At 38.2% G+C, this 72,089-nt stretch overlaps 4 protein-coding genes across 8 annotated transcripts in view; 2 read left to right on the top strand and 2 right to left on the bottom strand.

Moving 5' to 3' along the window:
* LOC133615989 (diacylglycerol lipase-alpha-like) overlaps window positions 1-7,427 on the bottom strand; it is a 91,388-nt gene extending 83,961 nt beyond the window's left edge. For both annotated transcript variants that reach the window (XM_061974941.2, XM_061974942.2), the window contains exon 1: window positions 6,896-7,427. The gene's annotated coding sequence lies outside the window, so the exon portion shown is untranslated. The remainder of the gene's footprint in view (window positions 1-6,895) is intronic.
* A 20,967-nt stretch (window positions 7,428-28,394) lies between these two features.
* On the top strand, window positions 28,395-40,377 carry LOC133615992 (DNA-directed RNA polymerases I, II, and III subunit RPABC5). Of its 4 annotated transcripts, none has more exons than XM_061974949.1 (3): window positions 28,395-28,475; window positions 36,006-36,111; window positions 40,134-40,377. In XM_061974949.1, exons 2-3 carry the CDS (start codon window positions 36,017-36,019, stop codon window positions 40,240-40,242), a joined length of 204 nt encoding a protein of 67 aa, XP_061830933.1. In that variant the 5' UTR covers window positions 28,395-28,475; window positions 36,006-36,016; the 3' UTR covers window positions 40,243-40,377. The 4 variants fall into 4 exon arrangements, with proteins under 4 accessions (XP_061830933.1, XP_061830931.1, XP_061830930.1 ...); XM_061974947.1 differs by having other exon boundaries at window positions 28,395-28,481; XM_061974946.1 differs by lacking the exon at window positions 28,395-28,475 and adding an exon at window positions 34,589-34,728.
* A 1,854-nt stretch (window positions 40,378-42,231) lies between these two features.
* LOC133615990 (cleavage and polyadenylation specificity factor subunit 7-like) lies at window positions 42,232-59,062 on the bottom strand. Its single transcript, XM_061974944.2, has 9 exons — window positions 58,874-59,062; window positions 58,442-58,525; window positions 58,017-58,217; window positions 51,548-51,651; window positions 51,315-51,460; window positions 48,885-49,206; window positions 48,684-48,772; window positions 43,170-43,314; window positions 42,232-43,099 (listed from the first exon to the last, which is right to left on the bottom strand). Exons 1-9 carry the CDS (start codon window positions 58,889-58,891, stop codon window positions 42,922-42,924), a joined length of 1,287 nt encoding a protein of 428 aa, XP_061830928.1. The 5' UTR covers window positions 58,892-59,062; the 3' UTR covers window positions 42,232-42,921.
* Window positions 59,063-59,163: 101 nt separating this feature from the next.
* On the top strand, window positions 59,164-70,140 carry LOC133615991 (succinate dehydrogenase assembly factor 2, mitochondrial-like). Its single transcript, XM_061974945.2, has 4 exons — window positions 59,164-59,277; window positions 63,405-63,628; window positions 66,945-67,054; window positions 69,642-70,140. Exons 1-4 carry the CDS (start codon window positions 59,251-59,253, stop codon window positions 69,767-69,769), a joined length of 489 nt encoding a protein of 162 aa, XP_061830929.1. The 5' UTR covers window positions 59,164-59,250; the 3' UTR covers window positions 69,770-70,140.
* The last annotated feature ends 1,949 nt before the right edge of the window (window positions 70,141-72,089 follow it).

Here is a 72,089-nt window from a genome sequence, read left to right as displayed (position 1 = left end):
ATTTTACAAGCCGATTGCAGCCCCTCCAACATTTGTAAATTAAAACTACAATTAAGATGCAACTTGCAATCAAACTGCTGGAGCGCAATAATAAGTACAATACCTAAAGTATTAACACTTTTTGGCGCAACAAAAAAAACACCATAAATTATACACTACTGCCATCTAATGTTTTGGACTTGCAACTGTAATTGCAACTTCATGTCATACTGGCAAATGATAAATATATAACAACTGCACAGTGGTTATCATAATCAGCACATATTTAAATGTTGCATCCATCCATCCATTTTCTACCGCTTGTCCCTTTTGGGGTCGCGGGGGTGCTGGAGCCTATCTCAGCTGCATTCGGGCGTAAGGCGGGGTACACCCTGGACAAGTCGCCACCTCATCACAGGGCCAACACAGATAGACGGACAACATTCACAATCACATTCACACACTAGGGCCAATTTGGTTTTTGGGGGTGGGAGGAAGCCGGAGTACCCGGAGGGAACCCACGCAGTCACGGGGAGAACATGCAAACTCCACACAGAAAGATCCCGAGCGCAAGATCACAATAAATAAAATGTTTTTTTTATGAAAGACAATTAATATTTATTAACACAAACAAAAGTACCAACAATGAGTACCATTGGCTACAGCTATTGCTTCCCAGGTAGTGGGAATTTGTTACCGTATCTGCTCAAATGTGAATAGCACCCATCTCTACTTTGTACACAGATATTACATTTCAGTGTCACAAGTTGTGAATCCAAACTCACTGGTCTGTACTGTAGCACTTTTTATGATTGTACCCACTAAACGTAGGCTTATTAGCTAATTACTTTGATTGATTGATTGATTGGGAAAATTAACTGAGGAAATAAACACTAGGAATGTAATTAATTATTGTTGCTGCTTCTTGATCTTAGCGCTGCTTTTGATACCGTCGATCATATTTTATTAGAGCGTATCAAAACACGTATTGGTATGTCAGACTTAGCTTTGTCGTGGTTTAACTCTTATCTTACTGACAGGATGCAATGCGTCTCCCATAATAATGTGACCTCGGACTATGTTAAGGTAACGTGCGGAGTCCCTCAGGGTTCGGTTCTTGGCCTTGCACTCTTTAGTATTTACATGCTGCCGCTAGGCGACATCATACGCAAATACGGTGTTAGCTTTCATTGTTATGCTGATGACACCCAACTCTACATGCCCCTAAAGCTGACCAACACGCCGGATTGTAGTCAGCTGGAGGCGTGTCTTAATGAAATTAAACAATGGATGTCCGCTAACTTCTTGCAACTCAACGCCAAGAAAACGGAAATGCTGATTATCGGTCCTGCTAAACACCGACATTTATTTAATAATACCACCTTAACATTTGACAACCAAACAATTACACAAGGCGAATCAGTAAAGAATCTGGGTATTATCTTCGACCCAACTCTCTCGTTTGAATCACACATTAAGAGTGTTACTAAAACGGCCTTCTTTCATCTCCGTAATATTGCTAAAATTCGTTCTATTTTATCCACTAGCGACGCCGAGATCATTATTCATGCGTTCGTTACGTCTCGTCTCGACTACTGTAACGTATTATTTTCGGGTCTCCCTATGTCTAGCATTAAGAAATTACAGTTGGTACAAAATGCGGCTGCTAGACTTTTGACAAGAACAAGAAAGTTTGATCATATTACGCCTATACTGGCTCACCTGCACTGGCTTCCTGTGCACTTAAGATGTGACTTTAAGGTTTTACTACTTACGTATAAAATACTACACGGTCTAGTTCCGTCCTATCTTGTCGATTGCATTGTACCATATGTCCCGGCAAGAAATCTGCGTTCAAAGAACTCCGGCTTATTAGTGATTCCCAGAGCCCAAAAAAAGTCTGCGGGCTATAGAGCGTTTTCTATTCGGGCTCCAGTACTATGGAATGCCCTCCCGGTAACAATTAGAGATGCTACCTCAGTAGAAGCATTTAAGTCCCATCTTAAAACTCATTTGTATACTCTAGCCTTTAAATAGCCCCCCTGTTAGACCAGTTGATCTGCCGTTTCTTTTCTTTTCTCCTCTGCTCCCCTTTTCCTTGAGGGGGGGGGGGGGGGGGGCGGCACAGGTCCGGTAGCCATGGATGAAGTGCTGGCTGTCCAGAGTCGGGACCCGGGGTGGACCGCTCGCCTGTGCATCGGCTGGGAACATCTCTGCGCTGCTGACCCGTCTCCGCTCGGGATGGTGTCCTGCTGGCCCCACTATGGACTGGACTCTTACTATTATGTTGGATCCACTATGGACTGGACTCTCACAATATTATGTCAGACCCACTCGACATCCATTGCTTTCGGTCTCCCCTAGAGGGGGGGGGGTTACCCACATATGCGGTCCTCTCCAAGGTTTCTCATAGTCATTCACATCGACGTCCCACTGGGGTGAGTTTTTCCTTGCCCGTATGTGGGCTTTGTACCGAGGATGTCGTTGTGGCTTGTGCAGCCCTTTGAGACACTTGTGATTTAGGGCTATATAAATAAAGATTGATTGATTGATTGATTGAATGTGCCAATCAATCAACCACTTATCTGTATTGGCCAATTTTCATAAAACGTATGTGATCACCATTTCTGATTAATGCCGATCACAAACACCAAGCTAATTCATCACCTCCATTACAACAAATAAACTGCATTTCTTAGTACCTTAAGCGTCAAGTTTAAGTATTGTTATCATTGGAGGACAAAGCTAAACATGTTACACATAGAGCAAGCCAGGAGCAGGCATGCTAATAGTTAAGCTAACCGCTAAGCTAGTTTGAAACAATACAAAGATAAGTGCTAAGTAAAGTTTAAGAAGGGTAGATGGAACCATGTTACAGCAGGAAGTAAGCATTTATTAGGAGGAAATTAATAGGTAGTATAATAGGAGTTAGAAAGAGGACAATATAACAACAAGTGTGTCAGCATTGTCACAATTAGTACATTACATGCATTAATTGGCTGTGTCGATACCAAGAGTGGTATTATTATATGATCGATACTAGAGGGATTAGATTGATATTTTTTTGTCAAAATATATATTTTGTTGGGTTTTTTTATGTTTACAAAATTAGGAAATAATTCCACGGACACGGACACCGGAGTACTTTGACTGCGAAAACATAAATAATTGTATGAGTAATAGATAGAATTATAGTCTTTGTTAAGATATTGTGTACTATTGACTTTGTTTTGCTCAAAAAAGAAAATAAGGCACAATGTAAAATACTGTGTTGATAAGTGGTACACTGTCAATAGCACTCACCATAAAAACCTTTGAAAAAAGTGTACCGGTAGTTAGAACATGTGTTCAGTATCAGTATCGACCGTTCTCACTCATAGCTGATCGGCATTCTGATAAAACATCCCTAATAGAAAACACTCATTTTGGTCTTAGTTGCTTCAAGATGTCTTTCACCAATAATCAATTTCATACAAATTACTCAAATATTCAATCATGTATTTATTTATTATTATGCCCATTCCTGGTAACAACCAGACCAGGTGCAGATGGCTGATTGGTCGACAAAGAATTGACAATTTGTGGGCACGGTCATGTTTTAAAAAAAAAAAAAAAAAAAAAAAAAAAAAGAGATTTTAGGTTGTATTTCCACTTGCTACTGACTGCATGAATCAGGGGGGGCCTTTGAAAAATCTATTGAGCTGAAATGCAACCAAATTCACTCATCTGTCGTTTTCGGAATTTAAGACGCTGGCAAAGAGACAAAAACAACAAAAAGTCAAACAGAGAGGATATTTGCGTCAGGGCAACCAAAAAAAGAGGTAGTGAAGATGTGAAATATGCACTTTTTCAAAACAGAGACATTCTACTAGTGCGGTCACCCTGGAGACAGCCAGTTTCTGCGAGGGTTAAAAACCTTGAAGGGGGTCTTGCATTAAACAAGACAGCATGCTTCATGTACCAAACACTATTTAAATAACAAAAATGCAAACTAGCCACACTTTGCTGCTGCACCTTTTGTGTGTATTGGAAAAGGTCAACCATTAATTATTGACATCACGGTTTATATCAACCATATTTGCACACATGCTATGTGAAATACATATAGGAAGGGTATTTGTTGGGTTTTAAATTATTAGATGTGTTACAATCATCCACTAATACATTTCATAATTTTTAATGTCTTACTCTTGCCATCTTCAGCTATAAATTTAATGTCAAAGTTGACCAACTTCTCTGTTTATGGCCACAACCTTCTACCATACAAGTGAGAGACATGATTTACAATCTAGAATTAACTTTTACCATATCAGTGGCGATGCAGCATCTTACTGGCTCAGTATGTCAATAGCTGCATAAGTTGGTTAGTGCTCTGTGATCTCGGCACCACAAAAAGTAGTTCCTCTGCGTTAGCACTTATAAACAATATTGCTAATACTTGAGTAATATTTAGGTCACGACATGTAAATGGAGTATTGTTGTCGGTTTTTGGATGGTTTTTAGAGGGCTTTATGTGCGCAATAGATTACTTTCGTGAGCTGCATTTTTAACTGTTTATTGTGATTTTAGAATTGTGTTCACATTAAGTGTTTTCCATGGTTGTGTTGGAATGTCCTTTCCTTTCTGCCTTGCTGGGGGGGGATTATAATCAGAGAACGATAAAATATATTTCCTCCTGGTCCATATCGCCAATAATTATTGATATCAATGCGGCGCCGTTGGGAGAGTGGCCGTGCCAGCAACCTGAGAATTCCTGGTTTGATCCCCACCTTCTACCAACATACTCACGACCGTTGTGTCCTTGCTCCTGATGGGTCGTGGTTAGCGCCTTGCATGGCAGCTCCCGCCATCAGTGTGTGAATGGGTGTGTGAATGGGTGAACGTGGAAAAAGTGTCAAAGCGTTTTGAATACCTTGAAGGTTGAAAAGCGCTATACAAGTATAACCCATTTACCATTTCCAAGCTTAAATAAGAATAACAGACCAAATAAATGTTACACAGACCACATAACTCCCTGGCATTAAACCTGCAGAAGATTGTTCTTCTCGAGTTTCACTATGTTTACATTTTCACACTATTTTGTTTCACTTTATTCAACATTTATCACACATTCTTTATTTTTGCACCTTGATTTTAAGAGATTGTTAAATATTTTAGAATTGTGTTTACATTGATTAAGTGTTTTCCATGGTTGTGTCGCAATGCCCTTTCCTTTTCTGCCTTGCTGGTGGGGGATTATAATCAGAGGACAGTTACATATATTTCCTCCTGGTCCATATCGACAATAATTATTGATATCGACATGGCGCTGTTGGGAGAGTGGCCGTGCCAGCAACCTGAGGGTTCCTGGTTCAATCCCAAACTTCTACCAACCTAGTCACGACCGTTGTGTCCTTGAGTTAAAAGTTAAAGTACCAATGATTGTCACACACACACTAGGTGTGGTGAAATTTGTCCTCTGCATTTGACCCATCCCCTTGTTCACCCCCTGGGAGGTGCGGGGAGCAGTGGGCAGCAGCGGTGTGGTGCCGCGCCGGGAATCATTTTGGTGATTTAACCCCCAATTCCAACCCTTGATGCTGAGTGCCAAGCAGGGAGGAAATGGGTCCCATTTGTATAGTCTTTGGTATGACTTGGCCAAGGTTTTTGAACTCACAACCTACCGTTCTCAGGGCGGACACTCTAACCACTAGGCCACTGAGTAGGTCCACTAGGCCACTTGAGCAAGACACTTCATCCTTGCTCCTGATGGGTCGTGGTTAGCGCCTTGCATGGCAGCTCCCGCCATCAGTGTGTGAATGGGTGTGTGAATGGGTGAACGTGGAAAAAGTGTCAAAGCGTTTTGAATACCTTGAAGGTTGAAAAGCGCTATACAAGTACAACCCATTTACCATTTCCAAGCTTAAATAAGAATAACAGACCAAATAAATGTTACACAGACCACATAACTTCCTTGCATTAAACCTGCAGAAGATTGTTCTTCTCGAGTTTCACTATGTTTACATTTTCACATTATTTTGTTTCACTTTATTAGGCATTTCTCACAAATTCTTTATTTTTGCACCTTCATTTTAAGATCCATCCATTTTCTAACGCTTAATCCCTTCGGGGGCGCGGGGGGCGCTGGAGCCTATCTCAGCTACAATCGAGCGGAAGGCGGGGTACACCCTGGACAAGTCGCCACCTCATCACAGGGCCAACACAGAGACAGACAACATTCACACACTAGGGCCAATTTAGTGTTGCCAATCAACCTATCCCCAGGTGCATGTTTTAGGAGGTGGGAGGAAGCCAGGGTAACCGGAGGGAACCCACGCAGTCACGGGGAGAACATGCAAACTCCACACAGAAAGATCCAGAGTCCGGGATTGAACCCAGGACTGCTCAGGACCTTCGTATTGTGAGGCAGACGTACTAACCCCTCTTCCACCGTGCTGCCCTCATTTTAAGATGTTATTGTTAAATATTTTAGAATTGTGTTTACATTGATTAAGTGTTTTCCATGGTTGTGTTGAAATGTCATTTCCTTTTCTGCCTTGCTGGTGGGGGATTATAATCAGAGGACAGTTATATATATTTCCTCCTGGTCCATATTGCCAATAATTATAGATACCACCCATATTGGGAAAAAAAACTTTTATGGTGATACAGTTTTCAGCCATATTGCCCAGCCCAAGTGTAAAGTTAACGCACCCAATGCGTGCAGCATGTGTGCATGGGAATAAAACCAACAAGTATAAGTACAGGCAGTCGTTTTTGCATTTATTAAAGAGAGCAACCGCTTAGGGTGTCATTCTGCAGGCCTTGCTAGGTGGGATGTGGCCTACAAACGTGTCCAACGACAACAATCATCAAATCAAGTCCGACTGAACGTGCCAATTCACCAACAAAAAGAAGCTTCATCCATCATTCTCACCTGTGTTTTGACGCTGCCTGGACGTGAACCACTGCATCGGTTCCTCCTCCTCGCCCATAGTCGATGCCCTCCGACTGGAGAACCGCCTCGTCAGCCTCGTCCTCCGACCCCAAAAGAGATGCGGTGACAAGTCCGTGAACGCCTCGCCGTTAACCGACCAGCTGAGGAATGAATGGACTAATCAAACGACACGAGCGCGCGCGTGGGTCCGCGTCTCCCGACCCGTTCGAGAGCAACACGTCTTCCGCTGTGGCCGCTTCTATCCACGGAGCCGTGTCCACGTTGAATCCAGTGGCGTGTGTGCGTGCGCCGCCGGCCGCCGGGCGACTCCCGAATCCCCAGCAAGGAAAACACGGGCAGCATTCCACGAGAACCGGGCCCATCCCCCGGTACACAGCGACTCGGAATTACGTACCAAGACAGAAGCGATTCCCCTTCCGCGTTCCGCTGCGCAAATCACGTACCGCCTTTTGATTGCGCATACCCCACACTCGCTTCTTTTTTTTCTTTTTTTTTTATAAACGGAAGTCACGTTTATTGCGGCGTAAGGGCGCCACTGGTGGTTTGTGAATATGAGGGGTGGGAGGATCGATACAAATAGCGACTGTATTGATACCGATGGCAGTATTGGATCGATACTAACACAATACGATCGATATTTTTCACTTCTCTTCTATGTGTGTACAGCTCCACTAATGGACATTGGAGTGTTACTTTCAAAGGCAACATTAAAGTATTGCTAGAAACATAATTTTATATGGGACTTTATTGTATTATATGTATATGTTCCAAAAAGAAAAAAAGCCAGAATTAAAGATATTACAAGTCAAAGTGATGAAGCTTAGTGTTACGCTCATGACTTGGTGTAACTAAACATTAAAGTTAAAGTTAAAGTACCAATGATTGTCACACACACACTAGGTTTGGCGAAATGATTACCCTATAACAGTGGTTCTTAACCCTGTTGGAGGTACCGAACCCCACCAGTTTCAAATGCGCGTTCACCGAACCCTTCTTTAGTGAAAAATATTATTATGTATATATTTTTTTAATTCAAGACAAAGTTATATGTTTTTTTTACTGGTGCACAAAATGAACTGTGCATGAACATCACCTTGTTCCAAGGACAAAACCAACACAGTGCATAAACTCACAACAAATTACTGTCAGGTTCAAACACCGAACTATCTTTTACACAAGACAAGAAGAAGGAATCAAGCAGGGACAGAGTTGAATTTTACTCATGAGGAGAGACGTATTGGGCTGCACACTCAGTTACAGTTTCACCCTACGCTCGAAGGTACAGTCCCACGTGCACCTCTATTTATTCGGGAGGTCCCTAGTTAAAGGGGAACATTATCACCAGACCTATGTAAGCGTCAATATATACCTTGATGTTGCGGAAAAAAGACCATATATTTTTTTAACCGATTTCCGAACTCTAAATGGGTGAATTTTGGCGAATTAAACGCCTTTCTAATATTCGCTCTCGGAGCGATGACGTCACGTTGTGACGTCACATCAGTCAACTGACTGTTTTCCGTACCTTGGAGACATCATGCCTCGTCGATGTATTGTCGGAGGGTGTAACAACACGAACAGGGACGGATTCAAGCTGCACCAGTGGCCCAAAGATGCGAAAGTGGCAAGAAATTGGACGTTTGTTCCGCACACTTTACCGACGAAAGCTATGCTACGACAGAGATGGCAAGAATGTGTGGATATCCTGCGACAAACAAAGCAGATGCATTTCCAACGATAACGTCAAAGAAATCTGCCGCCAGACCCCCATTAAATCTGCCGGAGTGTGTGAGCTATTCAGGGACAAAGGTCCTCGGTAGCACGGCAAGCAATGGCGGCAGTTTGTTCCCGCAGACGAGCGAGCTAAACCCCCTGGATGTCTTATCAAGAGAAGAACATCGACCCTAGCTTCCCTGGCCTGCTGACATCAACTCCAAAACTGGACAGATCAGCTTTCAGGAAAAGAGCACGGATGAGGGTATGTCTACAGAATATATTAATTGATGAAAATTGGGCTGTCTGCACTCTCAAAGTGCATGTTGTTGCCATTTCATATGCTGTAAACCTAGTTCATAGTTGTTAGTTTCCTTTAATGCCAAACAAACACATACCAATCGTTGGTTAGAAGGCGATCGCCGAATTCGTCCTCGCTTTCTCCCGTGTCGCTGGCTGTCGTGTCGTTTTCGTCGGTTTCGCTTGCATACGGTTCAAACCGATATGGCTCAATAGCTTCAGTTTCTTCTTCAATTTCGTTTTCCCTACCTGCCTCCACACTACAACCATCCGTTTCAATACATTCGTAATCTGTTGAATCGCTTAAGCCGCTGAAATCCGAGTCTGAATCCGAGCTAATGTCCCTATAGCTTGCTGTTCTTTCCGCCATGCTTGTTTGTGTTGGCTTCACTATGTGACGTCACAGGAAAATGGACGGGTGTTTATAACGATGGTTAAAATCAGGCACTTTGAAGCTTTTATTAGGGATTTTGCGTGATGGGTAAAATTTTGAAAAAAACTTCGAAAAATATAAAAAGCCACTGGGAACTGATTTTTAATGGTTTTAACCATTCTGAAATTGTGATATTGTTCCCCTTTAACATCACTGAGACTGCTTCTGAAGGGAGGGGGAATGCAAGCAGCCCCAGTAGACACAACACATGATTATTCAGAACGGGAATGTGCTGACACTCGTGATTTCGCCCTGTCTCTGTTTCTTCTGTGTTGAGGTACTTGATGTCCATCCTTGGCAGCAGGCAGGGTCTGGAAACAAACTGCTGACACGAAACAACTCACAAAGCAAGATTACAAGTTGTGCTTTTGCACAGAAAGAAAAGTACAACTTCAGCACAATTGATAACAACTATAGCAATGGCCTTTAAGCATAAGAGTTGCGTGATAACTTAAGTTTTTATTTACACGATGAGTCGGGGTGTGTCTTGACCTTCGTCCAACCCCTGAGACCGACTCACCGAACCCCTAGGGTTCGGTCGAACCCCTAGGGTTCGGTCGAACCCAGGTTAAGAACCACTGCCCTATAAAATGAAGGCAATTGCATTTTATTGATATTTGAAATGTATTCAATGTTTATAAATGAATATTTAAATATACTAAATGTAAAAAAGGGAATCAATATTCAAAATAAGATCATTAAATGAAATGTAGTTTGGTTACGCCATCATGAGCGCAACACAAGGTTGTAAAAGTTTCAACTACAATTCTAAATAAGATGTCAAAAGCCAACTGAAATCAAATACACACAGCTTAAAGATTGATCAATACCTATTTGAATTTAGTAATACATAAATATGATGATTTATCAAAATATATAAGAGATATACCTGAACAGAACGCTCATGATGGTTACACCAAAAAGTAACGCTATGAATTGCGTTTTTCCAAGTTTTTTGGGCATTTTTATGCTATTTCCAAGCATCTCCTTTTTATTATCGTTGATTTTAAATGGTCAAACTAATGCATATTATATATGCATGCCCTAGTAAACAAAAAAAAGTCATATTTATTTTGATTGTTACATTTTGAAGTACATTTGTACAGGTGGGTGCGAATGTACCCATTACCAGAGGTGTACACATGTCTATTTGTTACAAATGCTGTTTTTTTTTTTTTACTGTAGTCTCGTTCATAATGTCGATATTGTTCCATGTTGTTGACAAACACAGTGAATATGTTTGGGGCTTAAAGGGGGAAAATGATTTAGATGAGAGCCAGTATTGCTTTTGTCTATTTGTTTTTTCACAATTGGCTCTTTTAAACAAAAAAGTATGTAATAAATAGAAGTAATATCATTATTTCTTTATTTTTTTTATCACATTGTTGAATGTTTGTACAGTACTTTTTTGTGTGTATTTTTTAATCTATATTTTTATTAATTATTTTCCAAAAATAACACCAGCCAAAACATACAACAATTCATCCATCCATCCATTTGCTACCGCTTCTCCCTTTTGGGGTCGTGGGGGGTGCTGGAGCCTATCTCAACTGCATTCGGGCAGAAGGCGGGGAACACCCTGGACAAGTCGCCACCTCATCGCAGGGCCAACACAGATAGACAGACAACATTCACACTCACATTCAAAACAAACAAAGGAAAAACAAAACACACAAGACAAAGCAAATACAACCAAACAAAACAAAACAACCCCCATCCCCACTCCCACACACATTCACACATCCATTGAGAGACATGAACTTGAGAAAATCCAAAATGAAAAGAAATTAAAATAATAATAACAAAAAAATTAATAATAATAAAAAATAGATAATGATAATAACAATAATTCATACTTTAACCATCTGACCAGTACTTTAATGTTAAATTGTTCACACAAAAAAAACGTTTGTTGATTTCTATTTTAGGTTTGGTCTAGTGCAGTGGTTCTCAAACTTTTTTTTCCATCATGTTCCACCTCAGAAAACACTTGGCTATCATCACAATGACCAACATTAAAATACAGTAGCCTAGTAGGCCCAAGTATTCATTAAAACAAGGCCAAGGTGTTATTTACAAGTATATTTAATAGTTTTGGCCACTGTAACAATACACACAATTTGAACATTTAATTAAGTGACTATTTGGCATACCACTAGATGAAGTACCACATTTGGAAAATCACTTGCCTTATGCCCATGGCTGATTGAGGCAATACAATTTTAGCAAAACAAAAAAAACAGTCTAAATTGGGGTAATTAACACAGTGGCCTTGTGGTTAGAGTGTCCGCCCTGAGATCGGTAGGTCGTGAGTTCAAACACCGGCCGAGTCATACCAAAGATTATAAAAATGGGACCCATTACCTCCCTGCTTGGCACTCAGCATCAAAGGTTGGAATTGGGGGTTAAATCACCGACATGATTCCCGGGCGCGACCACCGCTGCTGCTCATTGCTCCCCTCACCTCCCATGGGGTGGAACAAGGGGACGGGTCAAATGCAGAGGCTAATTTCACCACACCTAGTGTGTGTGTGAGACTATCAGCGGTACTTTATCTTTAACTTTATTGTTACATGTTGTTTACAAACACAGGGAATACATTTGGGGCTTCAAGGGCAAAAATTATTTAAAATGTGTTTTTTTCCACAATTGGCTTTTTTAAACAAACGAGTATGTAATAAATAGAATTAATATCATTATTTTTGTATTTTTACATTGATCACATTGTTGAATGTATGTACAGTACTTCAATGTTTAATTGTTCACAAACAAAAAGTTAGTTGATTTCTGTTTTAGGTTTGGTCTAGTGGAGTGGTTATCAAACTTTTTTCCATCGTGTTCCACCTCAGAAAACACTTGGCTATCACCGTAATGACCAACATTAAAATACAGTAGCGTAGTATGCCTAAGTATTCATTAAAAACAAGGCAAAGGTTTTATTTACAAGCGTATTTAATAATTTTGGCCCCTGTAACATTGCACACAGTTTGAACAGTAAGACTGTGTTTGAATATTTAATTAAATGATTATTTGGCATACCACTAGATGAAGTACCACATTTGGAAAATCACTGGTCTTGTGCCCGTGGCAGATTGAGGCAATACAATTTAGTAAAACGAATAAAACAGACTAAATTGGGGCAATTAACATAATTATATCAGTACTTTTCACATCTCTTCCATGCGTATTTTTACAAAAGTAAGTTTTTATTGTTGTGATTTTCATATTGTTTACAAACACATTCATATTGTTTACAAACACAAGGAATAAGTTCATGTACAAAGAGTGCTTTGGGAAGAAAATAGTCACAGGATTTAAATGAGAGCCGATACAGAAATAGTTTTTGTTGTTGTTTGTTTGTTTTGCACTATTGACTTTATTTTGCCTTTTATATATATATATATATATATATATATATATATATATATATATATATATATATATATATATATAGTACAGGCCAAAAGTTTGGACACACCTTCTCATTCAATGCGTTTTCGTTATTTTCATGACTATTTACATTGTAGATTGTCACTGAAGGCATCAAAACTATGTACTTAACAAAACAAGGTGATCTAACTGAAAACATCTTCTATATTCTAGTTTCTTCAAAATAGCCACCCTTTGCTCCGATTACTGCATTGCACACTCTTGGCATTCTCTCGATGAGCTTGAAGAGATAGTCACCTGAAATGGTTTTCACTTCACAGTGTGCCCTATTGGGGTTGATTAGTGGAACATCTATTTGATCCTTACAAGCTATTTCATCCTTACAAGCCTGTTTCGCAGGTGTCTCTGCTCTTCAGGGGATTATACATATATATATATATATATATATATATATATATATATATGTATGTATATATATATACATATAATAAAATACAACAAAAAAATAAAACCCTGCCTAAATAGGGCAAAATAGAGGGCGAGGAGATATGGAATGTGAAAATCATGTTTAAACAAATCGTTTGACGATTTGTTCAAACATGATTAATCACATTATTGAATTTGGATTAATTGTGATTACTCACAATAAATTACTTGATTACATAGTTTTAATTAACCTTAAAAATACCCCAAATGTTTAACACAAAGGTAATGTTAGTGTCGTGATGTCATGGACAAAAATATAGATATATTATTTGAATCTACGTCAACTATTTGTTCAACATTTTAACAGTTTTACCTCAAGCACTCAGGCTACCTGTGTCTTTAAAAGGCGGTGCCTGCTGATTGACAGGTGACGTCATGGTGCCGGAGCGGAGTTAACTGTTTTAGCGGAGGGTGATGAAGACAGCCTTGAGATGTAGGTGGCAGCACACTCCTGTGGAATTTCTTCGCCGCATGCTGTTAACACGCGTTAATAAAGCAAAAGTGAAAGTGGGTCGGTGACTGTGTCTCTCCTTGACAAGCATGGCATCGCAATAATGACGTAACACATGTTATTGAAAGTAACGGCAATGTCTGAAACACTTATTTAATCGTGAGATGATCCATTGTCAATATTATCACTGCCAATGATTAATAATAACACGAAGCTTTGTCTTTAGGCATAAATATTATTGTTGTACATGTTTTACAAATTCAACAAATACCTACATATGTAAATATCAAAGTGGCTCGAGTATCTTTCTCTGCCTAAAAGCTTTTTTCTGTGTTTTACTCTGATTAGAGTCTGATCAACAAATTGAAGGCCTAATCACAAAAATCCTTTTACGCTCTTTTTTCCCCCCGGTATTGTCAATGCTGTTCGTGCACTTACTTGGTATCGAATCGATACAAAATAATTTAGTATCGCCCACCCCTGGTGAATGTCAAAAAGTCGGCTATTCCTACAAAGATCATCGAGCCCAAGCAAGAGAACTCCCTGCCCACAAAGTTCAACATTGGAGTCAAACAATGGCTCCCTGCAAAACGGTAATATCACCCAAATAAAAATGATGTAACTTAGCTGCTGTGTGTCTTTAGCTTTCACAATTTGGTTTCAATAGACATAAAAAGCATCGACTTTATACATTCAAAGAATATTGAGGGCTTTGATGCACCGCCATGTAACCGTACAGCCTTTAATCGATTCGGGTGTTATCTTGATTCACAGTTGTTCTTTGATGCAACATATACTGGGCGTGGATGGGTGAAAAGTTATTAAAAACATTCAAACGAGCGTCATTACATTCAATAAAAAACACAAAAAATAAAAACATTTACATCTAGATTAGTGTAAATGTGTCGACTTTGTGACTAGAATGATCGTTTTTAGACAAGTACGATAATTCCTGTTACTATTATTCCCTTTTTCACATACGATTGAGTGAGCAAAAAAATAAACTAAAATTAATAAACAAAAACTATTGGCTCTCATTCAAATCCTTTCAAACCCTTCATGTTTCCACCATTGTAAAAAAAAAAAAAAAAAAACATCAACGATGTAAACACTTTTTTTTCTAAGATAGGGACAGTGCACAACAATGTACATTAATATTTACATATCTCTGTAAACATGCCAGATTATAGAGAATATGCTCATTTTTTGTCCGTAGTCCCTAAAACAGGGATAGGGAACCTATGGCTCTCGAGCCAGATGTGGCTCTTTTGATGACTGCATCTGGCTCTCAGATAAATCTTAGCTGACATTGCTTAACACGATAAGTAATGAATATGTCCGCTGGTAATCACAGTGTTAAAAATAAAGTTCAAAATATAAAACATTCTCATGCATTTTAATCCATCCATCTGTTTTCTACCGCACCTGTTCAAGAAGTCGCATTAATGGTAAGAAGTATTTTATTTATAATTGGTTAGCTTCAGAATAACAATGTTATTAAAAAGAAAAAGAGACTTATTATACTCTAAAAATGTTTAGTTTTATTTAAAAATGCAGGCATTTAGTTGTATTCAGTGTTAAAAAATATTATATGGCTCTCACGGAAATACATTTGACAATATTTGGCTTTCATGGCTCGCTCAGCCAAAAAGGCTCCCGACCCCTGCCCTAATAATTACATTAAAATATATATATATATACAAATATATTTCAACACGAATATGTAACTGAACAATATTGACCCCATTGCACCAGCACTATTGGTGTTGATTACACATCGATAGCTGGCTGTGAAGGATCACGTGGTTCATATGTTTAGCAATTTAAAAACATGTTATAATAGTTTTAATTAGAGATGTCCGATAATGACTTTTTCCGATATTGTCCAACTCTTAATTACCGATACCGATATCAACCGATACCGATATATACAGTCGTGGAATTAACACATTATTATGCCTAATTTTGTTGTGATGCCCCACTGGATGCGTTAAACAACGTAACAAGGTTTTCCAAAATAAATCAACTCAAGTTATGGAAAAAAAATGCCAACATGGCAATGCCATATTTATTATTGAAGTCACAAAGTGCATTATTTTTTTTAACATGCCTCAAAACAGCAGCATGGAATTTGGGACATGCTCTCCCTGAGAGAGCATTAGGAGGTTGAGGTGGGCGGGGTTGGGGGGGGCGGGGTTGAGGTGGGGGGGTAGGGGGTAGCGGGGGGGTGTATATTGTAGCGTTCCGGAAGAGTTAGTGCTGCAAGGGGTTCTGGGTATTTGTTCTGTAGTGTTTATGTTGTGTTACGGTGCGGATGTTCTTCCGAAATGTGTTTGTCATTAGAGGTGTCCGATAAATGCGTTAAAATGTAATATCGGAAATTATTGGTATGGTTTTTTTTATTATCGGTATCGTTTATTTTTTTTTTTTTTTTTTTTTTTTAATTAAATCAACATAAAAAACACAAGATGCACTTACAATTAGTGCACCAACCCAAAAAACCTTCCTCCCCCATTTACACCCATTCACACTCATTCAAACAAAAGGGTTGTTTCTTTCTGTTATTAATATTCTGGTTCCTACATTATATATCAATATATATCAATACAGTCTGCAAGGGATACAGTCCGTAAGCACACATGATTGTGCGTGCTGCTGGTCCACTAATAGTACTAACCTTTAACAGTTAATTTTTACTAATTTTCATTATTACTAGTTTCAATGTAACTGTTTTTATATTGTTTTACTTTCTTTTTTATTCAAGAAAATGTTTTTAATTTATTCATCTTATTTTATAAATTAAAAAAAAAAAGTACCTTATCTTCACCATACCTGGTTGTCCAAATTAGGCATAATAATGTGTTAATTCCACGACTGTATACATCGGTTGATATCGGTATCGGTAATTAAAGAGTTGGACAATATCGGAATATCGGATATCGGCAAAAAGCCATTATCGGACATCCCTATTTGTCATTCTTGTTTGGTCTGGGTTCACAGTGTGGCGCATATTTGTAACAGTGTTCAAGTTGTTTATACGGCCACCCTCAGTGAGATCTGTATGGCTGTTGACCAAGTATGCATGGATTCACCTGTGAGTGTGTCAAAAGCCGTAGATATTATGTGACTGGGCCGGCACGCAAAGGCAGTGCCTTCAAGGTTTATTGGCGCTCTGTACTTCCTCCTACGTCCATGTACACTGCGGCATTTTATAAAGTCATGAATTTTACTTTTTGAAACCGATCATTTTGAAACCGATACCGATAATTTCCGATATTACATTTTAAAAAATTTATCGGCCGACTATATCGGCAGTCCGATATTATCGGACATCCCTAGTTTTAATATAAACATATTTATGCCTGTGATGAGGTGGCGACTTGTCCAGGGTGTACGCCGCCTTCCGCCCGAATGCAGCTGAGATAGGCTCCAGCACCCCCACCCGCGACCCCGAAAGGGACAAGCGGTAGAAAATGGATGGATGGATGCCAAATGGTGCAGGTTTGTGCTGTCATTGAATTATATTGTGCTGCTTGTTGTGGCTTTTCTCCATTTAATAATGAAAGCTATACACAAATATGGAATAAAACATATATTGTTGTATTTTCTGCCTCACTGAAATACAACAGGCTGGATAAATGGGCATCCAAAAATAGACTCCCCCCCCATCTTGAGCGCCAGATGGTACATCCCTCCTCTGCTCTTCTTCTCCCTCCTCCCTCCAGTGTCCTCCATCTCTCTGCTTTCTGTCATTTTCTTATATTAAGGGCATCCAGAGACGGCTGCGTTGCGTCCATACGTTTCATTATTCCACTAATTGCCAGGGAGCTGCAAGAGAGGTATGTTGTGTCCATTTTGTCTCTCACTATATAAACAGCAGCAGGATGTATTAGGTAGGCATGTTTTATCTTATGTGTCCACAATACTAATTTCCCCTCACACATTTACTGATGTCAGTCCATTAGGGAGCTCATGTGAACTTTCACTGACGCTCTGAAAAGAAATCAGGCCCGTCTATACGTCCTTCCTCCATCTTGTCCTCCATTTCTAGTCCCATGCATGACTCATGGAGTTTAACAATTAGATAGGAAACACAGATCACATCTGCACGACATTGCATCAGGGGTTCCGCACTTAAATCAAATATTTAGACAGTGACCATGAATAAGTGCCGCAGCTGCAGCAGCAGTGGTGTTGGGTGTTGCATATTACACAAGCTACTTGTCTTCGTCTACTGAAAAGGACGCAGTGCTGTAGTGAGACAGGTTTTTTTTTTCTTCCCCCCAGCAAAGCATGAGAAAAAATACTAACAATGCATTTAGACTTATCATGTATGCATCCTGTTACTATTTCCTCAAGGTCACAGTTAAGGCCCTGCTTCCACATGGCTGCTAAATCCTCGTGAGAACCTGCGTCCTCTGCAGTGGACGTTTGTGTTTGGTTTATTAAAAAAAAAAATTCAATAAATAAAGACTCAAACGTCCCCTGCAGAGGATGCTGGTTCCATGATCATGTTTTAACATTTTAACAGTGCATCATTTTTTTCCACATTTTGTTATGTTACAGCCTTATTCCAAAATGTAATAAATTCATTTTTGTCCTCAAAATTTTACAAAACAAATACCCCATAACTATAATGGGAAAGTTTAGTGTTTTTTTCTAATTGCAAATTTATTAAGACATTTAAAACATCACATAAGTACAGAAGTATTCACAGCCTTTGCTCAATGCTTTGTTGATGCACCTTTGGCAGCGATTACAGCCTCAAGTCTTCATGACGACACACCTATCTTCGGGCAGTTTCGCCCATTCCTTTTTGCAGTACCTCTCAAGCGCCATCAGGTTGGATGGGAAGCGTTGGTTTTCATCCAGCATGTCTCTTTACGTTGCTGCATTTATCTTTCCCTCTATCCTGACTATAGTCTCCCAAAGAGTTCAAACTTTGTCTCAGACTAGAGAATTTTGTGTCTCATGGTGTTAGAATATTTCAGGTGCATTTTGGCCATTTTTTTTTCACAAACTAATGTCTTCCAACTGGCTACTATAACACACAGGCCTGTTTTGGTGGATTGCTGCAGACATGCTTGTCCTTCTGAAAGGTTCTCCTCTCTCCACAGAGGAATGCTGTAGCTCTGACAGAGTGACCGTCGGGTAGTGATGGGTCCGGCAACACCGATGCATCGGCGCATGCGTCGAGCTCATAGAGCAAAACCCTGTGTCGGTGCGCGTACCGCTTTAAGAAATTCACGTGACCGATCATGAGCTGTTTTGGTCACGTGACCGATACGCGAACTGTGTCGCACTGACGCCTCCTGTGTGCCCTGTGAGCGTGTCTTTTCTACAGCCGGAGAAATAATAACTAAGAGAAATCGTCTAATATGTAATACGTCGGAAAAACTTTTTTTTTTTTTTTTTTAAATAAAAATGTGTAAAAAAATTTAATTAAAAAAATTCCCAGTCCACAATCATCCACAACACGTTCTCTTAGATTTCCATGTTATGATACATGTTCACATTATTTATTGACTGTATCTAAAAAAGATAAAAATATATTTTTATTTAAATGAAGATATGAAATAATCCTAAATGAAATACAATGACTTGGTTTATATTATTGTATATACTAGACCAGGGGTCACCAACGCGGTGCCCGCGGTCACCAGGTAGCCCGTAAGGACCAGATGAGTCGCCCGCTGGCCTGTTCTAAAAATAGCTCAAAGAGCAGCACTTACCAGTGAGCTGCCTCTATTTTTTAAATTGTATTTATTTACTAGGAAACTGGTCTCGCTTTGCTCGACATTTTTAATTCTAAAAGAGACAAAACTCAAATAGAATTTGAAAATCCAAGAAAATATTTTAAAGACTTGGTCTTCACTTGGAATAAGCGGTAGAAAATGGATGGATGGATGGGTCTTCACTTGTTTAAATAAATTCATTTATTTTTTACTTTGCTTCTTATTACTTTTAGAAATACAATTTTAGAGAAAAAATACAACCTTAAAAATGATTTTAGGATTTTTAAACAAATATACCTTTTTACCTTTTAAATTTCTTCCTCTTCTTTCCTGACAATTTAAATCAATGTTCAAGTAAATGTATTTATTTTTTATTGTAAAGAATAATAAATATTTTAGCTTCTGGTTTTTCGACGAAAAATATTTGTGAAATATTTCTTCAAACTTACTATGATTAAAATTCAAAAAAATTATTCTGGCAAATCTAGAAAATCTGTAGAATCAAATTTAAATCTTATTTCAAAGTATTTTGAATTTCTTTTAAAATTTTTGTTCTGGAAAATCTAGAAGAAATACTGATTTGTCTTTGTTAGAAATATAGCTTGGTCCAATTTGTTAAATATTCTAACAAAGTGCAGATTGGATTTTAACCAATTTAAAACATGCCATCAAAATTCTAAAATGTATCTTAATCAGGAAAAATGACTAATGATGTTCCATAAATAATTTTTTTTATTTTTTCAAAAAGATTCAAATAAGCTAGTTTTTCCTCTTCTTTTTGTCGGTTGAATTTTGAATTATAAAGAGTCGAAATTGAAGATAAACTATGTTTTAAATAGTTTCAAAATTTTATTTTAAATTTTTTCTTGTTTTCTCCTCTTTTAAACCGTTCAATTAAGTGTTTTTTTCATCATTTATTCTCTACAAAAAAACCTTCCGTAAAAGGAAAAAAAAATGTACGACGGAATGACAGACAGAAATACCCATTTTTTTATATATATAAATTTATTTATTTAGCTATTCTTGTTTAAATCACACTTACGTGTAACTTACAAATGACAATATATTTATTTATTTAAGTGTGTATCAAACTGGTAGCCCTTTGCATTAATCAGTACCCAAGAAGTAGTTTTTGGTTTCAAAAAGGTTGGCGACCCCTGTACTAGGGCATAAAATCAGTGTCAGTTGAGTCGGTCCATAGGTTGCCTGTAGGGATTTTTAATGTCCAGCAGATGTCAGTATTTAGTGACACAGTATCGACACAGTATCAATACAGTTTTGCAATGTGTCGAAACGCTTCATGACGCCTCATCAACCCATCACTACCGTCGGGTTCTTGGTCACCTCCCTGACTAGACTAAGATAAATGCAATGTACAGAGACATCCTGGATGAAAACCAACGCTTCCCATCCAACCTGATGGAGCTTGAGAGGTGCTGCAAAGAGGAATGGGCCAAACTGCCCAAAGATAGGTGTGCCAAGCTTGTGGCATCGTATTCAAAAAGACTTGAGTGTCAGAGTTTGTTTGTGACGAACCCCAAGATGCAGAGACGGCAGGCATTGAACAGGAAAACATGATTTAATTTAACACTATAGCAAAAAAAAAAAAAAAAAAGGGTACAAACAAAAGGTGCGCACAAGGCGCAGAGCAAACTTGGCTCTCATTTAAAATAGCACAAAGGCTAACTGTCGACAAGAAACAAAAACACTTACTGTGACATGAAGGAACTATGACATGAGCAGAGTGAACAAAAGTAGACAGAGCTACAACGACAAGTATTATGACAGGTAGTAGTGACAACACGTATTAGCGGCAATGACAATAATCCAGCACTGACTGGAGGGGAAGGCAGGTTTAAATAGCAGCTGGCTGATTGACACCAGGTGTGGCCAGGTGCCAATCAGCCGCAGCTGAGGGGAAGCAGCACTCAGGGAGCCAATGAGGAAATAACCAAAATAAGAGCGTTGACAGGAAATGACAGAGGAAAAACTAAAACTTGACCAAACTGTCAGGGACAAGTCTGACATTGAGGCTGTACTTGCTGCCAAAAGGTGCAGTCACGTCTGGGTCGCATGTTTATGCGCTGGTCGTTTCCCTAAGATGCAGATGCACTGCAAAAAGTCAGTGTTCAAAAAGAAGAAACATTTTTTTACAAAAATTAGGGGTATTTTATTTGAACTAAGCAAAATTATCTGCCAATAGAACAAGAAAATTCGGCTTGTCAAGACTTTCCAAAACAAGTAAAATTAGTAGAGATGTCCGATAAATGCGTTAAAATGTAATATCGGAAATTATTGGTATCGTTTTTTTTATTATCGGTATTGTTTTTGTTTTGTTTTTAAATTAAATCAACATAAAAAACACAAGATACACTTACAATTAGTATCGTTTTTTTATTATCGGTATCGGGGGTTTTTTTTGGTTATTTTTAAAAAAAATAAATCAACATAAAAAACACAAGATACACTTACAATTAGTATCGTTTTTTTTTATTATCGGTATCGTTTTTTTTTTTTTTAATTAAATCAACATAAAAAACACAAGATACACTTACAATTAGTGCACCAACCCAAAAAACCTCCCTCCCCCATTTACACTCATTCACACAAAAAGGTTGTTTCTTTCTGTTATTAATATTCTGGTTCCTACATTATATATCAATATATATCAATACAGTCTGCAAGGGATACAGTCCGTAAGCACACATGATTGTGCGTGCTGCTGGTCCACTAATAGTACTAACCTTTAACAGTTAATTTTACTAATTTTCATTAATTACTAGTTTCTATGTAACTGTTTTTATATTGTTTTACTTTCTCTTTTATTCAAGAAAATGTTTTTAATGTATTTATCTTATTTTATTTTATTAATATTTTTTTTAAAGTACCTTATCTTCACCATACCTAGTTGTCCAAATTAGGCATAATAATGTGTTAATTCCACGACTGTTGATATCGGTTTCGGTTGATATCGGTATCGGCAATTAAAGAGTTGGACAATATCGGAATATCGGATATCGGCAAAAAGCCATTATCGGACATCCCTAAAAATTAGCTAACCTCAATGAACCCAAAAATACCTTAAAATAAGTATATTCTCACTAATAACAAGTGCACTTTTCTTGGTAGAAAAAAACCAAAAACCTTTTTGCTCAATATGTTGAAAAATATTCTTAAATTAAGTAAATGCTAGTGCCATTATCTTGACATACTGATATGCGCTCGGCATCATGATTTTTTTTTTCATGCTTGAAGTAGGAATTTATTACTTTAAAAATGTAATGTTATACTTGTGAGTGTTAATGACACAGCTTTGCATCAGTTGATATTCTAGTTTCAAGCATGTTTTTTTCAACATAGGTCATAAAATCTCAGCAACAAGCTGTAATATCTTACTGAGATCATTTAGGACCAACACCCTTAAAACAAGTAAAGCACTCTAACATAAAAACTTTTTAGTGAGAAGAATGATCTTATCAGACAGAAAATAAGCAAATATCACCCTTATTTGAGATATTTCATCTTACTTAGATTTCAGTTTTTGCAGTGTGGACGTCAGGAAACAGCGTGCAGGAATGATTTATTCCAATAAATCAAGCCCCAAATACAAAAGGGTGCCTACAGCACGGGAAGTGAAAGTTAAGAACAAGCCAGAACAAGAACAAGAAGCAAAAGAACCAACGTAACTGCGCCAGAGGCAGGAATAAATAGCTCTCTGATTAGTGACCTGGAGCAGGTTAGCGTCCCGACCACTAATCAGAGGCAAGTGACGCTAATCAGCACCCATGGCAACAAATAAAACAAACCAGGGTGCGGAAACAGAACTAAATCGACAACCAAGGAAATACCAAACTAAACAAAACATGATCCGGGCAACGGATCATGACAGGTGCATCAACAAAGTATTGAGCAAAGGCTGTGAATACTTATGTACTTGTGATTTTTTATTTTTAATAGATTTGTAAAATGAAGAACTATTTTTTTTACACTGTCATGGTGTGTTGTCTGTAGAATTTTGAGGACAGAAATGAACTTATTCCATATTGGTATAAGGTAGGGGTCGGCAACCCAAAATGTTGAAAGAGCCATATTGGACCAAAAATACAAAAACACATTTGTCTGGAGCCGCAAAAAATTAAAAGCCATATTACATACAGATAGTGTGTCATGAGATATACATTGAATTAAGAGGACTTAAAGGAAACTAAATGCCCTCAAATGTAGCTACAAATGAGGCATAATGATGCAATATGTACATATCGCTAGCCTAAATAGCATGTTAGCATCGATTAGCTCACAGTCATGCAGTGACCAAATATGTCTGATTAGCACTCTACACATGTTAATAACATCGACAAAACTCACCTTTGTGCATTCATGCACAAAGTTAAAAGTTTGGTGGACAAAATGAGACAGAAAAAGGATAAAACACGTCCTAGGAAGTCGGAGAAAGTTATATATGTAAACAAACTAAGGTGAGTTCAAGGACCGCCAAAATTAGTAGGACAAAACGGTGCTGCCAAATACTCGAATCAGTGAAGCATGTTTAATACAAACAGTGTGATTTATAACAATTAGGGAGGTTTGTGTCATGTTTGTCCTCCTACAGAAAACATACTAAAACAAACAAAAAAAAATTTCCCCCTCATCTTTTTCCATTTTTCATACATTTTTTAAAAAGCTCCAGAGAGCCACTAGGGCGGCGCTAAAGAGCTGCAGCCGCGGGTTGCCGACCCCCGGTATAAGGCAATAACATAAGAAAATGTGGGAAAAGTGAAGTGCTGTGAATACTGGATACTGCTGTCTGAGCCCAAATGATCAGGATTATCTTGGTGTCTGTTTGCTACCCCCCCCCCCCCAGTGAAGCAGTACAGAGCTGACCTTATAAAGACTCGTCCTGACCAGACCACACTTCAGTCCCAGAATCCATGGAAGCCAAGGCCAAGCCCACAGCTCCCACGCCCAAAGGGCCGTCCAAAGCGGAGAAGAAGGAGCCAGCAGCCCCGCGTAAGGCTGAACCCGCCCCTGCAACGCCCGAACCGGAGATTCCACCTCCCCAGGATGGGGCGGCGGAAGATGCCTGCAGCACGGACTGTCTGGAGCACCTGAAGCCCTTCCTCATCGGCGGCGCCGTCGTTGCAGTGGGGGCCATTTTGTTGGGGGCCGTCCTGCTGGCCAGGAGAAACTAAAAGTTTCGACGTACGAGAATGGGACTGATGAGTTGGTTCACAGGTCGCCACGCTTGACATAGGAGGCGGCGAGTCACTAAACTTTTTTCTTTTTCGGCCTTTAGACGTGTATAGTCATTCTAACAATATGCATGAAATGAAATGTATCATTCCCTCTATATAAAAAAAAAAATTACACTGTAGTGCTCAGTATACAAACTTTCCAAAAGTAGCCTTTTTTTTATTTTATTTTATTGTTTGCAATATTGAGCAACGTTTCATTTTCCAAAGTGCTCCAGAAAAATGGTATCCGGGATTATCTAGATTACAGGTGTCAAATTCCACATCATTTTATATGGTCTGCAAAAGCCTAGAAATAATATGCCATATATATATATAATCCATCCATCCATCCATCCATCCATTTTCTACCGCTTATTCCCTTTGGGGTCGCGGGGGGCGCTGGAGCCTATCTCAGCTACAATCGGGTGGAAGGCGGGGTACACCCTGGACAAGTCGCCCCCTCATCGCAGGGCTATATATATAATGTACTTATTTATTTATCTGTACAAGCCACTCTCTGAACACCTACATGTCACTAAACTGAAGACTTATGTATTGTCTTTCTCACTTATCTCCCATTATCCTATACTTACGTATACTTGCTTATATTGCCTGGTTGAGCCTTTTGATTAACACCTCACAGCTCCCCCCCTGGGGGGTCTGCCCCTCTATTAGAGAAGCACTGATCTAAGGCAGTGGTTCTCAAATGGGGGTACGCGTACCCCTTGGAGTACTTGAAGGTATGCCAAGGGGTACGTGAGATTTTTTTTTTAAATATTCTAAAAATAGCAACAATTCAAACATCCTTTATAAATATAAATAAAAACCTATCTTTTTTTCCAAAAAGAAAGACCACTACAAATGAGCAATATTTTGCACTGTTATACAATTTAATAAATCAGAAACTGATGACATAGTGCTGTATTTGACCCTTTTATCTCTTTTTTTCAAACAAAAATGCTTTGCTCTGATTAGGGGGTACTTGAATTTAAAAAAATTTTCACAGGGGGTACATCACCGAAAAAAGGTTGAGAAGCACTGCTCTAAGGCAGTGGTTCTCAAATGGGGGTACGCGTACCCCTGGGGGTACTTGAAGGGGTACGTGAGATTTTTTTTAAATATTCTAAAAATAGCAACAATTCAAAAATCCTTTATAAATATATTTATTGAATAATACTTCAACAAAATATGAATGTAAGTTCATAAACTGAACATCAAATCAAGTAGGCTATTCCATTCATTAAAATGCAACAATGCAATATTTAGTGTTGACAGCTCGATTTTTTGTGGACATGTTCCATAAATATTGATGTTAAAGATTTCTTTTTTTGTGAAGAAATGTTTAGAATTAAGTTCATGAATCCAGATGGATCCCTATTACAATCCCCAAAGAGGGCACTTTAATTTGATTACTTCTATGTGTAGAAATCTTTATTTATAATTGAATCACTTGTTTATTTTTCAACAAGTTTTTAGTTATTTTTATATCTTTTTTCCAAATAGTTCAAGAAAGACCACTACAAATGAGCAATATTTTGCACTCTTATACAATTTAAAAAATCAGAAACTGATGACATAGTGCTGTAATTTACTTCTTTATCTCTTTTTTTTCCAACCAAAAATGCTTTGCTCTGATTAGGGGGTACTTGAATTAAAAACAATTTCACAGGGGGTACATCACTGAAAAAAGGTTGAGAACCACTGCTCTAAGGGATATATAGATAAGTGATATCAAAGATAACCGCGGTAAAACTCCCAAAGGTTTGTAAAAACCCTTTGTAATTCAAAATGATCGAAAAACCGTGATTGATAACCGCACTTTGATAAACTATCAGACAGTTAGTATTTAAGCTCGCTCCCTTAAATACTAACACAAATACAAGAGACATTAACGTCTTTCCCTGTTAAGAAAGCGACATACTCCCCAATCTAAACTTTAATAAACAAACAGATCGCTGTTTGAACAAACGAAGATATTTAACTTGAACCTATTCAGTGTGATGGATATTTACACAGAGGAATACAAGACACAGGTGATTTTACAGAGCGTTCAAGGACCGTTGAACAGAGTAGGACGCCACAGCGCCCGCCAGGACACTAAAGTGACAAAAACATGTAAATTAGATGGCTTTCTACCAGTGTGTCTAATTATTTTAGTTATAAAAAAAACTAGGTCAAAAGATTTCAGTGTAGTACTTTTTGAAGACATTCAACAATACGACAATAACCGCGATAATTTGGGCCACAAAAACCAAGACCATTGCATCCCTTTATGTATCAATAAAACACTTTATCTTTTCTTACTAAATGTGAATGTAAAAAGATTTGATGGTAATTTACCATACAAAAACAGTGGTACCGCTTTTCCATTTACAGTAATGCACTGTAAAAACAACTGTAGATTTTACGGTATAACACAGGCAGCCCAGCCCATTTACAGTAATATGATGTAAAACTGTTTTTTTAACATTGTATGTAAAAAAATAACAATTAATTGCAAAGGGAATTGTGTAATGAGGCGAATACTAGTGCGTTTATATTTTATTCATTGTTTCAAGCGGCGTTCTTAGGGCAGCCATAACTGCGATGTGGCCTTCAAGGAAAACGAGTTTGACACCTCTGATCTAGATTTGATGCTATGTTTTTGAAAAGAAATTGAGGAAACTGCTATGATATAATCGATGTATGTTAAAGTGTGTATATGGCAGACTAGTGTTGCAAAGTTATTTCTTTATGCAGAATAACAAACAATGTTCTTGTCAAATGACACAACACCGTGTTCTGCATCGGTATGTTCACTTCTTATCGTAAATACTTAGCTTAGTGCAGTCATTAGAGGTCCGGTATCAATCAAGTTCATCGGCTGCCGTTGAACCTTGGCTTCATTTCACTGTGCTGTGTATTCCATTGAAAAGCTTATTAATAACTAAGTATGGGTATAGGAGCTTTCTTAAGTGCTAATGTAAAGGAAGTGGAGCTTAGAAATGTTCAGTCGATCAGTCATCATTTATGTCATTCACAAGCCCTGTTAAAAAAACACTTTTTTTTATTTTGTTAACAATTTGTAACCCCGATTGTCATAATTAACCTTGTTTGTGTGTGTTATTCAGTACATTCTACACCCCTATAGCTCATTCTAAGAATGCAATACCAAATAGTAGAACTAACGTCACCTGACATTGTACAAATCAGTGTACAAAAAAAAAAAAAAAAATCTTCTTTTAATAACTTCAACAGCGTATAAATGCAATAATTCAGGTAGGATTCCTCAGTTGGCACATATAGTGTGCTGTAGCAAAATATTAATAAATAATAATGATGTAACACTGCTGATGGTCATGTATGATGTTTAAAAAAGGCAATGACGGTGATGTTAGAAATGATAGCATTTGTGTGCTCATGGTGACTGTAATGATAATGATGGCTGTGTGTGGATATATTTTTATATTTTTAAAAAACAATAGATTGTTTAGGCCTACGCCACTCTTCCCCTATAGTAGTGTATACTAAGAACGTGGTTGTGATGCAGCCTTAATTAAAAGAAGTGAACCAACCTCAAATTTGTATTGGATTTTTCTGATAGTGAAAAAAGGTCACTTTACAGGTTTTTGTTTTAACAAATTAATTCATCATTAGGTAACAATAATTGAATGTATCGTAAAAAAATATATAATAAATTATTTTATTCTGAAGGTCCAGGCCAAGTTTCCGGTCACGTGACGTAGTTAAAAACACACACGTTCCCTGCCTTGAAGTCCGAATAGCTAATCATACATCCTGACTTTTCTTGTCATTTATTTGGCGGAGAGCAACTGAACCGGTGAGGGTGATAGTGAAAAAAAGTCACTTTACAGGTTTTTATTTTAACAAATGAATTCATCATTAGGTAACAATAATAGAATGTATCGTAAAAATTAAAAATATATTTTATTCTGAAGGTCCAGAATCATACATTCTGACTTTTCTTGTCATTTATTTTGGCGGAGAGTAACTGAACCGGTGATTGTGATAATGAAAAAGGGTCACTTTACAGGTTTTTGTTTTAACAAATGAATTCATCATTAGGTAACAATAATTGAATGTATTGTCAAAAAATAAAAAATATTTTATTCCGAAGGTCCAGTCTGGAAAAGTTTCCGGTCACGTGATGTGGTTTAAAAACACAAGTTCCCTGCCTTGAAGTCCGAATAGCTAATCATACATCCTGACGGGTTGGGGAGGAGATCTTGCCCCAAGTGGAGGAGTTTAAGTACCTCGGAGTCTTGTTCACGAGTGGGGGAAGAGTGGATCGTGAGATCGACAGGCGGATCGGTGCGGCATCTTCAGTAATGCGGACGCTGTATCGATCCGTTGTGGTGAAGAAGGAGCTGAGCCGGAAGGCAAAGCTCTCGATTTACCGGTCGATCTACGTTCCCATCCTCACCTATGGTCATTAGCTTTGGGTCATGACCGAAAGGACAAGATCACGGGTACAAGCGGCCGAAATGAGTTTCCTCTGCCGAGTGGCGGGGCTCTCCCTTAGAGATAGGGTGAGAAGCTCTGTCATTCGGGGGGAGCTCAAAGTAAAGCCGCTGCTCCTCCACATCGAGAGGAGCCAGATGAGGTGGTTCGGGCATCTGGTCAGGATGCCACCCGAACGCCTCCCTAGGAAGGTGTTTCGGGCACGTCCGACCGGTAGGAGGCCACGGGGAAGACCCAGGACACGCTAGGAAGACTATCTCTCCCGGCTGGCCTGGGAACGCCTCGGGATCCCCCGGGAGGAGCTGGACGAAGTGGCTGGGGAGAGGGAAGTCTGGGCTTCCCTGCTTAAGCTGCTGCCCCCGCGACCCGACTTCGGATAAGCGGAAGAAGATGGATGGATTGATGGATGGATGGACATCCTGACTTTTCTTGTTAGTAATTTGGCGGAGAGCAACTGAACCGGTGAGGGTGATTGTTGAGAATGATCTGCGCTCTTACTCTGTGTAGGTTTGTTGTATAGGTTGGATGTTATAGCGCATGTTCCCCACTTGGGGCGCTCTGGTGCAGTTGTGTGTTGTGTGTTACAGAGAAGAAGAATAAAAGTCTCCTCGTGTGAGAGGACGTTGAACAGACTCGAAGAAAGTGTCATTCATGTGCACGCATAAAGAACTCCACGAAGCTCAAACACCTTAACAGGTTATGGGCCCAGGAACCCCAGAGATTCCAGCCAACTCAAGCAAACAAGGCCAGGTAGCGTTGAGTCGACGCACGGACAGAGAAGCCAAGAAAGTTTGCAGGTGTGGACTTGAGCTAACAGAGGAGAACTGCTTGACCAAGGATAAAGGTATTGCAAACGTGAAGTATTACACGGAGCATAAAAGTGACTTTAGCCAATAAAGTAGCGTGTACCCTCGAAGAAGAAGTAACCGCGGTAAAGTTTGAGCTAATTAGCATAGCATAGTGCTAAAGTGCGGAGCTTAAACAAATATGGCGGCTCGTACTACTGGAGCAGTATCCCCGCAACTGTACTTTGATGGATCCGAAAGCAAGTATGACCTTTGGGAAGCAAGATTTTTGGGACACTTACATATTTTAAAGTTGAAAGACACTGTTCTAAATGAACCAGTAGGAGAAGAGCAAGCAGCAGCGGACAGAATAAAGAATCCAGACTGCTATGCAGAGCTCATCAGGTTGATCGATGATAAAAGCTTGTCTTTAATAAGACATGATGCTGCATACGATGGCAGGAAAGCACTGAAAATACTGAGGGACCATTACTCAGGAAAAAGCAAGCCACGAATAATCAACCTGTACACGTCCTTGACAAAACTACGGAAAGCAGACAGAGAGTCAACTACGGACTACATCATCAGAGCAGAAAACCTGATTACAGCACTTCGTGATGCCGGTGAGACTCTCAGTGATAGTCTGATCATAGCCATGATTCTTGGAGGCCTACCTGACTCTTACAAGCCATTAGCTGTACATGTAACGCAAAATGAAGACAATGTGACATTTACAGATTTCAAAAGAAGATTACGTATTTACGAAGAGTCAGAGAAAATTAGTACTGCTGAGCCAACAGACAATGTGATGAAAACGTTCACAAAACAAGATAGAAATATCCAGAAGAAGTACACCAGCAGCACTCAAAGTAGAAGTGAAGATGGAGATCTGAAATGTTTCAAATGTGGATTAAAAGGACACAGAGCAAGAATGTGTATCCGAAAAGTGTGGTGCAACTTTTGTAAGAGCAACACACACCAAGAAACCATATGCAAAAAGAAAGATAAACGAGACAATGTCAGAAAGGTTACGGATGAACAATCCAATGATTACCTCTTCAAAGCGGCACAAGAAGAAAGTGAGTCAGCACCCAAAATAAAGATGAAAGGCATTATGGTAGATGCAGGAGCGACATCCCACATTGTAAATGATGTAAATAACTTTACAAGCTTTGACAACACTTTTCAACCAGAGACTCATTCAGTGGAACTAGCTGATGGGACAAGATGCAGTGGAATGGCCCAAGGAAGAGGAACAGCAACGATACATCTAGTGGACAGCGATGGACAACAGCACAGGGCACAACTACGAAATGCTCTGTACATGCCCTCATATCCCCACAACATCTTTTCAGTGGCGAGAGCAGCCGACGGAGGAGCAATCATAACTTTCAAGAAAGGAGAGAGCCACATGATCACTAAAGATGGTAACAGATTTAACATAAACGAAAATGAGAAGCTATATTATCTACCAACTGTTGATGCAAATGAAGATCAGTGTAAAGTTTGTCATGACGTACAAACATGGCACGAGATTCTAGGGCACTGCAACTATGATGATGTAATCAAACTCCAAACTGTGGTCAAAGGTATGGTAATTAAGGGAAATGTTGTTAAGCCAGATCAGATGTGTGAAATATGTACAAAAGGCAAGTTTACCCAAACGAGAAATAGGGAGCTAGATGCTAAAGCAAATAAACCCCTGGAGTTAATCCATACAGACCTAGCAGGGCCAATGAAAACTGAGAGCATAGAAGGACACAAATACGCACAATGTTTCACAGATGACTATTCAGGTGCTGTATTAGTATATTTTCTTAAGTCAAAAAGTGATGCAGTAGCTGCAACAGAAAAGTTCTTAGTAGATGTAGCACCCTATGGAGATGTGAAGTGTATACGTTCAGACAACGGCACTGAGTTTACAAACAGAGTTCCAAATGTTACTAACAAAGAACAAAATAAGACATGAGACGTCAGCGCCTTATTCGCCACACCAAAATGGCACAGCAGAGAGAGAATGGCGAACACTGTTTGACATGGCTAGATGCTTACTGATAGAAAGCAAACCACCAAACTATTTGTGGAACTATGCCATTCAAACAGCAGCTCATGTTAGAAACAGGTGTTACAATAGACGGACAAAGAAAACAGCATATGAGTTACTTACAGGAAAAGTACCAAATGTGTCACAAATGCAAAAGTTTGGGTCTACATGTTTTAGTTACAAACAAGAAAAAGGAAAACTAGACTCCAAAAGTGAGCAGGGTATTTTCATAGGATATGATAAAAACAGCCCAGCCCTCCTTGTATATTATCCAGAAATGGAAAAGGTCCAAAAGATCAGATTGGTGAGATTCGCAACCAAAACAAGTGTAGAGAGAGAGACACAAACTTTGGAGCCATACGCAGGACATGACATTGGCAACAGAGACAATGCAGTCTGTGACAGTGACCAGAAGGATGAGGACAGAGTTCAACCTGAAAACAAAACTGAGGATTTAAATGAGCAGGAAGATGTGGAACAGTCAGCGGCAAATGCCGAAACAGAAATCAGAAAGAATCCATTCAGGATAAAACAAAAGCCAGCTTATTTACAAGATTTTGAGACTGATGATTCATTGGACAGATTACAAACATGCGTTGATTTCTGTTATCGAGCAGTTTGTGACATTCCAGAAACTTATCAGGAAGCCGTGTTATCATCCAAGTCAATGCACTGGAAAAACGCCATGGATGAGGAGATGAACTCACTAGTGGAAAATGACACATTCCAGTTGACTGACTTACCACCAGGTAAGCAAGCTTTAAAAGCAAAGTGGGTTTATGCACTCAAAACAGACACAGATGGATCTAATAAATATAAGGCGAGATTTGTTGCCAAAGGATTCGACCAGAAAGTAGGAACTGATTACGAAGAGACGTTTTCACCGACAGCTGACATGTTAAGTGTAAGAATTCTCATGCAGAAGGCGGCACAGGAGGACCTAATCTTACATCAGATGGACGTGAAGACCGCGTATCTGCACGCACCCATAGACTGTGAAATCTATTTAGAACAACCACAAGGATACGAGAAAAACTCTAACACTGGTGAAAAACTGGTATGTAAACTGAACAAATCATTGTATGGACTCAAACAGTCGGGCAGAAACTGGAATACAGTGTTACACACCCATTTATGTGAAAATGACTTTGTGCAAAATGAAGCAGATCATTGTGTGTACACAAGAGAAAAATATGGTCAAAAGGTAATACTTATTATTTGGGTAGATGACCTTATTTTAGCTGCTTCAAGAGAAAAATCAATGCAGGATGTAAAAAGAATGTTAACTCAGAGATTCAAAATGAAGGATTTGGGAATCCTAAAACATTTCTTAGGAATAGACTTTGCACAAACAAATGGACTAGTCAAAATGTCACAAGAGAGATATGTGAAAAAGGTTTTACAAAGGTTTGATATGGAAAATTGTAAACCAAGAGAAACTCCTTGTGAACCAAAACTTGATTACGCAGAAAATGCTGAAAAGTTGAAACAACCAAGACAGTACAGAGAAGCAGTGGGAAGTTTAATTTACTTATCAACATGCACTCGACCTGACATAAGCTTTGTTGTGAGTAAACTATCTCAACACTTTAATGAACCTACTATGGAACATTGGAATACAGTGAAACATGTATTCAGATACCTAAAAGGTACATCAGAACAAGGACTTAACTTCATGAAGAATGTAACTGAAAGACTCGGTCTGACAGTTTACTGTGATGCAAGTTGGGCATCAAATGAAACAGACAGACGTAGCACATCAGGCTATTGTGCAACTTTGTGTGAAGGCAGTTCATTCATTTCATGAAAGATGTTCTTGAAATATTGTTTACTAATTGGTTTAACACAGTGAGCTAATAGCGAGTGGGGGTGTTGAGATTGATCTGCGCTCTTACTCTGTGTAGTACTGTTGTATAGGTTGGATGTTATAGCGCATGTTCCCCACTTGGGGCGCTCTGGTGCAGTTGTGTGTTGTGTGTTACAGAGAATAATAATAAAAGTCTCCTCGTGTGAGAGGACGTTGAACAGACTCGAAGAAAGTGTCATTCATGTGCACGCATAAAGAACTCCACGAAGCTCAAACACCTTAACAGTGATAGTGAAAAAACGTCACTTTGCAGGTTTTTGTTTCAACAAATGAATTAATCATTAGGTAACAATAATTGAATGTATCATAAAGATAAAAAAAAATGTATTCTGAAGGTCCAGACCGAAAGTGTTTCCGGTCACGTGATGTGGTTAAACACACACACAAAAAAGCTCCCTGCCTTTAAGTCCAAATAGCTAATCATATATCCTGACTTTTCTTGTCATTTATTTGGCGGAGAGTAACTGAACCGGTGAGGCTGATTGTGAAAAATGGTCACTTTACAGGTTTTTGTTTTAACAAATTAATCCATCATTAGGTAACAATAATAGAATGTATCGTAAAAATAAAAACGATTTTATTCTGAAGGTCCAGAATCATACATCCTGACTTTTCTTGTCATTTATTTTGGTGGAGAGCAACTGCACCTGTGAGGGTGATACTGGAAAAAAGGTCACTTTACAGGTTTTTGTTTTAACAAATTAATTCATCATTAGGTAACAATAATTGAATGGATCGTAAAAAAAAAAATATATATATATATATTTTTTATTCTGAAGGTCCAGACCGGAAGTGTTTCCGGTCACGTGATGTGGTTAAAAACACGCAAGTTCCCTGCCTTGAAGTCCGAATAGCTAATCATATATCCTGACTTTTCTTGTCATTAATTTGGCGCAGAGCAACTGAACCGGTGAGGGTGAGTTGAGTAAAAGATTATATTTTATTTAGACAGACGTTTAGGGGTATTTAATAGTAATTATTTAAGTTGATAGAGATAAAGCTAGCGTTGCAGCGTTAGTGCTAACAGCAGCGTGGGTTGTTGTTAGCTAAACATAAGGTAACCCATGTTAGCAACACAAAACGTTGAAACAAAAAACAAATCTGCCAGGAGCCTCAAAAAATTAAAAGCCTTATATAAGTCTTATAATGAAGTCAACACATGACGTAAGTGTCTATATTAGCTTACTATCAAAATAACTGTGTCGCAGGCTGAAGCACATGTTCGTTGACAGAAATGTAATATTTATTCTACACATTTTTACAACATTAAGAAACCATAAGTAAATCAGAAGCTACTCAGGTGACAAAACTCCTGGAAATTACTGGCTTTTAATGGCAAAAGGTATAGATGTGTGTGTCCAAGTTAAGGCTGTCTTTTAATATAATTATTACAATCTTTGGCAATATAGGTAATGTTTGCTGTGGTCTGGAACAACATGGCACACAAACAACTATCAGAAATGCAGCCAATATTATGATAATAATGTGTCATAAGACATGCAAAAGTAAATTATATACAAAGAGGATAAAAGTAAAGGATATTAAATGAGCTCAAATATACCTACAAATGAGGCATAATGATGCAATATGTACATACAGCTAGCCTACATAGCATGTTAGCATTTAGGCTAACATGCTAGTGTTGATATAGCACTCAAACGAGTCAATATCAACAAAGCGCACCTTTGTGCATTCACGCACAGCATTAAACTTTTGGTGGACAAAACGAGAAAGGACGGGAAGATTTTACATGTAAACAAACTGTTGAGTCACAGTCCACACTATGGCGGGTTCAAGAACCGGCAAAATTAGTAGGACAAAACGATGTTCACCAAATACTCTCATCAGTGAAGCATACACACAAACATATTAAACAGTGGGCTTTCTAACAATTGGAAAAGTTTGTGTCATGTTTGTCCTCAAACAAATAACATACTAAAACAAAAAAAATATGTTTCCCCATCTTTTTCCATTTTCAATCTTTTTTTAATAATGCCCCAGGGAGCCACTAGGGCGGCACTAAAGAGCAGCATGCGGGTTGTTAACATTAGTTAACATAAAATTGTACTGCATTGCAAATTATAGCTGCCATATAATACAATAAATAAATGACTGACTGTTAATTCAATAATTATTTGTGGATGTCCACTTTTTAATTGTGTATTGAGTTGAGGGAGGTGTGCTTGTTTCCAGGGATCTTAAAAATGATCATCCCAGTCCGGTGCTTCACCTGTGGAAAGATCGTGGGTAACAAGTGGGAGATGTACCTTGGTCTGCTCCAGGCTGAGTACACAGAAGGGTAAGACATTACGACATTTTGAAATGTTCTATAATGTGTAATACGTTTGTATTAAGTATAGTAAGCGCCAAGTAATTCTTGCACGAATAAAATGCCCATTTTGACTGTGTAAGGACAGGACACATTAAAAAATGTTTCACTTTGTTTTAAAATGTTCTTTATTTTTTTATCAATTAAGAATCGTTACAAATGAGTATTGCGATTCATTTGAAAATATAGTTTTTACATCTTCAGTCAAGGCCAAAAATATTGGCACCCCTGCCTTTATTTTGTTTGCATTGGAACACATAACCCCCACCCCAAAAAAAGCCAAATCTGATTTTTACACAGAACTCCAAAAATGGACTGGGCAAAATTATTGCCACCTTTTCAAAATTGTAAGAAATAGTTGTATTCTAAGCATGTGATGCTCCTTTAATTTGGAATTAAACTCACCTGTAGCAAGTAACAGATGCTGGCAATATAGAAATCACTCTTGCAGCCAGTTAAAAATGGAAAAAGTTGACTCAACCTTTGTGTTGTGTGTACAACAATGAGCATGGAAAGAAGAGCAAAAAACTCTCAGAAGATTTGAGAACCAAGATTGCGGAAAAGCATGGACAATCTCAAGGCTACAAGTCCATCTCCAGAGATCTAAATGTTCCAATGTCATTAAGAAGTTTATAGGCCATGGCACTGTAGCTAACCTCCCTGGACGGAAGAGAAAAATGTATAAAAGACTGCAACCAAGGATTGTTAGAATTGTGGATAGAGAACCTCAATCCAATTCCAAACAAATTCAAGCTGACCTGCAGACACAGGGGACAAGTGTCAGCTTGCACTATCCGTCGCCATCTCAATGAAAAGGGACGCTATGGTAGGACACCCAGGAAGACCCTGCTGCTGACAGACATAAAAAAGCAAGACTGGAGTTTGCAAAAACTTACCTGAGGAAGCCAAACTCCTTCTGGGAGAACATCCTGTGGACAGATGAGACTAAAGTGGAGCTTTTTGGTAAAGCACATCATCACACTGTTTACAGAAAACAAAATGAGGCCTTCAAAGAAAAAAACACCATCCCTACAGTCAAACATGGTGGAGGTTCACTGATGTTTTGGGGTTGCTTTGCTGCTTCTGGTACCTGATGCATTGACTGTGTGCATGGCATCATGAAATCTGAGGACTACCAAATAATTTTGAGACATATCAGAAAGCTGGGTCTCCGTCAGAGGTCATGGGTCTTCCAGCAGGGCAACGGCCCAAAGCATACTTCAAAAAGCACACAAAATGGCTTAAGACAAAGCGCTGGAGAGTTCTGAAGTGGCCATCAATGAGTCCAGGGGCCGTATTTATCAAGCGTCTTAGAGTGCCATTTTACACTTAAGTCCTGAGAATTAGCGAAATTTAGTCCTACTCTCAAACTTAAGAATAAAAGCTATTTATCAACTTTCTTAAGTCTAAGAATCACTCCTACTCTCCACAATATTTAAGAGACCTTCAAAGGTGTCCTAAGTGGTTAGGAGTTGCCAGCGGGGGATGGCACTGAGGCGAACGGAGCGGAAGGATGTCCTGGCTTTGTTTGATGACGAGCAGCTGATCAAACGGTATCGTTTAGACAGAGCGGGTATTATTTTTGTCACAGATTTAATAATGGGTTGTACTTGTATAGCGCTTTTCTACCTTCAAGGTACTCAAAGCGCTTTGACACTACTTCCACATTTACCCATTCACACACACATTCACACACTGATGGAGGGAGCTGCCATGCAAGGCGCTAACCAGCACCCATCAGGAGCAAGGGTGAAGTGTCTTGCTCAGGACACAACGGACATGACGAGGTTGGTACTAGGTGGGGATTGAACCAGGGACCCTCGGGTTGCGCACGGCCACTCTCCCACTGCGCCATGCCGTCCCCATAAGGGGCGTCATCTCATCAGCAACATCACTCAGCAGAGCTTTCACAGCATAACTAAAGGTCATCACAATGCTTCGATATCTCGCCACTGGGAAAATGAATTGGAAAGAAAAGGAAACATTTATTTTTGATTCATTGCCAATATTGTTTGTTTGTTTTGTATTATTTTGTAGTTTATTGTCAAAATATACACTCCCATTGTCCACTTAAATATTTCTAAGATATTTCTTTATTCTTAGACAAGGGATTCCCTTCCGTGATTGGTCATTTCTATAGACACATAAATGACGTCACCTAAAATTCCGTTTACGGCACATAGTAATGTCGTAATTCAGCTCTGAGTGTGACACTTAAGATTCAGTCCTACACTTCGCTGAAAGTGTGAGTAAGACGCTTGATAACTAACTTAAGTGCAGCTTTCAGCGAATAATTTATTTACTCATAAGTCAACTCTTAGCAGACTTCTTAGGAGTAATTCTAAGACGCTTGATAAATACGGCCCCAGATCTAAATCCTATAGAACATCTGTGGAGATATCTAAAAACAGCAGTTGGGAGAAGACACCCTTCAAATCTAAGAGACCTGAAGCGGTTTGCAAAAGAGTGGTCCAAAATTCTAGTAGCAAGGTGTAAGAAACTTATTGGTTACAGGAAGCCATTGATTTCAGTTATTTTTTCCAAAGGGTGTTACCAAATATTAAGTTGTGGGTGCCAATAATTTTGTCCAGTCCATTTTTGGAGTTGTGTACAATATCAGATTAGGCTTTTGTGTTGTTTCAATGCAAACAAAATAAATAAACATGTGAACATCAAAGCATTTGTAATTTTAACAATTTTCTGGGAGAAGTGGTGCATTATCTGACAGAAATGCATGACTGTATGTTACAAATATTTGATTTTACTTTCAAAAAAGCTTGTTAAAATGAAAATAAATCATCTGACTGACTTATGATTTCAAAGCAAGTTGTCCACCAAATAGTACACTGTAAAAAAGACAATGGATTTTACTGTAACAAATGTGGTACCGTTTTTTTTTTAATTTACTGTAATGCATTGTACAACCAACCACCATGGATTTTACGGTAAAAACTGTCATCTCAGTTGCTCTAATTTTACTGTAAAAACTGGTACTATTTTTTAATTTACAGTAATACACCGTAAAAACCGTAGATTTTACGGTAAAATTCTGGCAACAGAGCGGTCAGTTTTTCATTGCAAAATTTGCAGATTTTTACAGTGTATGTGAACACAGGCAATTATTTAATAACTGTTAATATTCATACTGTATATTATTCACTGTTAAGACAGCCCTCCTGTTATGGCCCTCATTGAAGAGGAGTTTGACACTTCTGGTCCAGTCTATAATTTGCCTCCAACACTTGTGAAATGCATTTAAAAATAGTACTCACCTGGTTGCTGTGAAATGAACGAAACTTACTGTTAAGAATTTCTTGTAACCATTATGCAATTCTGATCAAATTAACTTTGCGATACTTGTTTTATTTATATAAGGAAGCTACATTTACAATTTAGGTAGATTTTTTTTAGATTTATTTCAAACTGCGATAAATAAGATTGCACAGTAGTTCTTTCTAAAATGACAAAGATTCTGATTTAATGAAAGCATATTGATAGAACATTCAAGGTTTAGCTCAGGGGTCGGCAACCCCCTTTGTTACTGAAGATAAATAGTATGGAACCGTAACAACACAGCTTATAAACTTAAATACAAGAGTGTGGTGTGCATTTTGAAATAAATGACTTATTTTCAGTAAATGCTGAATGCTTGTTTTTGAAAACATCTTTCCAATTAAAATGTTTTGTCTGCCAATTTCTCACCACTTATGAAGCACAAAGGTAAGGTAGCCTTGTTTGCAGTGAAGGCAAAGGAATCTGTCGTTTTATTCCTTTTTGGGATGTATTCATGTTTTTTTTTTACCGTGGTAGCGGCACTCTCAGGAAGCTGAGAATACGCTTTTTTACTTTATAGGTATTTAGTTAAATAATTTCCAGCAGCTGTACAACTACCTGCTTAAATAAAAGAGCAGTATTGTTCGTCAGCTGCTTCGTTAACATTATGCTGCTCTCAGCGATTGTAAACTTTTTTTTTTTCTTTCCCACCCATTTAGTGATGCTCTAGATGCCCTGGGCTTGAAGAGATACTGCTGTCGAAGGATGCTCCTCTCTCATGTGGATCTTATTGAGAAGTTGTTGAATTATGCTCCCCTGGAAAAGTAATTACAGCTTCCTTCATGTATGTTAGGCGCTTGGACATGTCTTATTTTTATTTTGATGTCAAATGACAAGAATGTTGCTTTAACTACAGTATACACATTGAAATATTGTTTTTCTGAATAAAGATGGTAAATGTCATTTATTTCTGTGTGAGTCAGTTGTATATCAAAGTCAATTACATTTTCTTTTGTGGAAAAGTATCACTCAAAATGATGAGTTTTCAGTAAAACTTTGGGTTGCCAATCCCTACTAAAGAGCAAACCAAAAAGTATTTAGAACTGAGAAAGAAAAATAAAACATGGGTACATTTTAGGGATGTTTTATATTACAAAAGAATGAACAACATGACATGTTATATACATTTGCAGGTCTCTGCACATGCAAGGATTCGAATCATACTTGGCAACACTCCTGTTTTTCCAGGAAACTTCCGTATTTTGACCTGCCGTCCTCCCATTTGTGTATGTTTTACTTCCACAAAAAGAAAACTTGGGCATTGTTGGAGCGGTGTAGTCTGCAGGGTGCGTTTCGGTATTTTCAAATGCAAATTCTGGCAGGTATGATTGGAATCTCAATTAACCTACACACAACATATCCTATGAAGAGTTGACAAACAATTACAGACTCAACATTTTAAGTCTATTTACAAGTTTGTGCAGAAACTAAAAAGAAAACTCCCCTGAACACTTCAACAGCAGTGTCTAGAGGGGAAAGTATATTTTCTAAAAACATTTGGGAACGTATTACAGAAAATAAAGAAAGTATTCAGACGTCACTCAATTTTTTCACATTAATTGTGCAATACCTATGAACTGGATTTAACTCCATGCAAAGTGTAAACATGATAAAACAGCTGGGTGAGTTCTATTTTAAGTCATTGCAAAGATTGCCAAAAAAGTAAAATACATATTTTGTTTTATTAGGTTTAGTAATTTGGTTTTAAAGGGTAAAAAAAATCATGCTTACAGCTTTGTTTAAATATGCAACATAAATGTGACCAAAATTGAAGTAGTCCGATTACTTTGTGAACGCACGATACACAAGTGTTCTCAAAACTAATCATTGGTGGCATTTTATACATTTAAATAGTTTCAAGGAACTTTTATGACGTACACTACACAAATAGTTAGGGATATTGAATACAGGATGAAGCTAAAAAGCACTATAACCTTTACAGGTGAAGTATGAATGTTCTAAGCCCAAATGTTTCACTACTACATTTTTTTTACACAACTTGCTGTTCTCTAACAAGGAGCTGAATGGTAATAACAGATGTGTGAGACCTGTATGGATCAATACATTTATTACAGAAAGGCACCTCCAGTCTCTCAGTGTATGCTGATGACACTCTTAAGCTTTTAAAGTTCCGAACACTACCTTTTGAATTTGATACATTTTTATAAATTACAGTTAAACGATTATTCGAAGCAACAGAAAATAAATCAAAGCTTTTTTTCCCTAATCAAACTAAACAATTAATAGCCTTAACTGTATCCAGCGTTAATATATTTAAAAAAAATATATAAATATTGATCCATGATCTTTTGGACAAACAATACAACGTCAAACTGTTTTTTCCCTACAGGCAGTCCATGGTCTCATTTTTGATGACCAACTTCTAGTTCTGGTGTCAAAATATATAAAAAAAAGTTTTTGGTCAGTTTTACGCTGATATAAATTTTTGATGAATAAAAATGTAAAATTACACATTTTTACATCTTGTTATTGCTCTTCGGCACTGGAATAGCGTTTTCCCCCAAACTAATATTTTTTATTTCCCAAAATGAAATTTAAATAGTCGTCCCTTGTTTATGGCTGTTAATTGGATCCGAAAGTTTGTATAATTTACCAAAATACTTTAATAGTAGAGTATAAAAACTGTTTGACTTTCAAGATACATTTTTCAACATCAGAGCCCTCCAGACATGAAATAACGCCCCTCTTTTAATCCAATATATTAATGCTGCCTGAGGCTGAACCAATCAGTAAACAACGCACTCTGATAGATGTGCTCTCCTCTTGTGGCTAATACTACTACTGTATTGTATTGTACTTCTGTTTTGTTTATTTAGCCATTTTTAGGCTTTAAAAGACTTAATTTAGGAACAAGAAATTGTACAATAGGCTTTAAAAAATTAAATATGTAGTGAAGACAATATTTGAGACTAGGGATGACAGTAATCCTATGTTTTTTTGTTTTTCAAATCCCAATCATGAAATCAAATTTGAAAGCAAAAAACCTACACTGACCATTGATCCATTCAAGGATCAGAAACCTTGTAGGGATTTTGCCATCCTTGTTAGAGATCAGCAAGTTTTAAAACTAATACTAAAACTTTGAACAGTTGGACATTCCAAATTAATTACATGCATTTTAGCTTCATCCTGAAATTCCAGATTAATATCCCTCACTTTTTAAGAGTAGTGCCGATCAAAAACAAATGCCCTTGTTCTAGTGTTAGTTACCGAATCATGAGTAGACCCCAGAAAGTAGGCGTACCAGTTTGTCAATACGTTCTGCAATCAACATGGTCTTAAAAAGAAAAAAGAAGTGAAAGGCTATTGTGAGAGAAATGCTAACAGACAGCATCATCGGGGAGTCTCCTCTGGCTTGGATGTGACGTTTTAAGTGTTGCGATGTCAAAGTGGACCACGAAGCTGTGACGATACAATCTTACCGAGTCAGCGGTAGCGGTCTCTCTGATCCCTGTGCCTGTCCCGCAAGCGCTCCCTTTCCCTCTCTCGACTCCGGGAACGTTCCCTGTGCCTCCGGGATGTTCCGGCTCCTTCCCAACTAGGCAACTCCTCTCTGTGGCGCTCCCGATCTCTGACCCGGGTGTCTGAATGACTGCCACTCCTGCTGGAAATCAATCAGGGATTATTAGACTGTGTGATTCATGTCATGTGATTGTGTTGGGGCGCTGAAAAACCTGTGGCCAGAGTCTCCCTGGATGGACACCAGGCAGTCTTTGAGGGAGGTGACCAGGGCTTGGCAGCGCTTATCTCCGTATATTCTGGACTGCTTAATGATGGCGATGGCCGTTAACAGCGTTTCCATGGCTACCCGCAGGTCTCCTGCATTACACAGTGTCGGCAATGAACACATGCAGCAAACCTCAGCTGAAATACGCAGCTCACACATATAGAGGTAGAAAAAAACCCTTATAAAATAGTTTTCCATCAGTCATTATGTCACAACCCACTTTTATTTAGGTCAATGTATTTTTTCTGAAATATGCTTTAATGCTTCAACAGTGCATTAAAAAATGGAAAACATGCACCACAAAGCTTTTTGATTTGTATGGAATTTTGCGAAACTTAAATAAATCATGAAATGTAAATTTAATGATAAAGTAACACAGTGGAACAAGTAATGTGTGGTTTGAAACATTCAGGAAGTATCCACAGGGTTGTCGACAATGCCTTCCATCCTTTGCCCTCCCTTCCGGTGCACACCAAGAAGATTAACCAACAAGGTAAAGTGGATTTTATTTTATTTTATTCCTAATCATTGCACTGACCAGGTGGCAAAGTTAATGAGTTTTGTGATTTCAAACCGTGAGTGCACCACAGGACTAGTGACCGAGTGTGTGCGCATTGGCAGGGCGGCTACATATGAGGACAGTCTAGCTCGTTGTTCTGATTTTGTAATTACCGGTAAATAGAAAGTTGATCCACGACCCACTTACCGTATTATTCGGACTATAAATCGCAGTTTTTTTCATAGCTCCAGTGAGACTTATATGTTTTTTTCCTTTTTTATTATGCATTTTCGGCCGGTGCGACTTATACTCCGGTGCGACTTATACTCCGAAAAATACGGTATGTTTCTTTAATATACAGGACTGTATAGGACTTTATATTGTGTTTAAAGTGGACAAACTTTTACTAAAATATGGACTTTTGTCGAGGCTGTAACCCAATGTTAATGTTCATTATGTTTCTTATGAACCTTTTTATTTACAAACCCTGTTCAAGAATAGAGGTGGGAATCATTGGAGACGTCTCGATTCGAATAGGATTCAGAGGCTACGATTCAATTGGAAATTGATTATTTATTCATCTATATTCACTGTATTGTATATTATGATTAAATTATATATTGTTAAAACAATGTATTGTTATATATTCTAAAAGTATTACATTTAATTACTAATAATAATGTCTACAAGACTCCTTTGGCTACTGACGTATGCAGTATTGCATCATTTCTGGAATTTTGGATGTTTATGCACAGAGGATATATTATATATATATATAGAGAAGACTAGATCAGTTAGAAATTTAGCTACCTGCTAAGCGAACAAATACATAGACTATACCTGGTGAGCAAGCATATTTGAATAAATATTTGTGCCTTCTAAAACCACAACATGTTCAGACACTTTAGTCCCAGTCACCATAAACTTGCAGCTCAGCCTCAAAGACGTGTGTTGTCTATATGCTTCATCAGTGTTGGTATTTTTGTCTCTCCTGTCTTATAAATCAACTTGCTAACATGCTCAGTGGCCTTATGGTTAGAGTGTCCGCCCTGAGCTCAGTAGGTTGTGAGTTCAAACCCCGGCCGAGTCATACCGGAGACTATAAAAATGGGACCCATTACCTCCACTCAGCATCAAGGGTTGGAATTGGGGGTTAAATCACCAAAATGATTCCCGAGCGCGGCTGCTGCTCACTGCTCCCCTCACCTCAATGGTGTGGAACAAGGGGATGGGTCAAATTCAGAGGGTAATTTCACCACATTTAGTGTGTGTGTGTGTGACTATCAGTGGTACCGGTACTTTAACTTTAATTTCCTCTTCCTGGCTAGTTACTCTGCTGTAACACAGCATTAGCCTTCTGTTTAAGTGAACACAACATTTATTATTTTCTTTCTTCATATTCAAGATAGCTTAGTGCCATGGCTAACATAGCTTGTCCTTTCCTCCTCTGTATTTGTCCGCGCTAACCCAGCTAACAAAAGGCGTTAAAAGAATGTTCGCTGATAGTTCTCCCTTGGTTAGTTGCAACCAATCCTACAGCTAACCTTTAAAGAACATCATCCTTACTGCCACATTTTACAAGTGTCTGTATTACTTTATTTAACATACGTAAATAATCTATGACTCGACAGTTGTCCAGCAGGTCATGAATCACCCACGTTCTAATCGTGATGCATCAGAGAACCGATCATTTTCCCCACCTCTATTCAATAACCAATTCAAGAACAGTTCACAAATCAAGTTCCGCTGAAAATGAAAAAATAAATACAATCTACAACAAATTGTCGTTATTATTGCAGCAAAACTAGCAGTAAGCACATGGAGAATGTGGGAAAAATTCTAGGGGTTATTAATTGCACCTTGATCATTGTAAGACGACATTGGTGTATAATGAGGAAGTGCCGTGTTGTTGTGGCTACTTGTTAGCTCTGCAGCACTAGCGGTGTTATGATGGCTCCTCTTAGCGTGTTAAGGTCAGCAATAAAGTTTACTTTTTTAACTTCATTTCAATGAAGTGCATATTTACAGAAGTAAGGGGGATCTAAAACACAATACATAGATCAGACAAGGAGAATGGTGTAGGGAGGATTGTGCATTGTCAGATGTGCCACTAAATGAAAAGTTGGATGTATACTGACAAAAAACAAATCGATATGAAAGAAGTAGGGCTGCAACAACTAATCGATTAAATCGATTATAAAAATCGATTATAAAAATAGTTGGCGATTAATTTAGTCATCGATTCGTTGGATCTATGCTATGCACATGCGCAGAGGCAATTTATTATTATTATTATTTTTTGTAATAAACCTTTATTTATAAACTGCAACATGTACAAACAGCTGAGAAACAATCAAAATAAGTATGGTGCCAATATGCTGTTTTTTTTCAATAAAACACTGGAAAGGATAGAAATGTAGTCTCTTTTATCCGATTATTAATCGAAGTAATAATCGACAGATTAATCGATTATCAAATTAATCGTTAGTTGCAGCCCTAGAAAGAAGTAAAAGTAAAACACAAAATAGTGTTAAATGATAATAGTCATAAAGATTGTCATGTAGTTTTGATGTAATAAAGAGAAAGAGAAAAGGGGAGGAAAAGTCATATTTTATATATACATTTTCATACATACACATTTCAAAATGTAAAAAGAATACGGTATGCAAGTACTTTTGTTGCAAAATAATTTGCTAACGCGTATCTCAGACTGTGCGTCTGTAATCCAATTTACGTGTCGGTGTACAAATACGTGAGTCGATCTCAATGTGTGTGTGTAACCTGAGTGTTTTAAGTTGATGTGACTTTTGCTTCGTTTCTGCCGTTAAAGAGTTGTGTGTCCAGATTCAGATGTGTGTAAGTGTAAAGCAATCTGTATCTAAGACTTGTCTGTGCATAAAAAATGTGTCTAATCAGATTTGTGTGAAGCAGGAACCCAGATTGGCTGTATTTTTACACAAGACTTTTGCCACTCTCCTGCCGTGTAAGAGTTGTGTGTCCTTGCAGTGACCCAAAGTTGTAAAACGACTTGTCTCTAACTTCATCTTGCCTTCCCCTATACTGACCACGAGTCGGCTAGTGGTGAGATCGAGTAGCGATCATTATTATAGTGATATTGTTGAATTTGCTATAAAAGTAATTATACCAACACTAAAAAATGTTAGAGAAGTGGTATTTTCTTAAAAAAATAAAAAATAAATAATGTATCTTAGTTGTTTAGACAGTAATGTGTTTATACAAGTTTAGATTGGGGAATTGTTTTTTAAAGGGGAAAGACGCTAAAGTCTCTTGTTTAAACTAGCTAGCAAGCTAACGCTAGTCAATCAAAGTTTATTTATAAAGCCCTTAATCACAAGTGTCTCAAAGTCGGTCCATAATTTTATTAAGGTGTGGTTATTAAATCATGGTTTTTGGATCATTTTAATTTAATACAGTAATACTAACCGCCGGGAGTTTTACAGCGGTTACCATTACTATAGTTTATGTGCTTGTTGTAGAAATGCCCACAGCTGCTCTTGTAACCCGTAACAACCGAACTTATGTTCATTGTCATTTATCGTTCGGTTAGACTTAGACTCCTTTATTGTCATTCAAATTTGAACTTTACAGTACAGATATATATACAGTACGAAATTTCATTGTATTAGCTCGTTGTAGTGCAGGATAAAAGAGCAATAAGGTGCAGATATAAATAAATAGATTTACTGTACAGATAAATATATTGCACTTTTGCATATGCATCCACGTTTATGGATGTATGTTATATTGTCTTTATATTCCAGCGAGTTACCGTATTTTTCCGATTATAAATCGCTCCGGAGTATAAGTCGCACCGGCCGAAAATGCATAATAAAGAAGGAAAAAAACATATAAGTCGCACTAGAGTATAAGTCGCATTTTTGGGGGAAATTTATTTGATAAAATCCAACACCAAGAATAGACATTTGAAAGGCAATTTTCAAGCACCCATTTGTGAATTCGTTCCTCGAGCTGTGGCCACCTAGCTTTTAGCCCGCGATTAGCTTTTTTTTAAAGTTTTCTTCATTTCAGTAAGAGTAGCCTCCGCTTTTCGCCAGTCCCTTACTAGTTTCTCGCTTACTCCAAACTTTCTTTCTGCTGCTCGATTGCAGTTTTCTTCTGCATATTTCATTACTTCCATCCAGCTTGTAACCTGCAGTATATGATTTCCTTTTCAGTGTGCCATTTTTGTTCAGCCCTTCTCAGTTTTTATAAGTTACCGCCAATGTTGAAATGATACATTTTCATAGGTACGGAAGTAGTAGCAGGTAGCATCTTTTTTTCCACAATGCACTTCTGCCATGACCTGCCCCCCCCAAATTTTTATTGGTTGACGTGTGTGTGTGTGAGACGATTGCTGATATACGCCTAGTCTCTTACGTGAATGAGATGAATAATATTATTTGATATTTAACGATAATTTGTTAATAATGTCACACATAAATCGCTCCAGAGTATAAATCGCACCCCCGGCCAAACTATGAAAAAAACTGCGATTTATAATTCGAAAAATATGGTAATCTGTTATTGGGGGGAATTTAGGGGATTACTATGATGTGTTCAAGAGTCTTTTAAGAGTTTTTAGAGTCGGTTAATTGACTTATCGAATATCGGTCCAGGTCTAAATACAGCCGTACTCTAAATTATTCAATGTGAGATGGGTCGGGCTATTTAAATACGTTTTTATTTTGTTGGTTTATTGTAAACTCCTGCAAATTTTACAAATGTATCAAAAACAATGCAGATTGATCCATTCTCATTAATCTGAACACAATCTATAAGCAGTGAAGAATGACTCAAAATCCATTAAACATCTGTTGCAACGCATTCCTGGCAGTTTATCCAAGTATTGTTAGCCAACATGGGCATTTGATGCGTTAATGACAGACTGTAGAATATGAGAGTAATTTCCAGCATAACATAAATATGATGAGGTGTACTTACCGGTTGTTGCGCCGGTCACGGCCTTGGTAATGGCGCTGCTAGCCACAGCCCTATTTCTGTTCAACAGCTCCTCATAATCCCTGTCTCCCCTTTGTCAGCAAAATACAAAGATATTTTTACAACAGCAACAAATGAATCAAACAAATAATTTTTGTGTCTTAGACAACTTTATCAAAGGTGTGAAATCGATCGCATTCTCACTTTTGCATATTGTAAGAAAGCCTGCTGTGTCTTTCTGGTGGTGGTGAGATGTAGGCTGGATTGATATGCAGACTTGGAGACGGCTGTCTCGGAGCGTTGAAAAGTTGAGGAGGAAACAAAGGAGGAGGGAGGATGTTGGGGGGCACAGGTGGGAAGGGAGGTGGTGGCTGGCCGAGGAAAGGGCTGGAATGTGAGGGAAATATGTTGCCGAGGGGATGCGGCGGGAAGTGAGTGGGTATACTGCGAGGAGGGTTGTTGTTCCGGGGTAATGGCGTATTCTCCAGCGAATCGCAGTCCCTGGAATTACTGCGCATTGGGAAGCCTATGAAAAGCACTTAAGTCACGTGGATGTACAGTATATCATTCACTACGTTTACACTGCAGGTCAAAAGTAGCTCAAATCTGATTTTTTTCCAGCTGACTGTTTACACTCGCAAGCAAAATGTGATCTTTATCAGACTCCAGTATAAACACGCACAGGCCCCAAAGTGGCCCCAATGTGGCCTCGACGTCACTTGTATGCACAGTTTGATTAAGTGAGAAAACAAACGAAGTTGACCAGATTTCGTAAATGAACAAGAAAGTCGCTACTACAAAATAAAATAATGTGTGTTTTCTTCACGTGAAAATAAATACAAGTAATATAATGTATGAATGGATGTATATAATGTTATATATTTGGGAGAGTTTGAATCTTTTTATGGCTGTTAAGTAGAGGCAACACATCAGCGTGAATCTATGTTAGCTTTATTCTTCAACTCACTTACGTAAACAACTTAAGCAATATATGTAACCTATAAGCAAATACGCCACAACATCAACTCCAGTTCTTCAACAATCGCTATTTCTTTGGAATCCAAATATAGGTCTTAAAAATATTCAGCCACCGAAAAAAGACTTTGCTCATCGAAACCGGATGTTTTGATGTAGTATCCACTTCCGCTGGCAGGCTGCGTCCTTCCCCGTGCACACTAATAACGAAGCTCAAAGAGATGCAACAGTATCAAAATCTCACGGTACGATAATATCATGGTATTAAGGCCACGGTATGATATTATCATGGCATATGTCGGAAAAAATAAAAGAGACTTAAAAATGTTAGTGTGTAAAATGAATTGGCAGAAATGTTTAAGATAAACACACTTACTGTAAGTGAACCATAAACATAATGCTAAAATTATCAAATCTTAATACAAATATGATTTTTTAAGCACAAATAATTGTGTCGGTACATCCACCGTTTCAAGCAAATAATTCAAAAAATACTTACAGCTGCGTTTCTTTAAAGTGACAACGTAAACATCCAGTGTAAAACACTTATGTTCACTTCATTGTCTTTCAACTTTTACTTTCTGACAAGCAGTATACTTGACAGGGGACATGTTTATATAAGCCTGAAAAATACTGTCTCTCAGAAAAATGTATTACAAATTTAACTTTTAATGTTGTAAATAACAAACTGATGTTTTGGTTCGCTGGCTTCAAATATATTTTCTGTATGACAGTTGATGAGAAAACATGGATGGTTGAATTGAGGATTTATCAAGTAGTCTTTCAGTTTCCTCATATTTTCCACATTGAGCATTTTTTTGGTGATTACATCCGTACGGTACGATGTGACTGTCTGGCTGTGCGTCGCCTTGGAAACGCTCGAGACGAAACTATTGCTTTGCAAAACACAGAGTTTCTTACCTCAGCTTTACCATGAATTGATTTACGTGGACCCAGACTTAAACAAGTTGAAAAACTTATTCGGGTGTTACCATTTAGTGGTCAATTGTACGGAATATGTACTGAACTGTGCAATCTACTAATAAAAGTTTCAATCAATCAATCAAAGCTTAAGAGCTTATGTTTTCGCCAGGGTTTGTTTTTCTGTTTGCTAGCAACATAACTCAAATAGTTATACATAGATTTTGATGACAGTTTTCAGGGAATGTCCAAAAAAAACACAAAATAATTCCTCTCATCGACAACATACACTTGGGCGCTGCGCAAAGGATATTGGGAGATGTAGTTTATTTCCAGACCTGGCCAAAGCTAAAATGCCAGAAAAAAAAACTACACACCAAATTTTGTTTGATACCGCCAGGCATCACAGTAATATTGCAAAGACTTTGAAACCGAAATACCGTGGTATCTACAATACCGTTACACCCCTGGTAGTTTGCCCAAAGATGACGCAAAAGTCGTATTCAGGTTGCATTGCCGTTTAGACTGAAGTCACATTTGAAAAGATCAGATTCAGACTACCTCTTGATGTGGCCTGAATCTATTGCGAAAAACAAATCAGATTTGAAGCACTTTGGTGCATGTAGACTGGCAAAAAAAAAAAATCAGATCTGTGTCATTTGAGGGGTAAAAAAATCAGATTTGGTGGTCAGTGTAAAAAGGGTCATTGTTAGTGTGAGAAAATGGTGGCACTCTTACGTTTGTTTGCAACATATTCGAACACAGTTAAGTTTTGCTGAGTGGCAAGGCGGCAGTCTATTTTTTCCCCATCCATCGTACATTGTGGTATTTTATCCAACAATATTTTTGCGGACCTTCCTGAAGTCACCACCAACTTTGCATAGCTATAAAAGAGGGGATGAAAAGAAGCATAAACAGCATATTTGAGGCCATGAAAGTGAACTAAGTGTGAACATCGACTTGTTACATACCCTCTTGATTGGCCATTTGCTTTGTTCTCTGCAAATTTGATCTCCTCGATATCCCTTACGTCTAACCTTTGGGCCACAGACAAGACGTCTTCGTCAGATGTCCACTAAATGGTACAAGAAGATGGGGAAATGGGAAAGAGAAGAACATAAGTACTGTTTACCTTTATTGATTTGTTTGTCTTGCTTGTCTTTCTCTCAGACAGACAGGGCTTTGCTGTCCATAACACACGCACGCACACAGCTTGTTAAGACTTTAGTTTAGAAGCTGCGGGAAACCCTGCACTAGATGTGGTGAAATTACCCTCTGCGTTTGACCCATCCCCTTGCTCAACCCGCTGTGAGGTGAGGGGAGCAGTGAGCAGCAGCAGTGGCCGCGCTCTGGAATCATTTTGGTGATTTAACCACCAATTCCAACCCTTGATGCCGAGTGCCAAGCAGGGAGGTAATGGGTCCCATTTTTATAGTCTTTGGTATGACTCGGCCGGGGTTTGAACTCACGACCTACCAATCTCAGGGCGGACACTCTATCCACAAGGCGACTGAGCAGGCTATTTAATAATTACAAATATTCAGCCCGCTAAACATTCTGAGGACTATCAACCAGAATGGGTTATAAACGAATATACACAATATTTCAGCCCGCCAGACAATTTCCCCCCTATTTTCCTCAACTGATGTACTAGGCTTTATTTAGGTTGAACTATGACAGATTACCTTACAAAACATATTTTACAATCAAAGCATGATGATAATGTAACACATTTTAGTTGGTCTAGTTGGACCGGATGTGATGCGTAGCGCTTTTATTTTGACAAGCGGGGTCTTGACACGTTTTGATAACAATAAAAATATGACAATTAAAAAAGTGCCTCTTGACTTCCTGCCTACCGCCTTTCTTTCCTTCTTAGCTTGTATCCCATCTTACTAAACCAGTTACAGTAAGAATCTCTATTTTTTGTTATCATTGCACTAATCTTTAATCTAAACATACAAGTGAAACTTTGCCTTTCCGAATGCAAGCATTGCAGCAGGCATTTGCTCCAGTGATGATGGCTCACGGCAATTTCTGGATGAAAATGGTCTCGTTTTGGGAGAACGACTTGCCGTGGCTTTGGACATGGGCTTTCCATATTGTACTTTTTCTATTTCCATTTCTGCTTACTATTTTCCCCCCGCTTGTGGCTCAACAGTAACTGAACGCAGATACATTTTCCCACACTATGGAATGGACTGAGGGTTAGACAGGATGCACGCGCGTTTATCGCGCAGCAAAAAAATGTGCGCCAGTAAAGGAAATGATAGTTAACGCTATACTATCACATTAAGTTTGACAGCCCTAATATTTACCTTATTTTTGTGGACTTTTTATATCTGCACTGCAATTATTTCCCCATTGTGGGATAAATAAATAAATTATATCCAACCCTATCCTATTGAATACACAGCACAGCAACTTCCCTCCGTTCTGGTTGGTCACTTTAAACGCCTAATGTCTCCACGTCAGAGTCAATCCGAGGAAACTGTTGTGTGTCACTTCTGAAGAAGTTTAGTCTTTAGTCAAAATAACCCAATATTAGTGTATTTTGTCATTAAATATACATGTTTATACAAGGACACGCAAGCGTTTTATGAGTCAACACGCACGTAAAATTAGTCTGAGAATTTTGGCACTGTCTTGACGCTATATATATTTTCCCCCTAATCGCAATAGTTTTGTCAGAGGCACATTTTATGTGTTAACCATACTTAAACCCGAGCAACCCATTTATGAAGCATGAAAATGTGTTGGTATTCAGGTATTGCCCCCGTAAACAGTATGAATATTTGGAAATTGATATGAAAAATAGACGGCTTTTATCCTGGACTTCATGACCTGGGGCCGTATTTATCAAGCGTCTTAGAATTACTCCTAAGAAGTCTGCTAAGAGTTGACTTATGAGTAAAGAAATTATTCGCTGAAAGCGGCACTTAAAAGATAGTTATCAAGAGTCTTACTCACACTTTCAGCGAAGTGTAGGACTGAATCTTAAGTGTCACACTCAGAGCTGAATTACGACATTACTATGTGCCGTAAACGGAATTTTAGGTGACGTCATTTCTGTGTCCATAGAAATGACCAATCACGGAAGGGAATCTCTTGTCTAAGAATAAAGAAAATCTTAGAAATATTCAAGTGGACAATGGGAGTGTATATTTTGACAATAAACTACAAAATAATACAAAACAAACAAACAATATTGGCAATGAATCAAAAATAAATGTTTCCTTTTCTTTCCAATTCATTTTCCCAGTGGCGAGATATCGAAGGATTGTGATGACCTTTAGTTCTGCTGTGAAAGCTCTGCTGCGTGATGTTGCTGATGAGATGACGCCCCTTATTAAATCTGTGACAAAAATAATACCCGCTCTGTCTAAACGATACCGTTTGATCAGGTACTCGTCATCAAACAAAGCCAGGACATCCTTTCGCTCCCTGAACGTTCGCGCACGTCTCTCTCGCCTCAGTGCCATTACCCGCTGGCAACTCCTAACCACTTAGGACACCTTTGAAGGTCTCTTAAATATCGTGGAGAGTAGGAGTGATTCTTAGACTTAAGAAAGCTGATAAATAGCTTTTATTCTTAAGTTTGAGAGTAGGACTAAATTTCGCAAATTCTCAGGACTTAAGTGTAAAATGGCACTCTAAGACGCTTGATAAATACGGCCCCTGATCAGTAAAACTTTGGGGTCATTCCACCGAATTTTGGTTGTTTTAAGTCTTAAATTAAACTTAATTTCTGTATTTTGTCCACTCCAATATCGATAATACACATATTGAACTACTCAACATGTGTATTAGTGAATCTCGAGCCACTATTTAATTTTTGCTCGAGGTTCCTATTAATAGATAACCTATTCGAGTAACAGAACTGAAAGCAACAGGATTGAGTTTATGGCATAGAATTAGCAAATAAATTATAAATAACCACATGATGTTATGCTTAAAGCATGTTAAGAGGTGAAAACCCAGGCACGCGTAAACATATATCAGATAAACTAATTTTTTAATTAAAGAAAATTAAGTATAGTTGGGATAAGAAGTAATATAAATATGCAAAAAAAAAAAAAAACATTCAGAATGATTTAAATGATTATATTTCATGGTAAAGTCTAATTTTAGGAAGCATGGCTAGGCAACAAATGCTATTTTCCCCCAAAGTTCAAAGCAGTTCATATTAATGTTTTAAATTTAATTTACTAATAAATATGTCATAAGATCAATGTGCAGGACACTTGGCTTAATGAAACGTTGTTTTACATTTAATTTTGTCATGCATTTCATTTCTATGGGACGCAAATGGCACTAATTCAGTGGAATGGCCCTGTTACAACTGAATGTGAAAATACATAATTATTAATAAATCAATATACCATGTACATTGTTATACACTATTCATATTCAAATTCTAAATACCCATTTGTACATACTCAAACTGAATTCTAAGTACAATTTGTATTACAAATTGGTCTCCTGAGTAGGGATGGTTACATTTCACATTTGAATCAATACAGTACCGATTCCTGGTACCTGAAAATCGACACCGGTACTCATCTGTACCAATTTCCGGTACTTCTGTATGTATTCATGTGTAATTAATTTGTTTATTAAAATCTACATGTTTTAATCTTATATTTACAAAAGGTAATGTTAATTGTGCTGTTTCGTCATTATATCTTGACTTCTTACCGTTCTAAGTCTCATTTGCAAGTATTTTGTAGTACACTTTCCATGCTGTTGCAATTCCAATATGTTAGATGTGTTGCCTACTCAGGGAGTAGTTTTTTCCATGAAGCTGAATCTAGTCTTTTGTTGCACCTTAAAAATTGCTTGTACTGTAATAAGGGCTGGGCGATATATCGATATACTCGATATATCTCGGGTTTGTCTCTGTGGGATATAGAAATTTACTATATCGTGATATTCGAGTATACGTTCTCACGCAGTTGCTTTTAGCTGCAGGCATTACACTACAGGCTCTTCTCACTCTTTCTAGTCTCTCCTTCTCACAGACACTTAAACAAGCGCACCTTCTTACATACGTCAGCCCTCGCTGAGCAGAGAGGTAGCAGCATGGCTAAAGTTAGCTGTGGTGCGGGTGGTAATATGAGAGAAAGAAGGTGCGAATCTGGTAACAAATGAAGGAATAATGAATTCCTAAGAAAAACAGCACGGGGTCCATCGTCTGGCGGTGGTTTTGCTTCGAGTGGGAATATGTCGAACAGACAACCGTAATTTGTCAAGTGTCGGGCGAAAGCGTTGCTACAAAAAGTAGCATTACTGCTAATGTAGCATCATTTGAAAAGTCACCCGCTCGAGAATGATGAGTGCTTACTATGCACGTCAACATCCCCGTTCGGTGCCACACCTACAAAATGCAGAGGCAACCATTTCCACATCAACACCGTATGAAAAAAATAGTCCACGACATGAGGAGATAACGTCCGCCGAAACCTACCACATAGCGAAGGACGTACACAATGTGATTTCCTATTATGCAGCTAATTTTTATTTGACAGTTATTGAAATATCTTGTGTGACATCATGCACAGAAGTGCACTTTATTTGTTTTAAACTATTGTAGCGGCGTTCTGTACAAAAAGTGCACTTTAATTTAGTGTTGTTTGATTTGTCATCTTGAGGACATCATGCACAAAAGTGGACTAATAGCTTGTTTTAAAATGTCTCTGACAATCTTGCACGTTCTGTTTTGAAATGACATGAATGTTTGTGCCACTGCTTAATAACTGTTAAATAAATACAGTGTTGGTCAATTGACTGAGTTGTGATTTCCCTCTCTGCATGAAAGTTTAAAATGAGCATATATTAATGCAGTATGAACTAGGGCTGGGCGATATATCGATATACGCGATATATCGATATACCCGGTACGCAATATATCGCGGGGTTGTCTCTGTGCGATATAGAAAATGACTATATCGTGATATCGAGTATACGTTCTCATGCCCTACTCGCTCTTTCTAGTCTCTCCTTCTCACAGGCAGCAAGCTCAGCTTCTACACACGTCACATACTGGCACGTCATACGTCACATACGTATACGCCCTCCCCGAGCAGAGAGGTAGCAGCATGGCTAAAGTTAGCTGTGATGCTAGCGGTAATACGAGAGAAAGAAGGTGCGAACCTGGTAACAAATGAAGGAAGAATTACTTCCCAAGAAAAACAGCAAAACCACCGCCATTGTCTGGCTTCAAGTGGGAAGATGTCGAACAGACAACCGTAATTTGTCAAGTGTGGGGCCAAAGCGTTGCTATAAAAAGTAGCATTACTGCTGTAACAAACAGTTCAGGGTGTCCCAAGTTACCGGAGTGTGTTAGGTAAGGAGGAGGAGTTTTGTCCCTCCAGAGTTGTTGCCGTAGGGCTGTGACGTAGGGTGTGTGTGGTTGTGGAAGGAGGTGTGTGATGTTGACATTAAAGAAGCGGTGGCTACCGAACCTGCTCTAATGTCTCTGTTTATTATTTTATTAGATACGTACACTGTATAGACGAACCCAGGACACTCGGCTACACTGCTAATATGTAGCATCATTTGAAAAGTCACCCGTGAGACAATGAAGAGTGCTTACTCTGCACGTCGACATCGTTCGGTGCCACACGTCCACACCATCAAAATGCCGAGGCAAACATTTCCAGATCAACACCATATGAAAAAAATAGTGATTTTTTAGTTGTGATTTCCTTCTCTGCATGAAAGTTTAAAAGTAGCATATACCGTATTAATGCAGTATGAAGAATAATGTTTTAATGTAGACACATAGAATCATCATACTGCTGTGATTATATGCATCAAGTGTTCATTCAAGGTAAAGGCAAAATATTGAGATATATATCGTGTATCGCGATATGGCCTTAAAATATTGCCATATTAAAAAAGGCAATATCGCCCAGCCCTAGTATGAACAAGAATGTTTTAATGGAGACACATAGAATCATCATACTGCTGTGGTTATATGCATGACGTGTTCATTCAAGGCTAAGGCAAAATATCGAGATATATATTGTGTATCGCGATATGGCCTAAAAATATCGAGATATTTAAAAAAGGCCATATCGCCCAGCCCTAACTGTTAAGTATTGTACACACCAGCTGTTTAACTATAACGGGCACCTTAGCTGTAGTTTTCATGACCAAATTTGGAGGTGTTGAAATCGCAAAGGTTTTAGTGTCATCTATCAGGCATACTTACTTTGTTGTCACGGAAAATTGATTTTACGTGAATCAACACCCGGTTGCAGCTTCGGAATTAGGTCGGTGCCAATAAAAGTACCAAATTCGGTACACATACCTACTTTTGAGACCGAAATCAACAATTTGCGCTTTTATTTCCAGTACATCACATTCCTTCTAGTATTGTGGCTACCGTGAAAATGCATCCGCTTGTGTTAATATACATCGTGATGTGTAACTCACCCAGGAAAAAGGTCCTACATATAAAGGGAATTTTTGCGGATCGTTTGGCTCCTTTAAGCCCGTCTTGACATTATCTCCGTCATTCTCCGCTGTTGTTGGCGTTTTCCTTCCAGCATCTGCATTTGAAGTCATGTCCTCATCCTTATCAACTGAATCCGGAAGCACGGCCTCATCAAACAGATCATCAATTCTGTCAAAATCCTGCAATGGAATTCGGGAGAAAAAAGACATTTGAGTCATCTTGTGTTTATGTGCAGTATAAATTACTAGGGTCCACATTTTCTTACTTATAGTGGACCAAATAATTCCAATGCTTTCTTTTTGCATGAAGAAAAATATTCCATATAAACATTTGCACTACGTTTACTTCCAGATAGAAACAAAAAACGTTTGGCTGATTTACTTGCAGCAAAAGCTAGTATTACCTCGTCGTTTGGATTGGCGTCAGAGTGGAGATTGATGGCACCCTTTCTGGATGTACTCGGCCAGGCTGCAGCCATCCCCGGGGCCTGTGATCATTCAACGGACGATGTTGCTAATGCACTTTCTTGGTTAAATGTTATTGAGAAGCAGGTTGAAGTTAGACTTGCACATTCACTCGCGGCGCATTGGGGAACGATACACAATGCTAGCTCACGATTTAAATTGTAGCACATTTGCTAACGGTAGCTAACGTTACACTCGAATTAATGGAGAAACGGCGGTGAATTGACGTAGATACGCGTTATAATTAGTATAAGCCTAACATGACCGAACGACACATTGACAAAATGCAGCTCAATGAAAACAAGCACGTGTTATTTACAATTCTGCAGTTTTGCTTTTATGGTCCGCTGATGCTATTGTTGCTAACCTACCTGACTGGTCAAGTGCATCTGCAAAATGTGACCGGCTCGCAACAAAGTACCCACTTGTTTTTTTTTCCCATGAGCCTCATGGGTCAAACATGGTGGAAAGGGTTATTAGTAAACATAACATATACGTTAATATTAAAATGTATGTGATTAAAAACGAGCTGGTGTAGTAACAACGTTTCTACATGTACATATGGCGGTGTTATTAACAGTTTATCTGAGGATAAAGCCAAAGTTATATCAGCGATGGAGTGTCACGTGTCTGCGGTGCGCCAATCACAGCGCGGTGTGACGTAGGGAGGACGTTTTCTTTTCCGACGTTGGTCCACATTGGCGGTCGTCTCCACAGAGGTCGACATCGGATAAAGACAAGGATCCAAATGTTGTCTTCGGTCATTTCCAAAAGAGTGAGTTTTTCGGAAAAAACGTTTTCATCTCATGGCGCGTTTGTAGTGGAAATAAACTCGGACGTTAGCAATACCAGCTAATTAACTTTGAATTGATTAATATGTCATTTACTAGTGAAGGAAAATGACCGTAGTGGGTGTTGTGAATGCCAGTATGTTGAGATAAATACGCGTTGAACCAACTCCGACACTTTATGCTGCAAGAATGTTGAACATCTCCAAGGAGTGTTGTGCAATAGGGCAGAATGAGACGTTATGCAAGTGTGCTTTGCTGCCTTCTCCTTGCCGAGAGTGCATCACATCATTGAAGTCATTCTAAATACTGTACTGCAGTGTTTTTCAACATTTTCTGAGCCAAGGCACACAAAATTCCGAGGCACACCACAAGCACAACACATAAAAAAAAAAATGAAACTCAGTAGCCGATATTTACAATAAAAAGTCGTTCTCGCAATTGTTGGATATGAATTCAAACCATAACCAGCCACTAGAGATGCGCGGTTTGCGGACACAACCGCGGAGTCCGCGGATTATCCGCGGATCGGGCGGATGAAATTAAAAAAAAAAAGATTTTATCGGCTCGCGGGTCGGGTCGGGCGGATTAATTAGATTTTTTTTTTTTTGCGGGTGGCAGTTAAACCAATTGGGAAATATATATACATAGTTAAATGTTGTTACCCACATACGAAAAACGAGCAGGCACCTGCTGCATATGCCACAACAGAAGAAAAAAAAAGAAAAGAGATGGACACTTTTACGGAGCGGAGAAGGGACGCCTCGCCGGGGTCCGGGACCGAGGCCCCTTCCCCCGAGAGGGCCCCACCGGGAGCCGTAGCTGAGGCGATCCGCGAGAAGGGCCCGACGCACGTCCAGGGTCACTACCGCGCCCACCGCACCGACACCCCGCCTCGTCCGCTTTCGCCGCGGCCGGCGTCACGCGCAGCAGGTAAGCAGTTTACCTGCCCGCCACCCCCGGCTCGTAACATGGGTCACTCCGCGCGCTCCGCCCGCGCAGCTTACCTGCTTGCCACCCCTGTTGCCGGGGGCGCGTAAAAGGGGTCACTCCGCGCTCAGTGCGCTCACGAAAGGGGTGGGGCTCACCCTGGTTGATATAGAGAGCAGGACGGTGGCCATGGAATTTCATTTAAGGTTTGTGATAAACCATCAAACTCATTCGTTAAAAGGACTCTATAGTAATATAAAGCGAAATTTTCTGGACATTGTCATGCAAGAAAAGTTTATTTTTGGGATCGCGATCACCGCGTAATGATTTTTAAAGGTTGCATTACATTATTAACTGTCCCATGTGATCAGCCAGTGCGATTGGAAGTCCATGCTCAATTATTGCCTCCGTAAATAAAACTTCGGCATTTATCACATCCAAAGAATCTGTTTGGGCGACGAAAAACGTTGAAAGTTTTCCACTTGTATCGCTAGCAACGGCATTAGACTTGTGTTTTTTTGTCCCAACGTGGTCTTTTACATCGCTAATTCCTCCGTGTCCCATCGAAAAATCTTGTCTGCACAAGGTGCAATTCGCGTAGTTTTCACCCTTTTTTTTTTTTTTAAATTAATATTAGATATATAACAACGGGCGGATGGCGGGCAGATGCAGTTCAGATCAAACGTTACATCGGGTGGATGGCGGATGGATGACGACTTTCTGACGCGGTTGCGGATGAGATAAATTGCCTATCCGCGCATCTCTAACCACGCATCACTATAGCTCTTGTCTCAAAGTAGGTGTACTGTCACGACCTGTCACTTTTTTGCTGTTTTCCTGTGTGTAGTGTTTTAGTTCTTGTATTGTGCTCCTATTTTGGTGGCTTTTCCTCTTTTGTTGGTATTTTCCCTGTAGCAGTTTTATGTCTTCCTTGAATGCCATTCCCCGCACCTGCTTTGTTTTCGCAATCAAGACTATTTAAGTTGTGCCGGCGCTATCCTTCTTTGTGTGGACATTGTTGATTGTCATGTCATGTACAGATGTACTTTGTGGACGCCGTCTCTGCTCCACACGCTGTTAGTCTTTGCTGTCGTCCAGCATTCTGTTTTTGTTTACTTTGCAGCTAGTTCAGTTTTAGTTTTGTTTTGCATAGCCATCCCTAAGCTTCAGTGCCTTTTCTTAGCGGCACTTGCCTTTGATTTATTTTTGGTTTAAGTGTTAGATACCTTTTTACCTGCACGCTGCCTCCCGCATATTGTGATCACGACAACCTATGTTCCCGACATCGACAAAGCAATTAGCTACCTGCTGCCACCTACTGATATGGAAGAGTATTACACGGTTACTTTGCCGAGCTATTATGTACTTATACCGAGCTTTGCCAATTTTAAAGCATCTGTACTAAAACCTAAGTAAACTAAAGATTAGTATTTTTTTCATAACATACTAAGTAAATAACAAAGCAAATTAGATAAGATGAACACAAAAACAAGTTTTAACTGTTTACTAAACAGTAAAACACATGTAAAAAAATATATAAAATACAAAGTGAACTATTTTACAGTCATGAGTGTGTGTGGAGGGATGCAAAACCCAAAATAAACAAATTGCCTTGTCTGGGATGATTAAGACGTTTGGAAATGTTAACATTATTATCTTCAAAATTATAATGCAACATACGCTGTTACCATCATTACTACCTACACATGTGCATAAAAGGCTACAATGATTAGATAGATTAATTTGATTAGAAAAATGCCCTTTTGTATTCTGTTGCTTTGTTTAATCTTTTAACAAGTGTAACTAATACAAATGGATAAAATCTAGACCGCATGGAGTGCTCAGAACTTTAAATACGAGGATTTAGCTTACGTACGGCTGCTGCAATAGAGCGCACATGGCTACCGTATTTTTCGGACTATAAGTCACAGTTTTTTTCATAGTTTGGGGGGGGGGGTTGCGACTTATACTCAGGAGCGACTTATGTGTGAAATTATTAACACATTACCGTAATAATATTATTTAGCTCATTCACGTAAGAGACTAGACGTATAAGATTTCATCGGATTTAGCGATTAGGAGTGACAGATTGTTTGGTAAACGTATAGCATGTTCTATATGTTATAGTTATTTGAATGACTCTTACCATCATAATATGTTACGTTAACATACCAGGCACGTTCTCAGTTGGTTATTTATACGTCATATAACGTACACTTATTCAGCCTGCTCACTATTCTTTATTTATTTTAAATTGCCTTTCAAATGTCTATTGTTAGTGTTGGGTTTTATCAAATACATTTCCCCAAAAAATGCGACTTATACTCCAGTGCGATTTATATATGTTTTTTCCCTTCTTTATTATGCATTTTCGGCCGGTGCGACTTATACTCCGGAGCGGCTTATACTCCGGAGCGGCTTATACTCCGAAAAATACGGTAATCTACATGGGCTTTTGGGGCATGGATGCTGGTGATGTTGGGTTGCCAGTGAGGTATGACGTGTCGAAGCCAGGTATTTTTATTTTTTTTTCTCCTCGCGGAGTGTTTGCAAGGCATTTGGTTGATGCGACATGCGCAATATCTTTCTCTGAAGAAGTAAAAAAGTTCTGCACGGCCGAAGCCATATTTGTTTACACTGTGAGGTCCGGTGAGTTTAGGGGCAGTTTGGAACCTCCTATGAGGTAGAAGTGCTTGATGTGTTCATCCGAACACATCGACAGCACAGTATAGATAATCTTGTCTCATTGGAGCGTTCTTTAATTTATTTTTAGAGGCTATCGGATTATCGTTGGACATAACATTTTTTAATATCAGCCCAATATTTATCGTGCGCCCCTAGATATTAGCTTTGTCTCACAGGTGACAAAGCCAGTAAGTGTAATGTTTAATCATATATCTAATCTATTAAAAAAAGTAATCCAAGAGCCAATAAAAAAGCGAGATGCAGGGTTTAGACATCCCCGACCTAGTTTAAAGCGAAGCAGCTAAGTGAAATTTCACATTCAAGTGTGAATGTGATAATTAAATTCAAACAACTTTATTAATCCCTCAAGGGGAAATTCATTTTAATTATGTGTTGTATGATAGTGTGGCTGTCACTTTAAATATTTACACATATATTTATCTTCTTTTTTTGTGAAACAGTTCTTTTTTTCTCACTTTGTACGTTGGTTTCCTGTCAGCTGGTTACAGGAATGTGCCGGACGGCGTGGAGACCTGCTCTGACCGGGCTGGTACCTTCTCGCTGTTACCGTGGCGAGGCACCTGATGATGTCAAGACTGACCTGATTGAGATCCCTTTGCCACCTTGGGACGAAAGACCCGGAGAGTCCACGCATATGAAGAGACGGCGCTTGCTCTACGAGAGTCGTAAGAGAGGAATGCTGGAGAACTGCATATTACTCAGGTTATTATGTACTTATACTGTAGTTAATATGCAATAATGGCGGCTGTAGACCTCCAATACTGTGTTTCTCAAATAGTAAAGTGTCAGGGGGCTCGCAAGCAGCAGGGGAGATTTGTCTACTCTTTAGTATTCATCTTACAACGATACATAACCATGCAGCTAGATGGAAACAGTGCTCAATCTAATCAACAGGCTCCTTGGTCTACCCAGTATAAGTATCAAGTGCACAGGAACATGTGTGCAGAGCTGACAGAGAGATGGAAAAGTTTGTGACAGTAATGAAAATAAAAAATGAGTTGTATAACGACATTAGCCTATATCTGGATGTGTCATTGACCGGGCTAGCATGCTCAGCATTACACTAGTGTGACGGTGCTTCGCTCCAAAGCATTCGTTGCACGAACATCCTAGCTTTGTTAGACAAGATCTAGGACTGTATCGGACAATAAATGTCCATTTCCATTTATTACAAGTAATAAGAAAACGTTAATGCCTTACTTACCTATCAAGGAGGAAATGAGCAAGTTTGGCGTCAGATGAAAAAATCTTCTCCGCCTTCAATTGTCTCAATCTTTCAAAGGCATCCCCGATACAAATCCTCGTTTTGTTCCTGGCTTTGTCATGATAAATTGAGAATCGTAAGGACGCCTTTTAGATTTACTAAGGTCTGACATGTTTAGTAACTTTACCAGTGGCAGAAGCTAGACAAAGAGGGCGGTGCGTAGCTGGCAACCTGGATGTGACACACTCAGGGACTTTCTAATTGGTCAAACGGTGGAGGGCGGGGCATCAAAATAAAAACAATAAGATTTCGGGGCTGTAAATCTAATTTTGAAATGAGCATATCCCGGCTGAACTACTGTTATCAGTTATAGAGGTATTTGAAAAGAACATGATTTATTAATGCCTTTTGACATATCAGGGCCATTTAATGATGACTTGCTATGAAATGATTACTTATGTCACCTTTAAACATCACAAAATGCTTTTTCTTTCGAGGAAGTCTGGTTTGTGTTTTGTTGTTTGTTTTCATTGCTTCTATTTTAACAGATTTTTAAAAAAAATACATAAACAAGGTTAATTGTTTTTTTTAGCACTTTGCCCTATCTTTCTTTTAAATGGACAATATTTTATTAGTCATTTAAATCTTTGTAACCGCTGAATGAGCAACACAGTTGCAGTATAAATAAATATTTATGAATGAAGTAATCATCTTTGTTGTTAGTAAGCACATGCCCAGAATAACTTAAGCTGCATTTAGCATTCGATTGAAAAATTAGAGCCATTAGATGTGTGTATGCTTTATTATCCAATCAGTCGACAAATCATTAAAATAATTGTTGACTAATTGGCTATCAAAATAATCGTTAGTTGCAGCCCTATTGCTAAACATGCTGCACTACACATCGTTGGAGTATAAGCTAGGATAGGATAGACTTTCCATCCATCCATCCATTTTCTACCGCTTGTCTCTCTCAGGGTCGGGGGGGGTGCTGGAGCCTATAGGATAGACTTTACAGTAAGTAATTTATGTAGTTGACCCGCTGATACAAAAAGTCCACAAAAAATAAAGTAAAAAAAAAAACAAACGCATGAAAACAAGAGGGAAACATCAGAGAGCACAGAGGACATAAAATAAATTAAAGGAGAGCTGATGCAATTAGCTACCACTTAACTTCTTTTCTATTATTCTTTTGTCCTGTTCAACGACTCAGACAAATCATATTGTTGATGTACGGTAGATGCCCATATCTGCTGTACAGATTTACTTTACAAAAGAAAAGTGTGGGATACTTTTCTTGTTGCCTTATTTGTATTATACTTTATTAAAGTGATTTATTTAATCTTTGGCACCGCCAGACCTGGGCAGGAGGGGATTGAAAGAAGAAAAAGGGGACAAGAGGGGGATAAGACAGAGAGTTAACAACAACAGAACAACATCAGCAAATACGATATGTACAAATATGATACAAAAAATGATAGTAAAGAACCAGTTGTTGAAGCAGATAGTAATAATATAGAAATGACAATGAACAATATTGCACATTTGCACTACAAATACAACAATATAAATAACACTATCGATAATGACTAACAATAATAATTACCTCAAGCGCCATTTCAACATACAGCTACAAAAGTAAAACATAACAAAAAAACAAAAATGAGCAATAATCGCATAGCTACAATATACAAATATCGGCAGTAATGATACTAAGTATTATATCATTATACATTCGATACTACAGTGGTTAGGTCATATTTTTCATTCCCCAAAAAATATTTTGTCGATTTTGTTTGTGTTTACAAACTCAAGAAAGAAGTCTCTGGACACAGGAGGACTTCAAGGACAAAAAACAAAGGATTTAAATCAGAGTAGTAGGAAATAATGTGAATATTAAATTGATATTGTTACATCCTCTGTTTTTGTCTGTCAAAAATGGAATCACTCATTGATCTTCAAAACTTTCTAAGTATCGATATCAACATTGGTATGACCGATACTGCACCTGTAACTACTTGGTATTGGATTGATACCCAAAGTGGTAATATCACCCAAAACTAATGACTTGAGTATCAAATAACAGAAGAATAAGTGCTTTTTCATTTCAACATAATTGTAGATAGAACCATACTGTGATGATTATCTTGTGTGATGACTGTATTATGAAAATAGTATATATCTGTATCATGAATCAATTTAAGTGGACCCCGACTTAAACAAGTTGAAAAACTTAATCGGGTGTTACCATTTAGTGGTCAATTGTACGGAATATGTACTTCACTGTGCAATCTACTAATAAAAGTTTCAATCAATCAATCAATGTTACAACAGAAAGTAAACAGATAAATGTAAATTAGCAAATAGATAAATAAATGTAACAAAATCTGTACCGGTACATTATGTAATATGTTACTACATACACTACCAGCCAAATTAGGAGCCTTGTAACCTGTTGTGAAATAGTTCTAATATTGTTCTATTATTGTATTATTATTTACATACCAAATAATATATTGAATTCAGAATAATTCTGACTTTACAAAATATAACATTGCTGACCAGATGTTGATGTAACAATACATTTATGCAGGTGCTTCTGTGTATGTTGTTCCATATGTATTACACACATATACATGTGTACATGTATATGTGTGTAGTACATGCATATACTATACACATTCTACACTCATGCATGGTTGAATACTTTAACCATTAATTACATGACCAACTCTATTGTTGAAAGTTCCTACATACTATATGTATATTTATTACACTAACTGAAATAAAAATTTGGTTTTCTGTCCCTTGCAGCCTTTTTGCCAAAAAATACCTAGGCACAATGACTGAGACCCAGCTGAAGCAGTATGACAGACTGATCAACGAGCCAAGCAATGACTGGGATATCTACTACTGGGCAACAGGTAAAATACATTTTTCATTGACAACTCTCTTGTTCGAAATGTGGTATTGTCTGCCATCGTATGTCCTTTTCACAAGGATGCATGTGTAGTGTCTTGCAACGAGGTCTATTTGCTTCTGAACATAGTGCCAAAAGGACATATAAAAAGAATCCATTACTATCAACTACTGTTTTCTTTCAAAAACACATAACCAATCCCATCCCATCCAACTTTATTTGTAGAGCATTCTAAAAAAGTGGACCAAAGTTCTGTACAGAATAATCTTTAAAGGACATAATAAACCATCTCATATTGTAAACTATAAATTACATAACTATTTATTTATGAAAACTTTATATATTGTTTACTTTTGTATTTAGCAATTATTTACTTACTCATTTGCCTGTATATTTATTCACTGTTGAGTACAAACAAATGTGTTAAAAAACTGCTATGATACGAAAAGGGGTAGGATTAAATAACCTCTGCTTTTTCCTACTTCTTTTCGGACATGCTGTAATGAGAAACTGGAAAAATGAGATGTATCATAGTTTATTTTAAACATGCATACAATTACAATAACACCATACTAGGGATGTCCGATAATGGCTTTTTGCCGATATTCCGATATTGTCCAACTCTTTAATTACCGATACTGATATCAACCGATACCGATATCAACCGATATATACAATCGTGGAATTAACATATTATTATGCCTAATTTGGACAACCAGGTATGGTGAAGATAAGGTACTTTAAAAAAAAAAAAAAAAAATAAAATAAGATAAATAAATTAAAAACATTTTCTTGAATAAAAAAGAAAGTAAAACAATATGAAAACAATGAAAACAGTTACATAGAAACTAGTAATTATTGAAAATGAGTAAAATTAACTGCTATAGGTTAGTACTATTAGTGGACCAGCAGCACGCACAATCATGTGTGCTTACGAACTGTATCCCTTGCAGACTGTATTGATATATATTGATATATAATGTAGGAACCAGAATATTAATAACAGAAAGAAACAACCCTTTTGTGTGAATGAGTGTAAATGGGGGAGGGAGTTTTTTTGGGTTGGTGCACTAATTGTAAGTGTATCTTGTGGTTTTTATGTTGATTTAATAAAAAATAAAAAATAAAAAAAGATACCGATAATAAAAAAAAAACGATACCGATAATTTCCGATATTACATTTTAACGCATTTATCGGCCGATCTCTACACCATACCCATAATAAAAGGCCTCGAAACTAAAGAAGGCTACAGTATACAGCTAATAAACTAAACAAAAACCACACATTTTAAATAAATTTAAGACATAAAAGCGTGGATAAAAAGAACAACTAAATTAAACCAGAATAAGAACAAATAAAATGGAATCAATCAAAACAACTCAGCTAAAACCAGATTAATTACAATATGAGTAAGGACACAAATAACATCAATAGTACATTGTTCTCACAAAAAGGCCCAGTGATCCTAGATTATTAATTTATCCAATTATTAAACCAGCTCATGTGGAGTTTTATAATTGTCAGTACTCATCAAAGAGTCTTTATTGTCAATTTTACTTCAAATACATTAGCGTTATTGGAGACTTGAGTATTGGCCGATACCAGTATCAATCCGATATGATATCAGCACGAATCATACATACTTTTATTATTTTGTACGGTGGAATGTTAGAAAAGGCTCGATGAAGTGAAATATCTCAAACAGTATGAACAACACTAACCTATTTATTATTAACTGTTTGAAATCGACTTATGCTATCATTAGGTTGAAGTGGAGTGGTAATAGGTTGGGTTTTTTTTTGGCCACACCAAGTGACCACAATAATGTACTAAATTAAGTTCAAGATGCAGTAAGTTGAATGATGCACACATGTTTGTTACTGGATACTTTCTAATAAGGTTCTGCCTTGGAGACTTTGTATGTGTAAGTAATATGCAACTATAATTATTTGATACTTGTTTATATTGACAAATGTCATGTTTTAGACTGTACTATTGTTCAATTAAAGACTTGTATTACGTTCTTAGCTGTTGTGTAGCTGCTAGCTCCCTGTAGCCTACCATGTTTACCTTTTGTAAATGAGATGACTAAAATAGATAAAAAGACCAACCTCGTGTGCTTATTGGAGGGCATTTAGATGTTAACTGGCTGTCCAGCATTGCACATGTAAACACGCTGCAGGACTGCTTGTATTGTAGTTTATATTGGAGAAATGTAGATGCAATCAGATTTTTTTGCTGATAGCAGACCAATATCAAATGGAATCGGGACAGTCCTACTTAAAACTTGTGATAGGAAACAGCATAATACCATTCAAACAATTTTGTTTAATAAACATATTAAAAGTATACCAGCAATATCAGCCCTGCTAATTCCTACTCCTTTTTGGACTTGTTGAATTGTGCAAGTGTAATTATGTGACGTTCCTCAATGTACCTTAAGCATGTCATAAACTAAAACCCTCTTGATCGATCAGTCTTGAACCGGTCTATATATTTTAGTTAGTAAATTGTTGGTGACGAAATAATACAGTACAGGTCATGTGTAATGTTTTGAAATGGAGAAACTCAGTCCATCTTTTGCTTGCAGAAGCTCAGCCGACCCCAGAAGTTTACCAAGGAGAAGTCATAGAAATGCTGAAAGAGTTCACAAAGAATCGCGATCAGGAACAGAGGTTGGACGCACCCAGCTTGGAATACCTGGAAAAAGAAGGCTAAATAGGACGCCCCATGAGCTGTGACCTTTTTATTTGAAATGGGGTGCTTATTATGCTATGTGACTTACGGAACCTACTTGCAGAATACTCAGTTCTATCAAGTTCTCCAGTTTTATGCAGCGAAGTGTGCAGTTGGGTTACAAAGCAACACTTCATTGTTGTCAAATATTGTTGTCAAAGCCCCGGGACACTATCATCTGGCACTCGCTGAGGGTGTGATGTATATATTTTGATTCACTTTTGGTTGAAAAATGGAATGTGGAAGATGAATACAGGAATTTGTAGGAATTCATCAAACAAATTATTAGTAAAATATTACACTTGCATGGTGAGCTTGTTTGTGTGCTGTAATTATGATATGCCAACCGCAAGCGTGATGTTATTTAATAAAATGTTCATCTCCTGAGCCTCATCACTTTTTGTTCAATTACAAGAGGACTTAGTCTTAGACATCTGGTTTTTCTCATTTTTGTTCTTGTGAAGAGTATACATACAGTATTTGGTATACATATAGGCAAGTGTTAATGCAGTGTCAACTTACAACCACCAGATGGCGACTAGGTACCTTTGAATGGAAGTTGTTTTGTCTGGTTAATGTCCAATTTATTCAAATGAGAGGCAAGTAATGATTTATCCAAATCTATTTATTTGGTCTAACATCCTCAAAGTCAAGCATTAAAGCATGACCAATGTGATCATTCAATATATATTTTATGCATGTGGAAGGGAGGTCCTTTTTTTTAAAATATTGCATCTAAAGCGCAACCGAAAGTGCATGTCTTTCCATGTGAAGCTCATAAATGTTTGCTGAGAGGCACATAAATATTGCTCTCTCCTCATGCCTCATCATTGTAACCCTGAAGTGAGAGCAGAGGAGAAAAGCCTTCTGGGCAGATGTGCACAGTGATTAAATTAGATCAAGGCTGCTTCAGTGTGCCTGTGGAATGACAATGTAAACATAAGTACGTCAAGGTGTTTTAACGCTGCAAAATATATACAGGGCATTCTTTTGCACACCTCAATTTGCATGTCTTAATATAAACAGCATACATCAGGATAGGTTTGCTTGGTTTCTATTAAACAACACAGTTGGGATATTTGATACAATAACACGTTTCCCTTATTACATTCACAGTAGTGGTGGGCGATTACATCTAAATATTGATAGTATCGGATCAGTATTGTGTGATGAGATACATGTCAGTTCTAATCTTGCTTATTTGTTCAATTGTGTTCTCATTTTACATTGTTGATAGTGTTATATTTATATATTGTTTAGAACAGGGGTCCCCAAACTTTTTGACTCCGGGGCCGCATTAGGTTAAAAAAATGTGGCTGGGGGCTGGACTGTGTGTGTGTGAGTGTGAATATATATATATATATATATATATATATATATATATATATATATATATATATACACACATATACATATATATATATATATATATATATATATATATATATATATACATACACACGTTAGGTCAGGAAAAAAACACAAAAGCTATATCATCCCTACAAGCCTGTTTCACAGGTTTCCCTGCTCGTCAGGGGATTTTATTTAAGTCCCCTGACGAGGGTTTGTAGGGATGATATAGACTCTGTTTTTTTCCTGACCTAACGTATATTCCGCTCTACCCCGGTATTGATCATTGTATAACGGATAAACCACAAAAACCTTGACTCTCTCTCTCTCTCTCTATATATATATATATATATATATATATATATATATATATATATATATATATATATATATATATATATATATATATATATATATTCCTCACGCACTAATTGATTAAAAGAGTGTGCACTTGCCGCACGCTCGCCCGACACTGCGGCGCGAGCGCAATGATGTCACGTTATCGATGGGAAAAAGCATTTTTTGACAATATGATATGCCTGAGCGGCTAGGAGACCCTGAGAGTAACAAGCGGTAGAAATAGATCAGAAAGGACACATATAAAAAAAAAAAACTGTGGGGGAGGTGTAGTCAGCGCTGCTTGCAGGAGGAAAAGTCACCGCCGCTATCCATGGTACTGAGGACGAGCACCATTGGGCAGGAGCGGGGCATGTGCTGACGGCGAGACACAGCTGGCAGGTGATTAGCTTTTACAGGTGGTACGTGTTAATCTAATCATCTATTGTCTTTAACAGTAAGCGGCCGGGAGCAGAGAGGGAGAGAGGATACGGACGTGACTGAAAAGTCACGTTCTGGGAGAAGAAAACTGTTGATAAAACATATGATCATTAAAACTTTGTTAAAACCTGCAAGCTTGGATCCTGTGAAGTGTCTGTCAGTGGGACCGCTAGGA

This window comes from Nerophis lumbriciformis, linkage group LG15 (assembly GCF_033978685.3).
Source record: "Nerophis lumbriciformis linkage group LG15, RoL_Nlum_v2.1, whole genome shotgun sequence".
Taxonomy (NCBI): domain Eukaryota; kingdom Metazoa; phylum Chordata; class Actinopteri; order Syngnathiformes; family Syngnathidae; genus Nerophis; species Nerophis lumbriciformis.
This window is presented reverse-complemented; position numbering and strand designations above follow the sequence as displayed.

What these genes read in the sequence shown, in the direction of transcription:
- LOC133615992 (XM_061974949.1), top strand. Translation starts at nt 36,017, where the DNA reads ATGATCATCCCAGTCCGGTGCTTCACCTGTGGAAAGATCGTGGGTAAC. An exon ending in CAGGCTGAGTACACAGAAGG is followed by an intron (nt 36,112 to 40,133) that starts GTAAGACATTAC and finishes CCACCCATTTAG; the next exon opens with TGATGCTCTAGATGCCCTGG.
- LOC133615990 (XM_061974944.2), bottom strand. An exon ending in CTTTCTTACAATATGCAAAA is followed by an intron (nt 48,773 to 48,884) that starts GTGAGAATGCGA and finishes TTGCTGACAAAG; the next exon opens with GGGAGACAGGGATTATGAGG. An exon ending in CGTGACCGGCGCAACAACCG is followed by an intron (nt 43,315 to 48,683) that starts GTAAGTACACCT and finishes TGTGTAATGCAG; the next exon opens with GAGACCTGCGGGTAGCCATG.
- LOC133615991 (XM_061974945.2), top strand. Translation starts at nt 59,251, where the DNA reads ATGTTGTCTTCGGTCATTTCCAAAAGA. An exon ending in GAGAACTGCATATTACTCAG is followed by an intron (nt 63,629 to 66,944) that starts GTTATTATGTAC and finishes TGTCCCTTGCAG; the next exon opens with CCTTTTTGCCAAAAAATACC. An exon ending in TATCTACTACTGGGCAACAG is followed by an intron (nt 67,055 to 69,641) that starts GTAAAATACATT and finishes TTTTGCTTGCAG; the next exon opens with AAGCTCAGCCGACCCCAGAA.